The sequence below is a fragment of the Henckelia pumila genome, chromosome 3, assembly GCF_033568475.1.
Source record: "Henckelia pumila isolate YLH828 chromosome 3, ASM3356847v2, whole genome shotgun sequence".
NCBI classification, from domain to species: Eukaryota; Viridiplantae; Streptophyta; class Magnoliopsida; order Lamiales; family Gesneriaceae; genus Henckelia; species Henckelia pumila.
In genome coordinates, this window is record NC_133122.1 from 165,515,173 (window position 1) to 165,587,261 (window position 72,089).

Below are 72,089 nucleotides of genomic sequence, written 5' to 3' on the forward strand. Positions count from 1 at the left end.
ACCAAATCTTGACAATTCCTGGCGTCATAGTACGTACCTTCAGAACTTACTTTTCCCAATGAATGTTTCCCAAAGAGTACCAACTAAGTAAACAGATGACAAAATCTCTGCTTATTAACCCCAATTGCTACAAAATCCTTGTACACAATTTCTTGTTTTAATGCACCCTTCGAGGTCGTCGCCTCGAAATTCACTATCATCCTGCTGAAACTCCCAGATGGACCAACACCATCCTCAGCAGTAGTCTATATCAGATGCTTACTTCTATCTCGGAACTAGAGATAGTATCGACGAAAACGATTCCGATTAATCCTGTTCCAGATAACCAAATCCTTGGCTCCCTAGCGGGGATAACCAAACGGATTCAACTATATCCCGCACAAAATCTATCAATAGTAGCGGCAATCCCGCTATCTCAACCTCTCAATGACACAGCATATCAGAACGCACTGGGATATCAGTGACAACAACCCTGCCAGACTCAGAAAAAACAAGTCTCAGCTGCTGTCTCATCCCATGAAATGACTAATGCTAACTTGCTAATGCTCATTGAAATCCATAAGCACTTGTCGAATGACCTCTCAAGAACAACTCTTGAGACATATATTGGAAGCACCCCAAGCAAAACACTCTGACCAATAGTCCCCAAAATTTGTCCACTGACAATCCTGGGACAATCACTGAATCCTATTTCCTCAAACTGGATCAATAATTGCTAACACCAAGCAATGCTCAGATCAAAATCCGTCACTGGTAGCCAAAGCAACGTTATCAACAACTACGATCACAAGAGCCAACTAATGACCACTTTCGTGATCCGCAGAATCCAAAAGTCTCGATTCCCGCATTCCTGGAGATCCCTTATCGACTAAAGAATTTTCTAATTGTAAGAGTGGGTGCCCAGTGAGCCAACTGTGTGGCTATGGGCTTTGATGACTCTTTGTATAAACAATCTTTTGTTTAATATTATTTACACTTTTATTTATGGCAATGACTTTATATTACTTCATATTGTTATATTGTGATATACTATTGTTGTCTTGATAAAGACCTTGAATATACTATAGTGTATGTAAGATGTGGTAGAACATGGAGATGTCTATCATGAAATACATCTTATAGTCACTGTATATTCTAAAAACCGTTCCTAGTCGATTGAGCCATCCGATAATAAGGATAAGGATCGCTCGAGTTTGAGACTAGCATTTGCGATGCGGAGTACCACGTTTCATTGGTAGGGAACATGGAGATGTTCGAAGCATGCAAATGGATATTCATAGGATGAATAATCGAACTACCCTATCCGGACTTTCCAAGTGGTTATCACTTATCGAGTGGATAAAGTCCGCGGTTTTGGTTGTACACCATTAGTCCTTACGACTTGAAACATCATGGAGACTCTATATACTAGTGCTGTGCTTTGACTCGTTTACCGACTCTATGGGGGTCATCAGGTGTCGAGATTGGGTACAGTTACGACACATATAGGAGTCAATGCATTGTTGTCAAGGATTCACCACATACTTGCGAGTGTGGATATCCTATGCGATCTGAGGAGATATTAGTGTGACAAATCTCTGGCCAGAGTACTTGATGTGATTTAAGAAATGGTTTCTTAGTAGCACATGCGATGTCACTAATTTGATCTTCAAGATGTATTGCATAGTTATCGAATCTTGAGCGACTCTCGATATACCAATGGTTGTTGATTCGATCGGGATATATGGTTGAAGGGACCGTACTGTACGCTAACCAAAATCTACTGGTTCTTGTAGGCACTATCAGTGATACCTAGGGAATCATGGGGCGATGTTGCTAGGCGCTTTACCTTGATTCGTTGGGCAAGTCGGAAAGTGTTGTTCCGAGTCACAAGGAGTTGTGAGCCCACGGCTAGCTGTATCCCTGAACCATTGAGGGTCACACAGTGTAATGGAGTTTTAATCCCCGTTGAGATAGTTAAATTTAAAGAGTTAAATTTAATGAACTAAGGAGTTGGACTTCTTAAATAAGAGTAAGGGAGTAGGATTTCCTAAAATGACATAGGGATGGACATTTTTGGAAACCACTGAATTCGGATTCAGGAAAATTTATTTTGACTTTAAAATGTGCAGAAATGGTTTCTGTGCACATTGGTGAAATTGGTTCATCGATCGGAGTCACGATGAATTTTATATTAATTTCTGAACGTGCGGGCTTTGCTTGTCGGGCCCTAGCTTATGACTAATGGGCCCTAAGGTGTTAGTGGCCTGCATTATAAATAAGTTATTGCAGTACAGAAATTACACACAACAGGTCATAATTTTTTAGAGCAAAAATCGAAAACCCTAGTTCCTCTCAAAGATATTTCGGCCGCCCCCCCTTCACTCTGTCAGAGAAAATTCCGGTCTGTGATTTTGAATTGCAGTCAGGAATAACGAATCAGATTCGTTTAATCTCTTCGCAGAAAAACTTCTGATAGATTTTCTAGTGCAATCTATCAGAGGGATTTAAACCCCATTCGTGGACCTGATTGAAGGAGTTCATCAGTTCCTGGGAGATACAAGAAGCGCAGAGAAATCTGTGTGGTGTCCATTAATCTCGCTTCGAGATTGAAGGTAAAATTTAATTAATTGTTATTTGAATTTTACACACACAATAATTTAATCGTTGTATGGTTGATACCCACACCATGGAATTGTTCCATGATAAAAAATTTTTAAACTTCCGCTGCACCGGGTATCAATCGTGATTGATCTGACCGCCAGTTTTTTCCAACACTAAATGCACTTGAATCGTTATATCAAAGCATACCATACTTAAAGTACCATTCCCAGTACTTCTTGATTCACTATATCCCATCTGTACTGATTGGAATAATCTGATCAATCAAATCGATTTACTATAGCTCTCGCCATGCCTGACGATACCAATTCTAATCAGACAATCATTGATCGATGAAACTCTCATGGCCGATCAATATCGATGATCTCATTGCCACACGCCCGCAGATCCCAACTACTTGGAATCAAAAGAATCACCGCTGATTCAATCACTCATCTTTGACAGAGTCAGACAACATTTACATGTAGTCACTAGTGCTAAACCTGCACCAGTCTATACATACTATCACTGTCTATCTTCATCCAAGATGATCATAAGGACTTGTTCAACCCAAGCCCCAATACAAGTCCGAAATATTTCAACTATCGTTGAACATGCTCCTGATAACTATATCTCTTGCTAAGACTGCAACAAATCGAGACTGAGGTTACTTGCCGCGGTGTCCCACCTGAAATCACTACCAAGTGTACACTGTCATAAATCACGCTATCCTCACGCCTCAAATAGTCATGTACAATCCTTAGCATCGGATATAATCTATCACTGAAGGAAACCATCAATGCTGAAAACTACTCATCCCCGAGTCAAATGTTTCAGGAATTTCACAAACTCATCTCCTGGATAGCCCCTATCACAAGAGCATCCAAACCCCGACTAGATCCACTAGTCTAGCAGTATCCAATAGACTAAAACTATCTGCTCAGAGTACGCACTCGTCAAGGAAAATCCCTCCAAAGACTGGTCCTTATGACAAAACTGCAAACCAATATCTCTGATGACAGTCAGACGATATCTAAACCGCCGATACCTAACCAGGCATCCAATCCAATGTCATACCCCGTCGTGACTGTTACCAAAACTCTAGACTAAGTAGTCTTCCCACCGCCAGATCCTGAAGCACGAAAGCTTTCAGGAATTCTGTAGCGACCCTACCCGGATCCACTACCTAATCAGAGTGATTAGCGCAAGCAACAATAATTAAAGCGTTAAATAACGGATGATTTCAAAGTACAACAAATCCAATCGGCAGAATACAACCGACGATAGAAACAGTGTATAATTCTTTATACAACCAAATCAAAATTAGGGTATCAGAATCCCTAACAAACTACTTCTGCACGGTAGCAACCTCAACCCTGCTGGGAACCATCGGGACCGTCCAGCCTCAGACCTGACTCGCCACAAGGTGTCCCAAAACACGAAACATAAAGGGCGTGAGCGACTACGCTCAATACGGAAGCAATGATATAAATAAAAATATGAGCATGCACATGACTTTAAAAATCAGGGTTAAATCACTTTACTCATGGCGCCTGGAATACACAGTACCGGGCAAGAGAGCGACTCCGCGTGGTACTCGTATATTCCCAAGACACGAATCCTCAGGAAGAATCGCCTCGACTGATGGAAACTGTCATGACTCACATTATACCCGATGCAGTCTCCGTAAAAACATATGCATGTGCTAAAAACAGTAAAACATAGCCAATACAGCACATACATCATGCATCACACACATATGTATAAATATCATGCCGGCTATCTCGGTCAGTACTTACGTACCTCTAACACTGCAGGTCAACTCCTAGCACACCCGTCTAGGTCCAAAGCCTACAAGTCTGCTCTACTGCGTCTACACATGCAAAAGTCCATGCATCACTATAAACGCTCTAAAAGCCTTAACTAAGCTATTTCATACTCCTAAATATTTTTAGGAAGCCAAATTATACCTTCGTCCATCGTCAGCCCGCTGGTGTAGAATCGCCTCAAAACTTAGGCACACCTCCGCTACGACGCCGGGATCGCTAGGCAACTTCCGGATTCCCAATAGGATGCCTAGAACTCCGTAGATCTAAGTAAGAAGGTTCGAAAACCAGAGGAAAGGGGGGAAATCGGTGAACAGAATGAGGGCTCGGACCCCTTATTTATAGACGGCGATCGGAACGTCCGATCTCTCATCGGAACGTCCGATCGCGAACGGAGCGTCCGATCGTGACATCGGAACGTCCGATGTCACCTCACGTGCGTAAGCAGTGACATCATCTTGCTGACGTCGGTGATGACGTCAGCCCTAGCCAGAACGGAACGTCCGATCCTCCAACGGAACGTCCGATCTGTGCTTCGGAGCTTCCGATCCACTTTGGATAATTTTAGGCAAAATTTAGTAATTAATTTCCTTAATTACCTTGATTAATTGCGGGTCACTACATTCTCCCCCACTTAAGAAATTTCGTCCTCGAAATTAAATTTTAAGGAAAACATAGTACGCAAAATCAATGCTCTTATTACAACTGAACAATATACATTCGATACAACAGAGTACAAAATCTTAAAACAACTCGGGGTGCTTGGCTAACATCCGACTCTCCAACTCCCAAGTAGCTTCCTCTGTACCTCTGCGTTGCCACTGTACCATCACCAACGGTATGCGCTTGTTACGAAGCACCTTGTCCTTCCTGTCGAGAATCCTGAGAGGTTTCTCCACATATGACAAATCTTGGTCTATTTGCACCTCAGTCGGACACAAGATGTGGGACTGATCCGCCACGTACTGTCTCAACAAAGACACATGAAACACATCATGAATCTTTGAAAGATTTAAATACAAGCAGACCGGCAGAATACAACCGGCTAACAAACTTGATTTATACAACCCAATCGAATTACTTAGATAAGAACCTACAGCTAAGTACTGTTGTCTTCAAGGTCACTGGCTCCTCCAGGATCCTCGTGCTCAATCCTGCACCTACACCTGCCCCGTCGAATAGGGTATCCAGATACACAGAAAATACTGGACGTGAGCTCTAAGCTCAATATGAAAGCACGGATAAACATACAAATATGATGCATGCAAATGACAGGGTATCCATATCTGGGATAACTGTATACGAACTGCTCAGACTGGCGCCTGAAATATAAGCTCGTCATATCGGGGTAGCTAACCACTGTGCGCGACCACTCATTCCCGAATCACGGACGCAGACCACGGAGTCCTTCAGGTATCAGTACCTAAGGGTACTCGATATCAAACGTCCTAACAGGGCTGAGCAACCCTAACTGGCTCATCTCAAAAGATATACAGATGTACAGGCACAAGATGATATGCACATGCCGCATAATAATAATAACATGCAAACACATAAATGCAACATATAAGCATGCATATCCATTGGCAATCTCAGTCAGTACTTACGTACCTTTCTAAGGCAGTCCTAGTAATCCCACTCTAGGTTCCAAGCCTATCATCAAGTCTACAATGCAAATACCCATGCATCATTCAATAAGCTCTAAAAGCCTTAACTAAGCTATTGCATACTCCTAAATAATTTAAGGAGACCATAGCTATACCTGCGTCCGTCGTCAGCCCACTGATGGCGACTATCCTGCAACTAGGGGCACACCCCCGCTGCAGCTCCACAGCCTCGAGCACTGCTCCGCTACATTAGCACTGCTCTGCTACTGTGTCAGACACTGTCTGAATATACTAAAATATGTTCCCTACTCCAACTCTAAAATAAGAGTACCCAAAGCTCTATATAGAACCTTGCAGGCGAAGGAGAGGAACTCGGAATTCGCACCAAATGAGGAGCTCGGACCTCATATTTATAGAGCACGTTCGGATCGTCCGATCCTGACTTCGAATCATCCGAACTGCTTCGGGCCATCCGATCTTCTCATCGGATCGTCCGATCTCCGCCACGCGTCCAACCAATCGCATGCAACCATACACCTGTCCAATACACTATTCGGGTCATCCGAACTGGCTCTTCGGATCGTCCGAACATCTCCTGGATGATGTCACCAATGACGTATTATTTTGGGACAGCTGGCCGCATGAGTTCGGATCGTCCAAACCCACTTCGGACCGTCCGAAGTCTTCAGAGCCTCCGAAGCCTGGCTCCATCCATGTTCGGATTGTCCGAACTTAAGTTCGGAGCGTCCGAACCTGCCGAACCATATCCACCATTTTTGAGTGTCTTGGATCCATTTTTTGACTCTGTTAATTCATCTGGAATCTCCTTAATCATGTTTTACTTAATCTCAACATGAATATACGATTAATTACTCATTAATCGTTAGTTTTGGATACGGGCTACTACAGCAATCATAGTTCTAGCTGCCTCCTTAAGAGTTCGATTTCTTCGTTCAGCAACCCCATTTTGTTGTGTAGTCCGAGCAGCAGATAACTCATGTTTGATGCCCTGGTCATCTAGATAGGATTCAAGGGTTTTGTTTAAAAACTCAGTGCCTCTATCACTCCTGATCCTGTCTATCTCAGTATGTTTCTCATTTTGCATACGTTTGAAAATTTTTATCAGGTGAGTAGCAGTTTGATCTTTGGATGATAAGAAAATTACCCAAGTAAACCGAGAGTAATCATCCACAATCACTATGGTATATCTCATTCCCCCTAAGCTCCTAATCGATATAGGACCAAACAGATCCATATGTAACAGATCCAAGCATTTGGAAGAAGATGAGCATCCTTTGTTTTTAAAAGTGGCTCTCACCTATTTGCCCTGCTGACAAGAGGAACAAACTCTATCCTTTTTAAAATCACCTTTGGGCAAGCCAAGAACCAACTCATGTTTACTCAGATTCTTAATGGACTTGAAATTTAAATGGTTGAGCCGTTTATGCCATAACCACTACTTATCATTCTGAGGAACAAAACAAGTGGGAACTATCGGTTGTTCACTTTGCCAATTCAGCCTATACGTGTTTTTTTCTCTTAGTCCGGTTAGCATAATATCGTCGTTGCTAGATTTGATCAAGCAAGAATGTTTAAGAAATTCAATAATATAACCATTGTCACATAGTTGACTGATGTTGATCAGATTATAACATAAGTTATGAACGAGCAATACGTCATTAATGATAAAGTTCCCATGAGTAATCTTACCCTTACCCATGGTCTTACCCTTCGAGTTATCGCCAAAAATAATCTTAGGCCCTTTGTAGTGTATGATATCGGATAGTAAATCTTTGTTTCCAGTCATGTGTCTGGAGCATCCGCTATCAAGATACCACGTTGACCTTTCTGTTGCACTATTCTTCTCGACTGATTTTACTGATAGTACCTGTAAGAAGAATGTACAACCATGGTACCCTTATCTATTTGGGTCCGAATTGGATTAGACCTTTTGGAACCCACACCTGAATTACTCTAATAGTTTTACCCGTGTGAGTGTTTTTAAGGTGAGTCGGTAGAGGTACACGATATGAATTTGTGTGTGAGCTAGGCTTTACAGTGTACTGTTTGAACTTCTGATCTGTGTTATTAAGTCTATATCGTTTTTGAATAGGCTTATAATTGAAGTGTTGGTTATGTGTCACCCGATGATTCCTGTACTTGAGTTGAATTGGTTCAAACCTTGGTTGTTTGAACTTAGTTTGGTTTCTCATTCTTTGTTCATTCAATCTTGGTTTATTCCATGTCTCTTCTTTCCTTGGGATCTTAGGTTTCACATATCCTAGTCCTTCACGCTTACCTTTTTCATAGCGACTTGGCTGTTTAACATGTATATCTGGTTCAACATGTTCATATATCGTACTAGATCGAACAAATCTCATCACATTGGGATTGTTCCCACTAGAGTACGATTGAGTATTTTCTTTTGATCTAGTACATTCATTTGATCCATATCCAAGACCGGTTTTATCACCTGCTTGTTTCTGGTTCTCATGTATCTTATCCAAAGAGACAGAAGCCTTATTCCACGCATTGATTGTTTTAAGAAACTTTTGATTTTCAAATAAAGTAGCTTGGAATACTCGTTTCATACTATCATTCTCAGTAGCTAACAGATTTAGCTTAGTCTTTAGACCATCAAGTTCTTTTTGCTGTAAACAGCTAGATTCCCTTGATTTATCAATGAGACATGCTTTTTCTGTTTTTGCTTCCTCGAATGATATAGAAAGCTTCTTATACTCAGTGACCATCTCATTCAGTGTCTGAATGAGTTCCTCTTGTGTAAAGTCAGATGAGTTGAAGTCAAATACCTCAATGTCGTCTTCTTCATGTATGGAGTTAGCCATGAGACATTGAACTTGCTCTTCCTCGCTTTCCTCAGATGAGCTATCTATATCGGTTGAATCAGATTATGTTTCAGCCCATTTGATTTTTCCTTCGTCTGCAACTAGTACCTTTTGATCCTTCTTGTTTCGATATGTTCTACTTCCTTCTTTGCCTTTCTTCTTCTCATAGTGCTGCTTTCTTTCTTCATTCTTAGGTTTAGTACAATCTGCAATAAAATGGCCTTGCTTGCCACAGTTAAAGCATGCGGGACCATCCTCTGTATGGTCTTGTTTGTAGTAAGGTTTAAACTTTTTATTATTACGCATAAATTTTCCAAACCTTTTGATAAAGAGAGACATAGCTTCTCCACTCATTTGTTCAGCTGTCTTCTTTGTTGTATCCTCGATCGGTTGAGATAGGATAGTTGTCGTTAGTGACTTGGTGGGGTTTGAAGCTGATGGTTCTTCCTCTGTTCGGATTCCAAGTTCAAACTCATATGCTTTGAGATATGTAAACAGATCATGAAGCTCTAGCTTGTTCAGATCTTTTGATTCCCTAATGGCTATGGTCTTGACATCCCATTCTCTGGGTAGTGCTCACATAACCTTCAAAGCAATTTCACGATTAGTGTATATTTTTCCAAGAGAAATTAATTCACAAATAATATTGTTGAATCTTTCGTCAAACTCAGTCATTGTTTCTCCTGGTTTCATCTTGACGTTGTCAAACATCTGTATTGCTATAGTGAGTTTGTTTTCTTTGGTTTGGTCGTTCCCTTCGCACAGTTGAGTGAGTTTCTCCCAAATTTCTTTGGCGGTAGAGAACGCCTTGATTTTGCTAAACATATTTTTGTCCAGCGTCTTGTACAGTATATCTTTGGCTACGTTATCAAGATTTACTTTCTTCTTATCCTCAGTAGTACACTCCATTCTGGGTTTCTCGACCATCTGTGGTTCTCCTCTTGTTATGGCTACAACATTGTTGACTTTGAGAATCTTCATGGGTCCGTCAGTGATAACGTACCACAGGTCATCATCTCGAGCAGAAAGATGTGCCTGCATACGAATTTTCCAGTCATCATAATCTTCTTTAGAGAACATAGGAATTTTATTTAAATAAGTCATGATGAATATCAGTAGCTAAATAGAAAAACCCTCTCTGATACCACTTGTTGGGGATTGATAACGTGGGTAGAGGGGGGGGGGGTGAATACACAATAATGGTAGTCTTTAAAATCTAACGCAATATGGTTGAGTAAATGTTAGTTCACTCGACCGGTTTTCTTTTAGCCTGCTAGAGATATAAGAGCAACTAAGATTAGTGCGGAAATAGCTCTCAATATGCTAGATGATATCCATGAAATGATGCAATGCAATAACGTAAGTAGACACAGATATGTTTCTTGGATGTTTGGAGCTCAATATCCTACGTCACCCCTTCTTCCATCTCGGAAGTATTTACTAGAAGACTTTGGTTATTACAACGTCTTGCAATACACCCGATCCAAGTTAGGACTTATCCAATGCCTAATATGGAACTCCTAGATTCATAGTGATAAGATTTAAAGCTCTTATCAAACTTTTCTTCAGATGGTGATGATGATTGTCTTAGTTTCTCGAGGACTTAAGACTTCTCAAATCCTTGTATCAGGTAGCGTTCTTCAAACGATATCTGGATTTGAGCAACCCTTGAAAAGATCTCTTCGAAGATCGGATAAGGCTGTTTAAGCTAAGGGTTTTCTCTTTGAGCGGTTGAGTATTCAAGATAGGTTCGAGAGCTCAGATAGACAGATTCTCAATAAGCGTTGTTGTGTTGTGTTTTCTGTCTAGAAAGGCTTTGATATATATAGCCTTTGTTTTCAACGTCTTTCTTCTTTGTCCAACGGTAAGATTTCCCTACTGATAAAGTTTTCTGAATATTTCGTATTGGGGGCGCCTTTAATTGTCTATTCAATGTGTCGCTCACATTGAATGCTATTTAAGGCTTTCTCACTTTATCAAATGAATCCTTAAATGCTTCGTCCTTTTGCTTTTCAGTTGTCTTGTCACTTTCTGAGATCTGGGAAACTGTAATTTCGAAATGTAGCGTGTAGCTTTCTGTATTTGAAGTTCGGTAGATATCTCAGTCGGTAGGTATGTCTTTGTTTCGTTTGACATACAACTGTTTTGCATTATTCGTTGGTTGACAAGCTTTAGCTGACGTCGGTAGATATGTCTTTGTTCGGTTGACGTACAACTGCTTTGCATGCTTTGGCTGACGTCGGTAGATATGTCTTTGTTCGGTTGACGTACAACTGCTTTGCATGTTTTGGCTGACGTCGGTAGATATGTCTTTGTTCGGTTGACGTAGATGCTTATACAAATAAATGACGGCCGACTAAACAACAAAGTATTGTTTTGTTATCACCAAAAGTCAGGATTCAACACCATGGATTTTCCTCTTCAGCCTCTCCTTCCTCGCGGGTTTTTCTGGTTCATATATTTTTTTCTCACCAAGCAAACATGGAGAAATAGTTTTTTAAAAAAAAGCATGGAGAAATAGCAGTTAGAATTCGAGGCTCTGCCACATGGAGAATCCGGTGAAGAAGATGGGTATAATAAAAATCTTTTTGTTTTTTTAATCATTTAAAATCAGGAACATTTTGGTAATTGAGTGACCATAGTCCATGATACTGTTCATTGACTAATGCAATCAACGGGAGATGAGCTTGACATTTTGTCCCATTTGCACAGTGTTTTTAATCAATCCCAAAAGATATCGGGCCGCTAAAATCAAAACAAACATAGGTTTCTTTAACAATCCAGGCTTAATCAAGCTTACCAAACTGGGCCTAAATCGAGTATCATACATTCCCAATAATATTGACACCCAATAAATCCATTTTTTTAAAAAAAAAAAAAATACAAAAATCATAAACATATATTTATTCAAAACATATAATACAGATTATTGCTTACATTAGTTTAAATAATTAGTTGTAAACTAATAAGCGTGATTATATCTAAATTTGGATCCCAAACTAGAAAGACATGAGAAATGAAGAAGTTGGTAGGGCTTGAGAAATAATTTATAACATAAACTTTCGAAAAATAAATAATATATATATATATATATATATATAGAGTTTTGATCTCACGCACTCTAGGGTGCGTGGGGTTCCACGTGCACTCGTACCCAAAACAACTTCGATTGCCTTGAAATTTTCACGGTAGGATCGTATCGAAAATACGAATCCAACTATATATCATATGATATGAATTTCAATCTCAGTGGTCGGAAATGGGAAGATGACCATAAATTAGGTAAATCCGTCATCTTCATATTTCCGAACACCGAGGTTGAAATTAATATCATATGATATATCGTTGGATTCAAATTTTCGAGACGATCCTATCGTAAAAATTTCAAGATAATCGAAGTTGTTTTGGGCACGAGTGCACGTGGAATCCCACGCACCCTAGGGTGCGTGAGATCAAAACTCAATATATATATATATATATATATTATACATATAGTTTTTTGATATGTTTGCACGAACATCTTACAAAGATTTAATACTGATGTAATATAATTGGACTCACTTCTAGTGTTTGAATTATAAAATTGGATTCACTTAGGTTGTGTTTGGATAGAAGTATTTCAAATTCATAGATTTCAAATAAATTTTTGTTGTTTAGATAAATAACATCATAAATATCAAATCCACTTCTTTTATGTTAAATGGTCATTCATGATAATTATGATGGTTTTTAACTTCATCCAATAAAGTGGTGATTTGAAATCCAGTTTAATCCATTTAACTAATGTGTAAATAATCAAATTATGAATTTAAGATTTCTCTATGTTTCATTGTTAACACTAAAATTGAGACGACTCTAACTTCCACTTAAATAAATTAATAAAAAATGCGGATTTTAAAAAAAAATTTGTCATGACTTGTTTGTTTCTACGTAAAGCCACATGTCTCAACTCAACAATCATATAAAAAAATCCATCTTTAGTGTATCCTTTTCGTGAGAAAGAAGGGGTGACATAGGAGTTTGATCTCCGAACATCCATAAACATATCTGTGTTAATTTACTTTACTGCATTACACTACTCTCCATCTTTATCACCTAGCTTAGTGAGAACTGTTTCCGCACTATTCAAAGTAGTTCTTATTTATCTAGGAAGCTAAAATAAAAATCGGTTGAGTAGACTAACATTTGCTCAATCACCGTGTCTTTTAAAGTAAATTAAGTTTTATAAGTGTGTATGCATCCCTCCTCCTCTACACACACTACCGATCCCCAACAAACCTATATTGATCTTGAATTGATATTGAATGTTGTTCTTATGAGGAATTGATCTGGTCTAGACGATTGAACTAGTCTGGTAACGATGATTGACCCGAAAAGGCCAGACTAGTTTCACCTTAGTCAAAATTTAGTCCGATTGAAATACTAATCTGATAAGAGATTTTTTATCATCTTAGTATTTGTTTAGATCAATTATTAAAACTATTTATGTAATTCATCGATTAAGTCATTGGTTTTGTTCAAAGTTCCCAAATGATTTTAGGGGTGACAAAAATTTCCGAAATCCCGATCCTTCTCGAATCCCATCACATTCTCGTCCCCAAAAAATCTCATCCCGACATTTTTCCGACTCGAATTTTTGGGATTTTTCATGTCCCGATTAATATCGGGAGAGGGATCCGAAATAAAACTTTATTCGACGGGATTCCCGACCCGTCTCGAAATAAAATTATAATATATTTTATTAATAATTTTATTAATAGATTGAGCTAAATATTATTGTGTTTCAACTCAAATAATAATTAATTTTGGACTTAATTCGTATACTTGTTTATTGTTAAAACGATCGAATATTAGAATCATAAAATGACATTTTATTTTTGTGTATTTTTTAAAAAATTAAATTAATAATTTAATTAATTTATATTTTTAATTATATAATTAGAACAAATATGTAGAATAAGAGATGCAATTTGACAATCTATTTAACAAAATTTATCGTGTAATATGTATCTAATCATTTTATTAATAATTATCCGATGCACAATATGATGTTCTTATCTTGACAAAACCTTGAAGCATTATCCGAAATATTTTAATATTAAATTTTTTAAGTTTAATATTTATTTTTTATTTAGAAATATAAATTTCTAAATAGTAATTTTTATAAAATAATCACTTTTTTTTTTGAACGAAATCTTGAAAATGAAAAAAAATTTGGGATTTCCTCTCTCTACCCGACGGGATCCCGAATATTCGGGTCCCGAAATGTGTCGGGTATGAGATCGGGAGAAAAAAAGTCTCCTGATTCTTTTCGGAAAAGAAATTGGGTAGGACGGTTACGGTACGGGTCCCGACCATATTCTACCCCTAATGATTTGCTTATGGAAAGTTTGATCTTGTTCGAGTAGTTTGCTTTTAGAATCGTCATCACCAAAATTTAGATTTTACTTTAACATCATCTATATTCAAAATCATATCATAATAATTTGCGTATTATTTTATTTTTGTTAAATGGAAAAATATATGAAAACATAACTGAAATTTGAATTATTACTCAAAATGACGAGGGGGTATATTTGAGTTTCATATGTTTAATATTTTAATTTTAATATTTAAAACTGTAATGGTTATTGTTGTTGTTGTTGTTATTATTATTATTATTATTTGATTAATATAATTTAATAGATATTACTATCACACGAATTAAATTACATAAAATGCAATTGAAATTTTTTTATTATATAAAATGCATCAAAATTTGATTGTAATTTAAACTCAGATTTGTCAAATACTGTTTTAAAAAAAACTTTCCATTTAATCTAAAAAATCATCACAACTTCTAAAAAATAATTTCGAAAGGATAAAGGAGTGTGTGCAAGTTTCAACCTCTAAAATTGGTTAAGAAAAAAATACATAATCAATTATTTTAAGAGATTAGCAAACATTACTTAAATTTAAAATGTTTCATGAAATGGACATATATAATTAAACTTGTTGATCTTGGCAAAAATAAAATCAATCGCGGTTTTACCTATATATATCCATAAGAATGATAGATCCGACCTATATTTATAATGAAACTTTTGACAGAAAAATTAATATTTTTTTAAGAATCAGTGGCAAATAAATCAATTTAACAAAATTGATATATTTTGAGAACATCTCTTCTATATCTATATTATCTATACTATTATATAAAGGTTGAAGGCCTTTGAATAATTGTTTTTTTTGTGTGTCATGAACACCAAAATTATCTTTCAATTTTATACTTTTAATTCACATTTTTCTCCACTTTTTCTCTCTACCTTTTTTAATATATTATATTCCCAATAACTAATTTTCAACTCCTAAATAATATATTATTTCATAAATAAAAAATCATAAAATATCATATATTATATCACACACGCAATTGCGTATGCTTCTATCACTAGTTATTATTATTATTATCTTATTAAAGTTAAGAGGTTGGTATGAACAAATCCCTTACTTTTATTTTTTGATAACCATGTAATTACAAAAATACTACTTTCACTTTTTTTTTTTTTTTTTCCCGATATCTATTTACAAAATTTCCAATTTTCCTTTCACTGTTTGTTTGTTTGTTCGTTTGTTTTTTTTTTTTTTTAATTTTCAATTAACAAAATTTTCATTTTTTCTTTGAAGGATGGGCTTGAGATGAATGACCAAGATTTCTGGGCTCATCATTAAAAACGAGAGGAAGCCCTAAACATGAGCTTCGTCTCCAGCTATCTCCCGCCATTGATGACCATCGTCTTCTCCATCCATCTATCCAACCCAACCCAACGTCATATCAATCGCTGTATGAGGACAGAACGGAGTTTTCTACTTTGCTTCAGCGGAGCTGGTTGCCAACTGAGATTCAATTGCTAGAGTTGGACGAATTGTGAGACTTAGGCCACCACATTTAGTCCTGTGAGTTTTTTTATGCCTAATTTCTGCTATTTGATTGACAATGGCTAGAGGGCGCTTGCTTTACCTTTGTTCCCCCAAGAACATAAATCTATTCGTGGTTATTTCCAATTGTATCCGCCATTTTCACCCTTACCCTTTCCCTGCGCCTCTAATTCCGAGGCAATCGCAATCTTGTTCGACCAACTTAGCTCAATTTAAAGCACATGGAAATTTCTTTAATTTCCACCAACGTTCGCTCTGCACGGTGTCCGAAACTCAAGAGACCAAACCCATTTTAGATTCAATTGCAAGTTTCCAAAGTCAGGCCGAGCCTAGTCAAGTTAGTTATGAAGAAACAATATCTGATCCTCACAGTGAAGGTTCAGAAACACGGGAAAAGGATTTGAGCTTTTGCCATATGGTTAACCGTGATCCAGCGGAAATATACAGAGAGCTTAAAGATGCACTGCATGGTGAAAAGCAATCCAGGAGTGATTGGGATACTTTGACGGAGATTTTTAAGTGTTTTTCCAAGTCTAGTTGGGCTTCCAACCAGGCTCTGGGTATATATATTGGTGCCTCAGTCTTCCCCACGGCAGCTCATAAGTTCTGTAATTTTTTCTTGAAGAGGTTGAAGACTGATTTAGTCAAGTACTTGGTGTCTCTTGGCCCTGGTAATGAGTCTGATAAGTTCTTATTCCCCCTATTTGTCGAGTTTTGTGCAGACGAATTTCAGGATGAAATTAAAATGTTCCGCAAAATGGTGGAGTCAGCTGATATGACAAAGCCAGAGTCATGGTTCCCATTTGCTAGGGCAATGAAGCGAAAGATTATTTACCATTGTGGTCCAACCAATAGTGGGAAAACATATAATGCATTGCAGAGGTTTATGGAAGCGAAGAAGGGAGTTTATTGTAGTCCTCTTAGGCTGTTAGCAATGGAGGTTTTCGATAAAGTGAACGCATTGGGTGTGTATTGTAGCCTTATCACTGGGCAGGAGAAGAAGGATTTTCCTTTCTCAAACCATGTTGCTTGCACTGTTGAGATGGTATCGACAGATGAGTTGTATGATGTGGCAGTGGTTGATGAGATTCAAATGATGGCAGATCCCTGCAGAGGGTATGCATGGACTAGAGCATTGCTCGGGCTAAAGGCTGATGAGATCCATATATGTGGTGACCCTAGTGTTCTGAATGTAGTCAGGACAATTTGTTTAGTGACTGGAGATGAATTGATTGAACATCATTACGGGAGGTTCAAACCTCTTGTGGTTGAGGCGAAGACTCTTGTAGGAGAACTTAAACATGTGAGATCTGGAGATTGTATTGTTGCATTCTCGAGGAGAGAAATTTTTGAAGTTAAATTGGCGATTGAAAAGCACACGAAACACCGCTGTTGTGTCATATATGGTGCCTTGCCTCCAGAGACTCGTCGACAACAGGCAGCTCTCTTCAACAACCAAGATAACGAGTTTGATGTCTTGGTCGCAAGTGATGCAGTGGGAATGGGTCTGAACTTAAATATAAGAAGGACTGTATTCTATAATCTTTCAAAATACAATGGTGATAAAATGGTTCTAGTTCCAGCATCTCAGGTGAAACAGATCGCTGGAAGAGCTGGTCGCAGAGGAAGTCGCTATCCTGAAGGACTGACCACCACCCTGCAGCTAGAAGATTTGGACTACTTGATTGAGTGCTTAAAGAAGCCTTTCGATGATGTTAAGAAAGTAGGACTTTTCCCTTTCTTCGAGCAAGTTGAGTTATTTGCTGCTCAACTTCCTGATATGAAGTTTTCCCGTCTCCTGGAAAAATTTGTGGAGAATTGCCGGCTAGATGGGTCGTATTTTATGTGCCAGCATCAGCATATAAAGAAAATAGCTAACATGTTGGAGAAGATTCAGGGATTATCTTTGGAAGACCGGTTTAACTTTTGCTTTGCTCCAGTTAATATTAGGGATCCAAAAGCCATGTACCATCTGTTGAGGTTTGCTTCTTCTTATGCCCAGAAGCTCCCAGTAAATGTGGCCATGGGCATACCCAAATGTTCTGCTCGCAATGATTCAGAGCTTTTGGATCTTGAGACTAGGCACCAAGTATTGTCAATGTATTTGTGGTTGTCTAATCACTTTGAGGAGGAAAGGTTTCCATATGTTAAAAAGGCTGAGACTATGGCCACAGATATTGCTAAGTTATTAGGTGAATCACTCATCAATGCATGCTGGAAGCCGGAATCAAGAAATGCAGGTAAATCAAAGCAGAAAAGTGAGGAAGATGATTACAAGAGGCCAACATCAATTATTAAACTACATCAAAAGTAAGCAATCTTAAATTATTTATGTATATGACGAGCATGGCATCATGAATTCGGAATCATAAACCTGTGTATGCTTACCGACAGGCTTATCGGTTGGCCACAATAATAATAAGCTATGCATCCTAGGAAATGGAATGGATAACATAGGTTTTTGCTTTTCTTTTGCTGATTTTATTGTGCTTTCTTAAAGAAGTTATTTGACATCAAAACAAAATGCGAATAAAGTTTTTTCTATATGCTTGTTTACTTTTCGCCATTTCAAATAATAGGCCCATGCGCAATGGAGAGGCTTGAAATTTAACTTTTTTTTTTAAATCCTTTTCCTTTTTTATTTTATATGATATGCGCATCTCATAAAATTTTGTTAACGAGAAGTAGAAGGTTTTGTGGCTGTTGTCCTCTTTACTTTCTATATCTGTTTTAAGAAATGAAATTAACATAAAATGATGGAAGATAAACCAGTTTATGTTAATTGCATAGGCTTTGTGATACACAAGTGTTGAGTCTGAGAATGTATTCCTTGGCTGATGGTTCGACTTGTGTGAAAATTAATGTAGTTGGTTTCGTACGTTGGAAAAAATTGTGGCAAACTTAGGACAGTTCTATGTTGCGAACTCAGGACACAATTTTAACGGAAACTATAGTTTCACTAATGGAAACAGAAAGATTACACAAGCAAATGACCAATCCGCACCTAGAGAATGATCCCTAGAGCAGAATATGCTCAACAGAATAAATTCTCCCTAGTCCCTCCCTAGCATGTGCTAGAACTAGAAGAAACCGTAAGCAAAATACACGCATCCAAATAACTACCCCATGCCCCCCTTTTATACTGACTCATAAAATAACTAACCCCATCCTATTTTAATTCTAACAAATGTATATTTTATGTTGTTCCTATTTGGATCCAGCCCATTATCACACATAAATCCAAACCCACTATTACACATAAAAGCCTGTAAATTCTACTTACTATAGAAAAGACATCAAAAGTTAGGTGCAAATGTGGGTTCTGGCCTAAATCAATAACTTGGATGCATTATAATGCTTAATATAGATGTCACGTGTTTCCGAAGCATTGCCTCTTCATGTTCAACCGTGCATCATTGTGCATGTTGCCAAACTACTAGTGATGGTTCAGGACTAAGAAATGTTTCATGATCATTTAATTTAAGGAGGTGGTCTAAATGGCGTGCTCATGTAATATGAAGTTTGGATAATTTGAAAGCATAATAATTGGGAAAATATTTACAACTACCTACATCCCTAAATCATGACTCATGAATGGAATGAGTGTGGTGCTCAAGATGGTATACAATCAAATTGTATAATATTTTTATTTGTTAATTTGTTGATTATTTACTAATTTTATATAAAAGATTATAAAATATCAATAAAAGATGAATAGTTGGATATTATTAAATTTGTGAGTTAGATTAACCAAAATCCTCATCATTGTATTTGAAAAGATTGTCAAATTGACTAAGGAATGTCGCTGACTGTAAGTGGAGTTTCTTTCCTGAATAATGCCGGGACTTTTAAGTTTGGATAAAATTCAATGTCACGTGTGTGAGAAAAATTCAAAATTTATGGGAATCTTTTGTAACCTTGGGTTCAATATGATGTGCTTGGTGGAGTACAAGAGTGGTGAATACTTTATAACTTAAAACTCTTAACGTTTAAATGTTAATCAAGAAGGTGCATTGAAAGTATTTGATGGGGGGGAGGGAGGGAGGGAGGGGTGGTGGACTGGTGGTGGTTTGCTTGATTCTCTGGTATGTTCTGTTATTTTTCATCTACTTTTATGTAAATATCTACTGTGTTTCAAGATTTATATTTTAGCTTAATTCATGCTTACAGTCTAAAGATGCTCAATCTTCTCTAACATCTATGAATACCAGAATCCTAACTTCAACTTATTCCACTAATCAGGAAAAGGGAAGAGAAATCGAGGACTGGACAGCATGCTAAGAATCTGACCGCATAAAATATCACTGGGTAAATTTGGTTATATTATTTGTTATTTCTCATTTTACTTTCATGCTGTGGCTCATTAATGATCATATGTGTTAGAACACCTTTCAGTGAAAAGTAGATCTAATCTGGGATATGTTTTTCTTAATTATTTTCACTTGAATGTATCTCTATGGAATCTCAGGTGTTGAAGGGTTTGAATTCTCAAAGAAGAAGGTTTTTATGTGATATTTTGGCCATGTTGTCCTCGATCATATTCCCATAAATCACTTATGGATCAGAATCATTTGGTTTCCCTCTGAATATACCCTGTTTTGGTGTACTTGTTTTTCGGGTTAGATGAATTATACTTGCTGGTGCATTATTTCTTGTTATTTACTGTCCGCCCAAAATTTTGGTTCATTCCTATGGCAAAATGTGGTCTTTAGATTCACTGGGAGGTGAGATTTGTAAACAAGAATGGATTTAACTGCAGTTGGATGCCAAATCGCTTGCTCAAGGAAAAATGTAAAATAAAGGTGTGATCTAGAGACCTTACAGGATGAAAAATTTTGATGTTAAATGTTAGTATGTATAGCTATATGCGGCTGCAACATCTTAATAGTCAATAGTGTGGGAAATTTGTAGTCATATGCCAATTCGTTTAGTTTAGGCTGCCAGTGTACTGCTTCTTTTTGTGTTTTTAATTGTGACTACTATTTCATGAAAGCTAAACGGCCATGCAATATCCTGTTAAAAGTAAACATGTATGTTCATGTTTATGCTACGAGCTCTGGTTTTTTGGGTCATGGGAAGAGGAGTGAAATATGGGAATAGTATGGAACTAGGGATGGATGAGGTTTGATTATTTATCATGGTTTTTGCTACATGAGACAAAGTAATCTTTACTTCGAATTGATGAATAAAGATAAAAGAAAAGCGAGTATTGGATTTGGCTACTTCATTTTATGTTGTTTCAAGGACATATGTTACCAGGGCCGGACCTGAGATGAGGTCTCTGCTTCAGGCCCAGCGTTTGGCAAGTGCCCCAAAATTTTGTTACATACTCATGGCAGGCTTTTTATTCTGCAGGACCCAACAATTTGAGGCTCAATCTAGTTTCTTTTCAATGGGGCTTTTGGTTTTTAAAATCCATCAAAAATCTTACCAAGATTGCCACATTTCGTTATTTTAGTTCATTCATTTCTCAAAATATTCTTTTTAGTTCTTCTGTTATTGCAAATCTGCAATTTTTTTCTCTTTCATGAATCTCGCTTGCAAGTTATTCCACCACTTTTCTCTGTTTTCCTTTACTATTTTGTGGTGGTTATCTGTTTCTTATTTTAATTAACAATCTTTTAATAATAAAAAATGTTTTTATTTAGTGAGATTGCCGATTGAGTTGTAAAGAATGAATGTGTTACAACATCTTGTTGCTTGATCCTTCTTGTTGCCTGCTTAACCATTAAAATGTATTTTTCTAAATATTCATGTTTTTCTACTCAACTATATTTATCACTTGATATATCTTTTTATATTTGAAGATATCCATTTTTTTATTTATTATAATAAAATAAGTTTAATATCTGAAATGCCAATGTCTTATTTATAAGATTTAATTTAGATGTTGATAGCACAATTCATGGCTTTTAATATAATGAAAAATACTTTTTGCTTCCAAAATAATTAGACATAATATTTACGTGATTATTTTAGACCATTTTTGCCAAGTTGTTTGATTGTTTTATGTATATTTTGAACATTATATATTATTTGATGTTTTATCTCATATTGTATATAATTTGTTTAAAAAAGTTGTCTTATACTCTAAAAAAACTCGTCTTATAAAAATAATAACCGTATTTAACTGTTGAGGCTCACAAATTTTAAATTCAACTCAGGCATGAACATTGTAGCATCAATCCTTGTGAATGCTTCTTCCTTTTCTTTCCTTTCATTTTTTGGGGGATCTTTCACATGATACTAAAAATTGCACGTGTTGCACGTAAAAATTCAATTTAAAACAAAATCATTGAATTTAGTAAATGAAAATGATAATTGCATAGTTTTATAAATCATGTTAATCACTCACATGCCGCTAATTTTGGAATAAACATTTATTACTAATATTAAGGGTGGATAATAGTGTCAAATCTTGGTTCATGGAATCATGGTCTGGTGTCTTGTTTTGTTTTGTTTTATTTTGTTTTGTTTTGTTTTGTTTTGTTTTTCTTTTCTTTTTTCTTTTTTAATTTCCTCACTTGAAATTGCAATTTAGTCCCTTTGTCTTTTTTACTTTGATTATTCCACTATTTAAAATTACAAAGTTTAGTCCTAATTAATTTTTACAATTACGGTATAACCTCATATAAATATAATCAACTCAAGTTGCAGTATGACCTTTCATTATTTTTTACAATTATGATATTACCCTCTGAATATAAATCGAATTAATTATAAAAATTGTACAAGCACGAAACGTGTGCGTCGATGCACTAGTGTTTTAAATTCTTCCTTCTAACTTTTAATTTTCGATATTTTTTTATGGTTTTAATTTGTTTTTTCCTTTTTCTTTGAATGAATGCAAATATTTTCTTCTCATATTCCATGTCAATTATTTTACCTTTTAGGGCATAAATGAGTTTGTTGATATTTTATCTTTTGGCACTATGATCTTGGTGGTTGTATAATATTCCTTTTTATTTGTTACATATTGTTTTTGATACATTGACAATTGATTTTCCAAAGCTTCAACGATAATATTTCATTATATATTTTAATAATTTATCTACTCTAGAAAGAACATTGTGATTTTCCTTGTTCAGCTCTAGAGCGTTATAGTATTGTGTCGAATCTCAATTTTGTTATTAAAAAGGTTAATTATAAGCGTGAATTTTGTAATGACTATACCTTGATCTTAACATATTCACACTGTCAAGCAAATCAGTATGTTCATTTATTGGATAGCCAATAGGAAAATAAATTTGATGATAAAATGATAATTTGATTATTTGTCAAAGTAATATAAATTTGATGATAAAATGATAATTTGATTATTTGTCAAAGTAATTAACCATGATTTAAGATTGCTTTAGGACTGTATAAATATTTACCTTCTTACAACCGACTCCGACTGTTGCGTTCGCAACCGACTCCATCTATTATTTTAGTGATTGATCTTAGGCAACTACTACATTTTTTACACCATGAGCTTCATTTATTTTTAATTTAACAACTTTAAGGCAGTAACATGTGTTTTGTATCTGTTCAAAATCGAAAAAAAAGATGTCGATTTTTGTTATATATAAACAATGACAAATGGTAATTTTACTTCTACTGATTTGTTATTAGAAGCAGTAATTTATTTAGATGTTTTCTTTGGACATGAATGCTGATCTTCAACAGACATTTTTTTCTAGTTCCTGTAAATCATATCGATCATGTCAATTTTTGTAGTTTGATTCATTTAGTCATTTTGATCCTTCAACTATCTTGGTTGTGCCTGATACACTGAAATTTTACTTGTTCGAAATTTTATTGTGCTTTCTTATAAAAGTTATTTGATATCAAATCAAAATGCGAATATAGTTTTTTCTATATGCTTCTTCTACTTTTCGCCATTCCAAATAGTGGGCCCATGCGGAATGCAGAGGTTTGAAATTTAACTTTTTTTATCATTTATTATCTCTGCATCTCATAAAATTTTGTTATTAAGGAGAAGTAGAAGGTTTTGTGCTGTGGTCCTCTTGACTTTTTATATCTGGTTTAAAAAATGATAATTAACATAAAATGATGAGAGATAAACCAGTTTAAGTTAATCGTATGGGCTTTGTGATACAAAAGTGTTGAGTCTGAAAATGTATTCCTCGGCTGGTGGTTTGACTCATGTGAACATTGAAGTAGTTATATGTGTCAAGCTTTGGGCAGTACTACTTACTATAAGATAGACATCAAAAGTTTGGTGCAAACGTGTGTTCCGGCCTAAATCAATAACTTGTGGATGCATTTATAAGGTTTCATATAGATGTCATGAGTTTCCAAAACAGTGCCTCTTCATGGTGGACAGTGCATCAGTGTGTACTGTCTATGTTACGAAACTACTAGTTATGGTTCAGGGTTAAGAAATGCTTGTAGTAATATTATAAGTTACAAAATATGATACTATTAGTTAAGGTGCTATAATCATTTAATCTAAGAATGTGGTCTAAGTAGTGTGCTAATGTTATTTGAAGTTTTGCTATTTTGAAAGTATTTTCGACAGCATTGATGAGTCGATTGATGAGTGCTGGGAAAATATCAAAATTCGAATATCTATTTGGTTTGGGTCTCATGTAGAGTTTGAGAATGTCTCAATCTTAGATTTATTAAGAGATTGGACTTTTGTCTATTGTTGATGTGAGTAGGGTCATGCTTAAACTTTTCTTGTTAGCGGATCACTTGTGCTTCTGTTGTAATTAACAGCTTTCTCGTAATTAATATAATATTGTTATAAAAAAAATAATGATTGGGAAAATATTTAAAACTACCTCCATTCCCATCATGAGTGGAAATGAGTGTTCTACTCACGATGATATACAATCAAACTGTATTATATTTTATTTGTTAATATGTTGATTATCTACTAATTTTATGAAATATTAATACAATAAGAATAGTTGATGTTATTAAATTTGTGAGTTAGATACTAAAATCTTCATCATTGCATTTGAAAAGATTGTAAAGTTGACCAAGGAATGGGGGCTGACTCTAAGTGGAGTTTCTTGGCTGAATGATAGGGGGCTTTTAAGTTTAGGCAGTCAAACCGTGTTTAAACAGTTAGTCTGTTCGATAAAATTTATGTCACGTCTGTGAGAAAGATTTTAAAAATATGCGAATCTCTTGTAACCTTGGGTTCGATATGATGTGCTTGGTGGAGTACAAGAGTGGTTAATGCTTCATAACTTTAAACTCTAAAGTCTAAATGTTAATCATGAAGGTGCATGCTCTGTGTTGGGGAATATGTCTGGTTTTCTTGAGAACGGTATTGGTCAGATTATTGGAAAGTACTTGATAGGGGGCTTGCCTGATTCTCTAGTATATTCTGTTTCTTTGTCATCTTCTTTATGCAACAGATAAATTGTGGCAATATCTACCGCGCTGCAAGATTTAGCTTACGTCATGCTTACAGTCTAAAAATACTTAATCTTCTCTAATATCTAGGCGTACAAGAATCCTAACTTCATCTTATTCTGCTAATCAGGAAAAAGGCAGGAGAAATCGAGGACTGGACAGCATGCTAAGAATGTGACCGCTTAAAATGTCATCCGGTAAATTTGGTTATTTATTTGTTATTTCTCTATTGTACTTTCATGCTGCCATGGGTGGCTCATTATTCATTAATGATAATATATGTTAGAACACCTTTCAGTGAAACGTTAATCTGGGATATGTTTTTCTTAATTACATGTATGTATCTCTAAGGAATCTCGAGTGTGAAACACGTAGAAAAAAACTTTCGTCTTTGAATCCCCAAATAAAAAAAGTTGTGTAACATTTTGGCCAAATTGTCCTCGATCATATTCCTATGAATCACTTATCGATCACAATCATTTGCTATCCCTCTGAACATACCTTGTTTTTGTGTACTTGTTTTTCAGGTTAGATGAACTATACTTGCTGGCACATTATGTCTCGTTACTTATTGTCCACCCAAAATCTTGGTTCGTTCCTACAGCAAAATGTGGTATTAGATTCACTGGGAGGTGAGTTTTGTAAACAAGAAAGGATTTAACTCCAGTTGGACACCAAATCATGTGCTCGGGGAAAAAAAGGAAAATAAAGGTGTGATCTAGAGACCTTGTAGGACAAAATATTTTGATCTTAGATGTCAGTACGCGTAGCTACATGCGGCTGCAACATCTTAATGGTCAATAGTTGGAAAATTTTGTAGTCATAATTGTCAAGTCGTTTATTTTAGGCTGCCACTGTACTACTTTGCGAGTTTGTAATCGTCACTACTATTTCATGACAGCTAAACTACCATGCGATATCACTTTAAATTAAGCACATACGTTCTCTGCTTACAGGCTCTTGTTTTAGGGTCATGGTGAGAAAAGTATGGAACCAGCTATGGACGAGGTTTTATTATTTATCATGGTATTTGCTACATGGGACAAAGTAATGTTTCACTGCGAATTAATCTATCTATATTTATATCTACGTGTATACTTTATTCTAGATCTATATACATATATAGAATAAAGAAGTACTATATAAAATTAGAGTAAAAATTATTTTGTTACGAACTATTGATTAAATGTCAAATTGGTACATGAACTAAAAAATAATTTAATCAATGGCCTATAGAGATCGAAGCAACAACACATCACGTGGATTTTGTTTATCATCTCGGTTTGCATGATTATGATTGTCAAATTTTTTTGTACATGGTTTGGACATTTCAAAAAAATACATGATTTTTTAATTTTATTTTTAATTAAATATTTAAATACAAAAAATATTTATTTTATAATATTTTTATAAATATAATAAATTATATTGTAATTGATTAATATAAATAATATTATAACATACATAAAGAGAAAAATATCATTTTATTATATATTTATAAATATTTTTTAATATATATATTTTTTAAAATATAATTTATCAATTGTTATAAACATATATATATATATATATATATATGTATTAAAAAATATTTATAATATTTTAGTACAATGAATAATCTCTTTAATATAAAATTTAAATTTAAATAAATATAAATTCATGAATCAATAAAATAATTTTGAAAAATCAAATGCGTATTTATTTGAATTTAATAAAAATATTGGATTTTAAAATAATCTAAGTAAAAGATAAAATTTATTTTATAACTTGATCATGTATTAATTAGACCATTTTCAACAGTTCATGTATCAATTTGATATTTTATTAATGGTTCGTATTACAAAATAAACTTTACCCTATGAATGTATGAATTTTATTTGTGAATGACCATTATTATCGGAAGAATCGGGGATATAGACCTGATCTTGTTTTTAATTCAATAAATAGACCTCTGAGCAAAAAGACTATTGTAGTGACCCACACCGTGATCATCTACTAATTAAGAGCTCAAACATGCAATTAACTTAAAAACATAATCAGAAAATAACCAGCGGAAACTAAATAGTTTAAACAATCCAAGAGAAAGAAATCCAAAATTATTATACAACCATATCGAATACTGTAGCAACAATTCAAACCAAATACTAAAGCCAACACCGGAACCTATGTCCACCACTGCTACTATCTCGCAACTACGGTCTCCCTGAGCCTCCTGCTCATTCAAGTCTGAGACCTGCCCCATGGAATATGGTGTCCAAACCAAAATACGGACGTGAGAATAAAACGCTCAGTGCATACTCAGTCTGAATATCTCGAACAGTACTTTCGTACCTTAATTCTACCGGGCAGGCTACACCAGCTATATAGTCCAAGCCTCTAATCATGAGATTATTATATCACTAAACAATATTTAAAATTATTAACTAAGCTAATAGATACTCCCAAACTATTATAGGATTTCGAGTATACCTCCGTACGTCATCAATCCTTTGTTGTCGATTGTGCCGAAACTTGGGCACAACTCCGCTTCGACTTCTGGACGTCTTGCTAAGGCCCGCCCCTTGCCAAAGATGACTGGAAGACTCCTAAAACTACTCAAGAAACGAGATTGGAAGTGTGAATTGTCAAGTCAAAATGGGCTCCCGAATTCCCTATTTATAGACAGAGTTTGGAAGCTCCGAAGTCCTCTTCGGAAGCTCCGAACTCACATGCAAGCCACGTTGCAGAAATGCAAAGATCGGAAGCTCCGATCACATCTTCAAAAGCTCCGAACTCCTACGTGTCCGAGCAATTTGACACGTCGATAATGCGAATGACCTAACTATGATCGGAAGCTCCGATCATACTTCGGACGTTTCGATCTCCCCAGAGCTTCCGAATGCCTTCGCCCCTTCCGATCTCTTCGGACCATCCGAGCTTTCCGAGTCAACTTTGGTCTACAAACCATTTCTGGACATTCTGGATCCCCATTTCTTGATCCGTTTAATCATATAAAAATATCTTAATCATGTTTTATTTAATTTTAAACATGTTTAGTCATATTAATCTTGTAAAATGAGACCGGGTTCATTGTCCATCATTTAAAATATGAGATAGAGTCTAGATATGTGATTTCTCTCTCCTCCCTCTTCTTCTTCTTCTTCTTCTTCTTCTTCTTCTTCTTACACGTCTCTGCGTTTTTTATTTCCTCTTTCTTCTTCCTCATATTTATGCATTTTTTCTTACCATTTTTATGCGTATTTTTCAGTTTTTTGTTGAATATTTTTAAGCGAAATCATGAATAGACCGATCATCATTGATTTTCAGTTCATATGGAATTATTTCTAATTCATATGAACTGATTTCGAATGTTTTTTGGTTCACATATATAAACTGATTTTCGTCTATTTTTGATCGATTTTTTCAATTTATGTAGATTAATCTCGATCGAGTATGTTGAGTTTGACTGATTTTGAAGAATTCTCGACTGATTTTCAGCTTATATCGATTGATTTTAACTGATTTTGGAGAAATCTCGGCTGGTGTCGACTGCTTTTCACTGTATGTGGACTGGTTTCGACTGACTTATAACTGTGTGTGTATATATGTATATATTATTGTTATTATTATTATTATTAAACAAAAGCATTAGTTGTGTAGTACTGGTCAAGTCTCTTGTCAGTTTTGGTGGGCATTGGTTCGGGGAGGAGAGATATTGAGATGATTACCATTTTTTTCTTACATGTCTCTGCGTTTTTTCTTTCCTCTTTCTTCTTCCTCATATTTATGCTTTTTTCTTACCATTGTTATGCGCATTTTCCAGTTTTTTGTTGAATATTTTTAAGAGAAATCATGAATAGACCGATCATCATTGATTTGCAGTTCATATGGAATCATTTCTAATTCATATGAACTGTTTTTCGAATGTGTTTTGGTTCACATAAACTAATTTTCAACAATTTTGATCGATTTTCAACCAATGCCTAGCAAAAAAAATTTGGGCAGTTAACTGCACACACCGGATGGTCCGGATCAAACCCCACCGTCATATCAAATCCACGCTCGGCTAACATACTCTTAGATAAGAGTTTTTTATAATTCTCAGCAGCCTTTGCATCCCAAAATCGGTGCTCATCATATGTAGGAGCGGATGATGAAGATGCCCCATATTTTTTGTTTTTTCTTTGGGGCCATTTATCAAACACTTCCCAAGCACTATTTCAAAAGAAAAATTTCTCAACACCACCTCCACACAAAATCCCCCCAAACTTTAAATTCAATCACAACAACGATAATCCACAAATGCCAAGTACAAGCCACAATCCACAATGTGCAATCAAAATAAAACTTCAACCATAACTCAACATTCAACCCCAACTATTACAACTTCCGTTCAATCAAAACTAACCAAGAATTGGAAACACGCCACAAAGAGAACTTACACGGGATATGAGATTGAACTACACAACCACTTCACTCTTGTAGTTAACCAAAAATTTGAGTGCCCATGTTAACTTGAGAAACCCGACCCTTGACGATTATGGGGTAAAAAGAAGAAAATATATGGTTGTAAGAGAGATATGGGATGAGAGAAGCGAAGATATGGAAGAAATATAGAAGAGGAAAGGATAATTAGAAGAAGAAGAAGAAGAAGGTGTGAAGATGGAAGAATTGAGGGGTTTAGGGATTTAGAGAATTAGGAGAAAAGGGTTAAGAAAAAGTGTGAAGTGTCGATCTGATTTGGACTCTTTAAACACGTCGCGCGGGTGCACTAAGTAGCAAGGGCGGGCGCGCAGCATGTTCGCATTCCCAATTTATTACGTTACAGACATCGTGCGGGCGCGCTGGATTGGTAGGGCGGGCGCGCTTTAGGTTCGCATATCAGATTAAACACACTCAGGAGTCGCGCAGGCGCACATCTAAGACTAGGAGGCCGCGCTGCAGTATCACACGTCATATTAATTTATGAGCAGACATAGCGCGGGCGCGCATAGGAGACAGGGCGGGCGCACAGCAGGTTCGAATTACCTGTTCCAAAGCCTGAAAAAGTTTATAAAATTAACAAAAATTATGCTTCAAAAATTGACCAAAATGCACTGAAAATAATTAACAAAAATTTAAATAAAATGAAAACAAAAAAAATAAAATAAAGGAAAAAGCTTGGGTTGCCTCGCGCTTGGTTTATAGTCGTCAGCCCGACTTTCACTGTTCTTATGCTGTCTTTTCCTTCTCTTTCACACGTCAAATATATTCCACGAACCGTCTTTTAAATTTTGAGTTTTTTTCCTAGTCTTCTTCTTTGGTGAACTTGGCGCTTTCTCCTTTTTTTACTCAACCGCAATATCAGCCTTTTTACCGCCTTTCAGCTTCACAACCGGCTCAATCAAGCACAATTCCTCGATGGATGGATTAGGTGTATTCGTAAATAAGTTGAAAGTTACTCCTTCGCCTTCCACACCCATTGACAATTCACCATTCTTCACTTCAATTTTTGCATCCGCAGTGGCCAAGAATGGTCTCCCAAAAAGCAGTGGAGCACCATGTTCTGCTTCTATGTCCAAGATCACAAAATCCGCCGAAAATATAAATTTGTCCACCTTGACTAGAACATCTTCAACAATACCAAGGGGATATGTAATGCTCCTATCCGCCAACTGCAAGGTGATCTTGGTTGATTTCATCTCACCTAACTCCAAGGCCCTGTAAATAGAAAATTGCATTAAATTAATACTGGCCCCTAGATCACGTAAAGCAGTAGTAATATGAGATCCACCAATTGAACAAGGAATAGTAAAACTCCCTGGATCCTTAAGCTTTTGTGGCATCTTCTTTTGTAGCACAGCACTGCATTCTTCAGTTAGGTTCACCACCTCGTTTTCTAGCAGCTTCTTTTTCTTGGACATCACCTCCTTGATGAATTTCGCATAGTTTGGCATTTTCTCCAAGGCATCAGCAAAATGGATGTTGATATGAATTTTATTGAAAATCTCCAAGAATTTGGAGAAATGCTCATCCAATGCCTTTTTCTCGAACCTTTGAGGATATGAAAGTGGAGGCTTGTACATCGATTTCTGCTCAGGTTCAGGCTCCTTCTCCTCGACTTTCTTCTCTTCAACTGCAAATTTTTTATACGTCTTGCTCTCAGGTTTGCCTTCTTCATTATCCACCTGCTTTCCACTCCTCAACGTGATATCCTTACACTGCTCCTTGGGATTTACTTCAGTGTTGCTAGGGAAATGACCTCTGTTATTATCTTTCAAGGCATTTGCCAGCTGCCCAATGCTAGTCTCCATGGATTGAAGTACAGCACCCATGTTGGCCACGTGCATCTCTAAGCTATCTAGGCGAGTCTCAGTTCTTGCCATCCTCTTGCTCGATTCCTGCACAAAATTACTAACAACATCCTCCAAAGATGGCTTACCCTCACCCTTATTTGCATTGTATCCCGGAGGAGGATTCAACACATTTTTATTGTTAGCGTAAGAAAAATTTTCATGATTTCTCAAACCTGGGTGATAAGTGTTGGGAGCAGGATTACCTCTATAGCCTCCATATCCAGGGTAGCCATTAGGATTGAGATAATTTACTTCCTCTGGGGGATGGGATCCTTCAATGGAAACTGAAACTCCAGCTGAATCTCCAACGTTCACCTTATTCAACGCGGCCACTTGTGTAGTCAGTATAGATAACTGGGCAGTAATAGATGTGAGAGGATCCATTGCATACACTCCAATAGGTTTCTTGACACCTATACGCTCAGATGGCCATTGAAAGCTATTGATCGTCATTTTCTCCAACATATCATAGGCATGTATAGGGTCCTTAGAAAAAATGGTGCCTCCGGCAGCAGAGTCCACCGACAATCGAGTAGGTGCATTCAGCCCATTATAGAACAATTCGATTTGCTCCCAATCTGCAAATCGGAAAATTTATGGTTAGGACAATGTCTAAGTAAAGCCTTATACCTTTCCCACGCCTAGTAGAGCTGTTCATGGTCATGCTGATGAAAGGTGTTGATCTCTATCTTCAGCTGGGTGGACTTGGCAGGTGGAAAATATTTTGCTAAAAATTTAACAGCCATATCCTCCCAAGTTGTGATGCTTCCTAGCGGCAACGATTGCAAACAGCTCCGTGCCTGATCCCTGAGAGAAAAAGAAAACAAGCGTAAACGTATAATATCCTCAGACACATCATTCATCTTTACCGTATCAGTTATCTCCAAGAAAGTGAGCAGGTGTAGATGAGGATCGACAGTTGCACTCCCATTAAACTGGTTCTATTGAACCATGTTGATCAAGGCCGGCTTCAGTTCAAAAATGTTGGCGTTAATGGTCCCTCGAGCGATTCCAGAATAGTGAGCCTGGATCGTCGACCGGAAGTAATCTCTTATTGGCACCAAGGGCTTGATTCACATTCTCTTCTGCCATTATATCAAATTCTTCTCTTCTCGCTTTTCTCAAAGCACGTGCAGTTCGCTCGATCTCCGGATCAAAAAGTAGTGAATTTGCACTTTGAGATCTTCGCATGAACTGCAATAAACAACAAAAATAAATCAAATAATAACTTAAAATAAAATAAAAAAAAATTCTAAATTAAAACTTAGACTAATTGGAAACAAGACTAAACAAAATAAAAAATTACTCCCCGGCAACGACGCCAAAAACTTGTTGTGAAAAATGCTCGCAAGCGTACGAGTGTCAAGTTTTAATAAAGTGATGAATCAAGTATCGTTCCACAAAGAGTAAAATTAAAATATTCAGTACTTGTAATTAAAATAGTTTTAATTTTATATAGAAAATCAATGATCAAGAGGTTTGCAGAAAATTTAAGTAAACAGAGGATTTTATAGCACGCACACAAAATTCAGAGATTTATCAATCAGAGGAAAATTGGTCTAGAGGTATAGATTTCACCTGGTTTCGACAACAATCATTCCTAAATAATTTATTTTCATGAATTCCCTTCAATTAATAACCAAGAACACTTAAGTGTATTATTTCCTCTCTCGAGTGCCGAATAAAATATATCAACCACAGTTCAATTCCAATATCCCTATTAAAAATCTACTTGTAGTGATCTATGTAAAACAATGTTCTTTTCTATGTTTCATTAAAATTATATACTCTCTCGAGCTATATAAATAATTAACAGTGTAATTTCTATTGGTCCTATTCAAACTCCCCTCTTTTCGAGTGCCAGATTTCAAATAAATATTACTATTCAATTATTGATCAGGTAATTGAAAAGACATTCAATTCTAGAAACACAATTAATCTAGAGAAATTCAATTCAATGAAATCACAAATTCATGAAAGTGTCTACACCAGGTTCCATCCGACCTCTAGACTCTAAAAGTTTAGTTCATAATCGAATTTAATTAAACACAAACATGTTTATAAATCCCAACATCAATTAAATAAATATATAATTCAAAGTAAGAAAACAAATCCGTAGTCCGTCTTCTGTGTCCAGTTGATCGACGTCCGTCTTTGTTGATTGATGTTCTTCGCTTCAAAATCACGTTCAACTCTCCAAATTATGTTCTGATCTGTGTATGGCGGCTAGATGGTCCCCTTCTAGGGTCAGAAATTTCCTTTTATATGGCCTCCAAATCGTCCAAAAAAAAAGTCCACAAAAATACCCAAGTTTCCTTGAATAATAAAATTCTCATGTCTGAATCACCCGTCGCGCGGGCGCGCTACTTAACCAGCGCGAGCGTGCTACACTTACGTACTCAAATCCTTCAATCCTTCCTCGAAGCGCGGCGCGCTACTCAACAGGTGCGGGCGCGCAGCCTTTTCGAATTTCAGCATTTTCTTTTACTTTCAAGTCTTGATTTGCACTTTTTCCTCCAATCTTTTGGCTTATTTTCATCAACTCCATTATTTCCTACAAACACCAAAAACAACAACAACTTGCGCAATATCTCCAAAATAATTCACAAAATTCAAGTAATATCATAACAAATTAAGTGCACAAAATGCACTTATCAATGGGTTCGGAGAGGAGAGATATTGAGATTATTTCCATTTCTTTTTTTTCTTTTTTCTTTTTCAAAAAAAGTATCCATCATGAAAAAACCAAACTACCCTTAAATTGAGACATTTTTACTTAATAAAATGTCAAAAGTCTCTTTTAATGAATTAAAAACAAAACCAGACCTATATAATTAATTGGGCCCATTATTATCCCTATTTTGCTTGGTTTCGTGGAAAGTCATGTAGGCAATGGATTCATTTTTCAGTTGTTTAGATATTATTATGAGGTTAATTATGTTCAGCTTCACTTCATTATGTATACGTTGGTTTTGCTAAAAATGTAATCTTTCTTGTTGGGGTTGTCAAAAATGATTTCCATACGGGTGATAGCTAGCTAAATAATTATGTAGTGATTCTACCTATATCACCTTCTAATTAAAATTCTTAGATATTCAATTAAATAAAACTTAATCAAAGCAGCAGAAACCAAAACTGAGTTTACAACACAAACTGACGGAGTTCAACCAAAACAAAAAACCAAAAGCAAATTAGTGTATGCAACCAAATGGAAAGCACTGTATCAGAACCCATCAAACAAAAATAACATAACCTCCAAGGTCACTAGCCCTGCACTTATCCCTATCTCGAACCGCCTACTTAGTCCAAGCTTAGACCTGCCCCGTCGAATGGGGTGTCTAAGAATAACAACAAGGACGTGAGCGACTAACGTCCAGTACGAAAAGAACGAGTATACAAATCGATATGATGCATGATGTGACTGTGTAGTAAGCAGGCCCGATTCTCATTTTGAGGAGAATAAAAGTTAAACAATATAAAGGGTTATTGATAAGTGCAATTTATGCACTTAATTTTTAGATGATTTTCCTTGGCTTTTATTATAAATTGAATGGTATTATGCGTATTTTGGAGTTTTTTCTATGGTATGCAGGAAGTGACAAAATACATGAATTGCATGAAAAGAGAAGTGTCGATGGTACAAGAGTGGTTGAGGAAGAAACTAGAATATGAATTTTGTGCGCAAAAGAAAATTCTAAGCACCAAGAAGAGGCGTCTAAGCGCCTGAATAGGAAGAAAATTCAAAGCAATGGCGCCTAGGCGTCATTATGATGTGCCTAAGCACCTAGATGAAGTAAAAATGTGTGAGACTAGTAGCGCCTAGGCTCCGATGCTTGGACAAGGGAAGCGCCTAGGAGCCAGAGAGACTGGTGCCTAGGCGCTTAACCTATGCACTTTGAAGACCAAGGGCAGCGCTGCAGCGCCGATTTCAGAGCCTAGGCACTGCCCCCCACGAAAAACATGGAAGAAAATAGTTTTTAATTCATGAAACTGGGATTTTTGGGCTTCATTCATCAGGCTTCGAGAACATATAAAAGAAAACATACTCTGACCTAAAAAGGAAGAGTGGATCACAGAGAGAGAATAGAAAATTGACAGAACTCACACGCTCGAGGCACAAAATTGGAAGCAAGGATCGATCATGAAGACGAAGAACGCTGAATATGGGGACAGAGACGCAACTTCGTCTTTGTTACTTCTTTTATTTTCTTTTAAATTTTGCAAATTGATGTCTAGACTCATGAACATATTTAGTTTTTGTTTTTTTGTTTTTGTTTTTGTTTTGTTTGTTTTTTTTTTTTTTTGCATAATGAATTAACCTTTTGATTCTAAAGGAATGATGTAGCTTAGTTGAAACGATTTCTATGATTTTTCGGTTTATGTGATTGAGTTCTAACAAGTTTGATTATTTTTCTGGATTTTAATGCTTTTAGTTTACTGGCCATGACTTGAATGATTTAATTATGATTCTATCACTCGAGAGAGAGAATTTGAGTTAAGATCACAAGAAACACATTGTTGAAAATTTATATAGTTCGGAAAGCGTATAATTTCAACAAAACTTAAGTAAGAACATACTTTGCATTCATCAATTAAGTCTAGATTTTTAATATGAATATTAGAATCAAACATAATGATGCATTATATTTGTTACTTGGGAAAGAGAAATATAAATACTTAAGTATTCTTAGCTATTAGAAAATGGAATTCATGAACATAAATTCGATCAAGAATAGTAATCGTGGAAAATAAGTGAAATCAAACATCTAGATATTTTCTCTTATTGATATATCTCAATTTTGTGTATTTTCTTGCCAAGTCATCCAGTTAATTTATTTAAGTTTGAAAGAATCTAGTTTACCAAATTTTCTAGATAAAGTCTTGACTATTTTAATTACAAGCATTTGTATAATTTTGAACACATACTCCTCGTGGAAATGATACTCTAATTTTTTTTTTTATTAAAACTTGATATTGTGTACTTGAGAGTAAGAAATATTGCAACAAGTTTTGGCACCGTTGTCGGGGAGTATTTTATTTGAATTTATATCAATATTATTATAAATTAATCTAGATTTTAATTTAGAGGTGTTTTAAGTTTTTAATAGTCAGTGAATCATTATTTTTCCTTGTTTTGCAGTTTATGCAAAGAACCCATAGCCTTGATTATCTGCTTTTTTATCCTGATATCGAAAGAACAGCAAGAGCCTTAAGGAATGAAGAAGAGAAGAACTTAAGGCAATGTATGAGAACAACGATGACAATGAACAAACGCCACCCTTGGTGCCAATCAGAAATCACTTCAGACCAGTGATCCATGCCCATTATTCCTGTAGTGACCCATATCCAGAATTAACGATTAAATGGTAATTAATTAAGTAATCATGATTAAGAGAGGTAAAACATGATTAAGAGATTTTCAAATGGATTTAAGAAATTGAGAAATGGATCCAAAACGATCGAAATTGGTCCGGTAAGAGCTTTGATCTTCGAATAAATCGGAAGCTCCAAACAGAATTCGAAAGGTCCGAAAAAGATTGGAGCCATAGTTCCAGTTCAGAAGCTCCGAACTGCGATCGGAAACTCCGATTGTCACCAAATGCCAGTTGTTCGAAATATTATGTAAATAGTGACATCGTCAAGATCGGAAGCTCCGATCAAACTGTCGGCAGAAGGAAGGACACGTGGTTGGCTGAGAGAGATCGGAAGCAGGGATCGAACATTCTGATCGGATAAGAAGCTCCGATCGTGCAATCAGAGGTTTCGATCGGTGTCTATATATAGGGGTGCCGAGGCTCATTTTCAAGTGCACCATTTTCCTTCCTCTCTCCATTATAGCTAGTATTTTAGGCTTTTATTGGTTTCTAGGCATCATACTCGAGGGCCGTGAAAGGCGGAGCGCTACGGAGATAGTACTGGAGTTGTGCCTAAGTTTTGAAGGCAGTCGCCATGAGCAGGCTAATGACAGATGCATGTATAACTTTGGATTCCTAAAAATATTTGGGAGCATGTAAAAGCTTAGTTAATTCTTTGAGAGTATAATAAATGATGCATGAGTATTTTGATTTTTTAGTGATGAATGGTTCTAGGACTGCCATAGTAAGGTACGTAAGTACCGACTGAGATTGCCAGCGGATATGCATGCTTATGTGTTGCATTTATGTCATGATTGCATGTTTCTGCTTTGAGATATTATGTTTCATGTGCATATCATATTGAGCATGTGTTTCTTTGAGATGAGCTAGTGTAGGGTCGCTCAGCCCTTGTTAGGACAATATGACACTGAGAGTCCTGCCGACCGATGGGTTACGCCGACTCTAGTGATCCATGGACATTCTAGATCCACGTCCAGTAGGATTGAGTGGTTGAACTCGATGGTTTGATTCCCCGAGGTTATAGCTCATATCCTAGGCACCAGTCTGATCAGTTTGGATTTGTATATCCCATACATGGATATCCGAACATTTTCATATTGCATGCATCATATTTGTGTGTTTACCCGTACTAGCGTATTGAGCTTTAGCACTCACGTCCAGTGTTTTCTGGACACCTCATTCGACGGGATAGTTACAGGTGTTGCACCAGGACTTGGGAATAAGTTGGTGACCAAGCAAGAGCTGCAAGAGTAGTAGATAGGTTATTGTAGTATTTCAATTGGTTTGTATTATTATTATTGGATTTTATTTTACCAATTATATTCTACCGGTCTAGTATTTATTTAAGTTTATGAAATTTATCTCTTATTATTTATTGCATGCTTATTTAAGCGTTAAACTCTAATTAGTAGTAGATCCGGGTTGGGTCGCTACATATTTTGGTATGAGAGCATGCAATATGGTTATTTGGGACATAGTATTGGATATTTGTGATATCCTTGTAAGGTAAGGATTGAAGACATCAGATGTGACGATGACGAGGCAATTGGGTTGCCCGAATACTATCATCATTGGAATAATTTTCAAAGGCTCGGCTTATGGGATTCGAGCAAGATCGGACATGAGAGAAAGATCGTGTTCGAGATATCAGGATTTCGACTCGTGTGGATCCTATCTTTGGATCGAGTACCAGACTTAAGAGGTTGTAGCAGAGGATTGGTTGGGGTACATGAGATTCTTGCATCTATACCGCTTCGATCAGGGTAGACTCCTCTAAAGATTCTCCACAAGTAGTTGGAGATATTTTCATAAAGATCATAACTCATATACCGAGGGATTTACCATATAACAATGACGTACCCAATACATGAATGAAATCTTTTGGAGATCGTGTGGAAGAGGTCTGTCTGGCATGCTTGTATTGATGCTTTCAGGTGGCAAACGGAAAACCTCACGTTAAAAATCAGTAAACAAAATGTAAGTTTTTCGCATGTATTTGGATTTTAAATACTGTATTAAGATGTATTATAAACAATATTTCAGTTGTAAGCAATTGAATAATTGTATTATTGATTCCAGACTGTTGGAATTTTTTTGTGGTTGTAACTAAGGATTTATAATAAGAATTGTATTAAACTTGGTTCGGTGTTTTAATGATTTCAGATATCTTGATGTACTAGATGTTGTTATATTGTACATATTTTCCGCGTATTGATATGGATTTTGTTGTTTATTCTATTACATGGGATTGTAATAGGGATTGTTCAGAACTTGGAATAGTAGTTCAAGCAATTGGATGGTTGGGATTTGTATTCCAGCGGTTAGTTGATCAGTATTCAACTATTGGGACTCATAGGCTTTTAAATAACGAGATTTTAGTTGCATGTCATGTGATTAGTTCTAGGCATTTTCCTAGAATGATTGGGTAAGTATGTGACTTTTTGGATTGATGTCAAGGATGATGTGTTTCATCAGAGGCCTTAGTCATAACAGTTTATCATATGATTTGATCTGGGTAGTTTCCTAGACTGATTGATTTAGATTCATACCTTGTGGAGTTATTTCCAAATGATGATAGATTTTCATCAGGGGACATGGCGATAGTTTATATCAGGGGCTGTGGACTGTGTTGGTTGATCGAGACGGGTGGGGGAAGCGCGACCCTATGCCGGTATTTCTGGAGGGTTTATTCCAGATAGGCTTTCAGGGAAGACTACATCAGTCTTGATGTATTACGCAGCGATAGCCTGGGGTATGACTATCAGGATTTTTTTTTCAACAATAGCTGGATTCATTAGATTTAGTTTTGATACTGGTTAGTGCCAAGAAAATTCAATTGATTATCAAGTTTGATTTTCCTGAGGTCAGGATAATTTTGAAATGGATGTTCCTCGTTAGGTGAGCATCCTAATCAGGGTGCTTTTGTTTATTGAGAATTTCTATATGGATAGATCTAGTAATTGGATTGATGATTTCCATTGATCAGTTAGGGTATCGTCTAGTTACGCCGGTAATTTGAATTGAGACAAGCGAGGAGGCTACCTCAGTCTCGATATATTATGCAGGCAGAGGAAGTGGAATAACTACCAGTGGAATTTTGGTTAAAACCAAGTTGTTGGCTTAGCTTTAGTACTAGGTTTGTACTAAAAGGGGAAATTTTCTCTTGATGGGATTATCATAGACATGGGTGATTCCTTGACATGTAGTAAACTATGAATGTCTATCATGGGTTAGACTGGGATAGTTCTGGTGAATAGATTCAGACGGACACAAGGGTTGTGAGAATAGATACTTGTAGGTATCATCTGACTTAGTCAGAAGAAGGAAATATGAATCTTTGATATTAGATCCTATGATTTTTTGGGGTCAGAATAGTCTGTGAAGGGATATTCCTAAACAACTGGTCGTTTTGGGAGGGTTTGAGTGATTTGGAATAACACTAGATTATTGAATCTAGTAAGTAGACTGATTTTTATCGGTGTTCATCTAGTAAGTAGACTGAATAGAGGTTTCATTATGACAATGCTTGTCTAAAAGTGGCAGATGATTCCTAGGATTGGGAATTTGTCTATGAATGGGTTCAGAACTTAGTATTCATTCATTACGTGACAAGGACAGTTCTAGTAAAAACCGATGATGAAACAGGATCGGCACCAATTACTACAATTGAATATTGTCTGACTCGGTCAGATGAGAGATGATGAACTCAGTTAAGGAATCCTGTGATTCTAAATGTTTTGAGGATCTCGCTAGTCGATGAAGCACTAAGATCAAAGGTTGTTGATCTTCAGTGTGAGATTCTAGTGATTGAAAATCAGTTAGTGGTTATTTAATTATATTGATTTTTTTGGAAAAATGGGAGCTTCAGTGGATCAATAGATAAACTTGTTAAACCTGATCTGTAACATTTTGGGATATAGTGAATCAGGAGGCACTTGAGACAATAATATAAGCTTGGATGTTTAGAAATTGGTCCTTGGTAATGTCTCAAAGCAACAAGGTGGTTCAGGTGCATTTAGGATTCTCTAAGCTGGATAAGAATCTTCAGGAATACAAATAGATGGAACTATTGAGTTTATGATGATTACGGGGAGTGGCTACAGTTGACTTTTGTGGTCATGGCTTAGTCTGATGGCAGTTCTACGTTGGGATCTAGAAACTTTTCCGAAAAATACTTCCTTGCTATGAAGAGACATTTGATCTTAGCATTTCTTGGTATTAGCAATGGATGACCCAGATTACGGAGATAAGAGTAAGTAGTTGTTCCAAGTAGTTAGTGGACGACAGTTTTTGAGGACTATTAACTGAGTACTTTGTTTAGGCATTTCCAGTGCTATTATCGGGAGTTGTAGTGGGGTCATGAGTCGGCAAGTATTTATGGATTTTGATGGACATTAGCATGTTAGCATCAGTTTCTCTAGTCGTGAGATGAGACAACAGCTGAGATATGTGGTTTTCAATGTCTAGCAGGATTGTTGTCGCTGATCTCCTAGTGTGTTTTGATGCGTTGTGCAATTAAGATCATATTCGATTGAGTCAATCCAGTAGTTAGTTGGATTGCCACCGGTATTAAGGACTCAGTATAGGATCGAGGCGAACCAGTTTGTTCATTCCAATTAGGGAGTCAAGTTTGACAAGGATTTGTTGTCATCCATGTTAGAATAACCAGCATCGTTGTTCTAAAGGTTATCCTGAGTGACGAGACGGATGCAACAAGTCGATCCGGATTGTTAGTGCCAGGTATGGTGTTAGTCATCAAAGTGTTTTGAGTAATGTTAGTATACTTTCGAGGTGAAGACCTGAAAATTTCGTAAGATAGAGGATTGTGGACAACGGAATTGTCGCAATATGTTTGGGGTTGGCAAAGAGTTGCCATCAGTTTCCATAGTTGGTCTTCTTTTTGGGGGATGTTATCCAGCTTTGGGCAGGATAAGTACTGAAGGTACTTACTCTGATACTAGGAATTGTTAGGATTTTGTTATTATCTGTGACAAGGTGACCAGTAGAATGGTATGTATATAATCTCCAGCAGTGAAATACAAGTATTAGGGTAAGGACTGATCGTAAAAAGTGTGAGTATTCCACGAATTTGTAATCATACCACTGGAGATGTAATATGAAGTTTTCAGATAGGAAAGAGTGGTGTGCAGCGATGTTGTCGCTATGCGATGTTAGTGTGCCTGCATCTTGTTTTCTCAATGATGCGGACGGATGATAGTGGAGGAGATTGTGCGTATCTGGAGATAGTTGATGACAAGATATGGTCTTATCAAAAAGTGTCATTGCTAAGATTCATGGTCAACGTTGTTCTTTCGATTAAAATTGATATCTAGTAGGTAGTCAGAAGCCTACAGGAACCTCATGATTTTTGGGTTAGATATCAGAGGGATCGTGTTAATATCCAGTCAGGCAATACCATTTTCCAATGGACCGTAAATTGCTAATGATAGTCAATAGTACTATGCAGTGCTAGTGGATTGTGGATAATAGATAGACCATGCAGGTTTTAGAGAGGTCTAGATTGTCAAAAGCTATTCGAACCGATACTTTCGAATCAGAGCTACCAGTGAATGTGATAAGTTGGTCTATGTTACGTTCTCGGGATAACCCTAGATTTCGAGGACAAAATCTTTTAGGGGGGGGGAGAATATATTGACCCATATCCAGAATTAATGATTAAATGGTAATTTATCAAGTAATCATGATTAAGAGATGTAAAACATGATTAAGATATATTGAAATGGGTTTAAGGAATTGAAAAATGGATCCAAAACAATCGAAATTGGTCTGATAAGAGCTTTGATCTTCGAGTAAATCGGAAGCTCCGAATAGCATTCGGAAGGTCCAAACAAGATGGGAGCCATAGTTCCAGTTCGGAAACTCTGGTGAGTTCGGAAGCTCCGAACTGCGATCGGAAGCTCTGATCGTCACCAAATGCCAGTAGTTCGAAATATTATGTAAGCAGTGATGTCATCGAGATCGGATTCTCCGAAGTGGATCGGAAGATCCGATCGGATAGTAGGCAGAATGAAGGACACGTGGTTGGCTAAGAAAGATCGGAAGCAGGGATCGAACATTCCGATCGGATCGGAAGCTCCGATTATGCGATCGGAGGTTCCGATCGCTGTCTATATATAAGGGTGACGAGGCTCATTTTCAAGTGCACCATTTTCCTTCATCTCTCCATTATAGCTAATTTTTAGGATTTTAGGGGTTTCTAGGCATCTTACTGGAGGACTGGGAGCGGCGGAGCGCTACGGAGATAGTCGTGGAGCTGTGTTTAAGTTTTGGAGGCAGTAGCCATCAGCGGGCTGACTACGGACGCATGTATAACCTTGGATCACTAAAAATATTTAGGAGTATGTAATAGCTTAGTTAAGGCTTTTAGATCATAATAGATGATGCATGGGTATTTTTCATTGTAGTGCTGAATGGTAGGCTTGGAACCTAGATGGATGCTCCTAGGACTTCCATAGTAAGGTACGTAAGTACCGACTGAGATTGCCAGTGGGTATGCATGATTATGTGTTGCATTTATGTGCCATGATTTCATGTTAATGCTTTGAAATATTATGTTTCATGTGCATATCATATTAAGCATGTGTCTCTTTGAGATGAGCCAGTGTAGGGTCGCTCTTTAGGATGATATGACACTGAGAGTCCTGCCGACCGACGTGTTGCGCCAAATCTAGTCATTCATGGAAATTCTAGATCCACGTCCAGCAGGAGTGAGTGGTTGAACCCAGTGGTTTGAATCCCCAAGGTTACAGCTCATATCATAGGCGCCAATGTGAGCAATTTGGATTTGATATCCCAGATATGGATACCTGGACATTTTCATATTGCACGCATCATATTTGTATGTTTACCCATACAAGTGTATTGAGCTTTAGCGCTCACATCCAGTATTTTTTGTGTTTTTTGGACACCTCATTTGATGGTGCAGTTACAGGTGTTGCACCAGGACTTGGGAATAAGTTGGTGACCTAGCAAGAGCTGCAAGAGTAATAGCTAGGTTATTGTAGTATTTCAATTGGGTTGTATTATTATTATTGGATTTTATTTTACCGATTGTATTCTGTCGGCCTAGTATTTATTGAAGTTTCTGCAATTTATCTCTAATTATTAATTGCATGCTTATTTAAGCATTAAACTCTAATTAGCAGTGGATCCGAGTTGGGTTGCTACAATTTCGGCATAGCTCATGGGACTATCAATGCCAATAATTTCGAGCTAAAGCTCGCACGGATCAACATGGTACAACAGAACCAGTTTAATGGAGGTGCCACTTCATATCCTCATCTGCATCTGAGGACATTCCTGGAGATAATAGATACGGTAAAAATTAATGTTGTTCCTGAAGATACTATAAGGCTGTATTTGTTTCTGTTTTCTCTTAGGGATCGGGCAAGGTGTTGGCTTCAATCACTACCACTACGGAGCACAACTACTTGGGAGGGCATGCCAGTGATGTTTTTAGCAAAATATTTTCCTCCTAATAAGTCCACTCAATTGAATATTGAGATCAAAACATTCAGGAAGCATGATTTCGAGAAACCGTATGAGCATGAGAACATTACAAGAACTTAATAAGAAGGTTCCCAAACCCCAACTACAAATACTGGGTGCAAATCGAATTGTTTTACAATAGACTGAATGCACCCACTAGAATTTCTGTGGATTCAGCTGCTGGAGGCACTATATTTTCAAAGGATCCTTCTTAAGCATATGAAATGCTGGAACAAATGACGATCAATAGCTTTCAAAGGCCTATGAACGAGCTAAATTCAAGAAATCATCCAGATTCTATGTTGTGGATTCTATCACATCTATATCTGCTCAAGTATATGTATTGACTACGCAAATAGTTGCTATGAACAAGGTGAGTACGTGAAATTTTGAAGGTGTGACCATCACCATTCAAGAGTCACACACTCCTAATGAGACACAATACATTAACTACAGAGGCTATGAAGGCTATTGTTGTGAAAAATGCTCGCAAGCGTACGAGTGTCAAGTTTTAATAAAGTGATGAATCAAGTATCGTTCCCACAGAGAGTAAAATGAAAATATTCAGTACTTGTAATTAAAAGAGTCATAATTTTATTTAGAAAATCAATGATCAAGAGGTTTGCAGAAAATTTAAGTAAACATAGGATTTTATAGCACGCACACAAAATTCATAGATTTATCAATCAGAGGAAAATTGGTCTAGAGGTATAGATTTCACCTGGTTTCGACAACAATCATTCCTAAATAATTTATTTTTATGAATTTCCTTCAATTAATAACCAAGAACAATTAAGTGTATTATTTCCTCTCTCGAGTGCCGAATAAAATATATCAATCACAGTTCAATTCCAATATCCCTATTAAGAATCTACTTGTAGTGATATATATAAAACAATGTTCTTTTCTAAGTTCCATTAAAATTATATACTCTCTCGAGCTATATAAATAATTAACAGTGTAATTTCTATTGGTCCTATTCAAACTCCCCTCTATCGAGTGCCAGATTTCAAATAAATATTACTATTCAATTATTGATCAGGTAATTGAAAAGACATTCAATTCTAGAAACACAATTAATCTAGAGAAACTCAATTCAATGAAATCACAAATTCATGAAAGTGTCTACACCAGGTTCCATCTGACCTCTAGACTCTAAAAGTTTAGTTTATAATCGAATTTAAATAAACACAAAACATGTTTATAAATCCCAACATCAATTCAATAAATATATAATTCAAAGTAAAAACACAAATCCGTAGTCGTTCTTCTGTGTCCAGTTGATCGACGTCCGTCTTTGTTGATTGATGTTCTTCGCTTCAAAATCACGTTCAACTCTCCAAATTATGTTTTGATCTGTGTATGGCGGCTAGATGATCACATTCTAGGGTCAGAAATTTCCTTTTATATGGCCTACAAATCGTCCAAAAAAAAGCCCACGAAAATACCCAAGTTTCCTTGAATAATAAAATTCTCACGTCTGAATCACCCATCGTGCGGGCGTGCTACTTAACCAACGCGGGCGCGCTACACTTACGCACTCAAATCCTTCAATCCTTCCTTGCAGCGTGGGTGCGCAGCCTGTTCGAATTTCAGCATTTTCTTCTACTTGTTCAAGTCTTGATTTCCAGTTTTTACTCCAATCTTTTGGCTTTTTTTCATCAACTCCATTATTTTCTACAAACACCAAAAACAACAACAACTTGCGCAATATCTCCCAAATAATTCACAAAAATCAAGTAATATCATAACAAATTAAGTGCACAAAATGCACTTATCAGCTATCGAGGTAACCATGTTCCAAATACTTATCATCTAGATTTTTGAAATCATAAAAATTTCTCTTATGCAAATAACGAGAACGTATTTAATCCTCCTCCGAGGTTTAATACAAATAATGGAGAAGGGAAGTCATCTTTTGAAGACTTAGTTGGGACTTTTGTTGCGGAATCTGGTCAAAGGATGGAAAAGACTGAATCTCTTCTTGAAAGCATGGAGACGCATATGAGCAATATGGGTGCCATGATGAAATATTTAGAGGCACAGATTGGGCAACTAGCAAATGGATTGAAGGATCAAAACAGAGGTCACTTGCCAAGTAATACCGAAGTGAATCCAAAGTCATATCATTAATAATTGGAAAAGATATTGGGGCTGATAAACCCAAAGCTGAGGTTGAGAAGGAAAAGTGTAGGACCCTTAGTTTTGGTGATTACAAACTGAACTGCCAAGCATTGTAAAACAGGTAAAAAATCTCGAGCTGCTCAATAGACACTTCGAACTACTCAAAATCTTAAAGAACTTCAACTTCTCAAGAAGACTCTTCGAACTACTTGAAGATTTCCAAAAAAAAATATTCCAAGACAAAATTCTTTATGACTATTAAATTCAAGAATACTCTAAAGAAATAAGCTCGAAGACCAATAAAAGAGAAAAGCCGTCAACTGAATTAAAGAGCCGCAAGAATTAATATTATTCATCTTGGGAAAAGATCTTGTCTCATATCAATTAAGACATTTATGAAGAATCTCAAAAAACTAACAGTTTGAAAGAACACTTATGAAGATGAACGTTACAAAAAGATGACTATATATATAGAGAGAGGAAGCTTTCAAAAGATAACAACAAGAAGAAGAAATCACAAGTGAAAAATCTCAAAAGCTATCAAGAAAACTCTTTGAGCATTTTGCATATACCTATTTCAACTGCTCATTTAGCCCACACATACAAGCTTCATATCAGATCATTCTACGGATCATCAAGGGCAAAGAATCAACTCTCAACTACTCATTCCAGATTTGTTTAAGAGAAGTTGATCATCAGTCTGAATCTAAGGATTCATTCAAAATACGATTATTTCACATGTTGCTGTTAAGACTTGTCATCTTAATTTGTGATGAAAATTAGGAGTTTCGATCTAGACAAATGATAATTCATACGATTGGAGTGGGTTGTATACAAGACATTATATAAACAAAAGTATTCTAGTAAATTTCTTCCTTCGTGGAAGAAGGGGAGACGTAAAAGCAGTTTGCTTCGAACTTCAATATATCCTTCCTTATTTATTTCAACTGCTCATTCATTTTATCATTTATACTTACTTAAATATATAGAGATATCACAAAGGAATTTGGACTATTTATCCGCACTACTTTAGTAATCCAAACTTCTTTTGAAAATAAATAAAATAATCTTATTAGTTAACACTAATAAGACTGCTCGCGTAGAGTTTGAAAATTATTTTAAAATATCACAAGTGTGTATTCACTCCCCCCCCCCCCCCTCTATACACATTATCCGATCCTAACAAAAAACAGTTGAAGTTGGAGATAGCAAGAATAGCGAGAGCAAACATATGGAGTCAAAGAATGCATCCGAACAAAAATCTGTGCGAAAGCCTAATCTCTCTTATCCGCTGAGATTCAAAAAGAAAGCTTTGAATGAGCAATTCGCCAAATTTCTAAAGATTTTCAAGAAGATCCACATCAACATCCTATTTGCTAATGCATTGGAGCAAATGCCGAATTATGCAAAATTTATAAAGGATGTGATGCCGAAAAGGAGGAAGCTACAGAAGTATGATGTAGTGAACTTGACTAAAGAGTGCATTGCCATCCTCCAAAAGATGCTTCCACAAAAATTAAAGGATCAAATGAGTTTTACTATTCCTTGCTATAGTGGTGGAGCTCATGTAAGTAGGGCTTTATGTGATTTAGGATAAAGTATTAACTTGATGTCATTTTCTGTTTACATGGACTAGGAGCTTGGAGAAGTTCAACCGAACACTATCATTTTGCATCTGGCAGATATAAGACTCACATATCCACGTGGGATTGTAGAAGATGTCTTGTAGAAGGTGGACAAGTTTATTTTCCCTGTTGATTTCAGGATTTTGTAATGGAATAAGATCACGATGCTCATTTGATATTTGAGAGACCGTTTCTAGCCACTTGTAGAGCATTGATAGATGTGCACAAAGGAGAGCTCACCCTAAAATTTGGGGGGGAGCAGTGATATTTAACATCTACCATGCCATGAGATGACCCAATGAGGTAAGTACATGTAAAAGCATTGAAGTTATTAATTCTTATGTATCTCTTGAACATACAAGAAGTAGAGACCTGTTGGAGAAGTGCATGGTTAGTTCAACTGAGGCTGCAGCAAAAGATGATTGGGAACTTTGTGAGCAAGAATTTTCTCTCAATAGTTTAACAATAGACAAGAAGGTGAGCTCAAAAGGAGAATATGTGTTAGAAAATGGCGATAATGAGGTACCATTAGATACTCATGATCTCAAAGAATTGCCTAACCATTTATGGTATGCATTCTTAGGTGAGAATTCAACTTACCCGATAATTATCTCTTCTTCCCTTACTTTGGATGAAAATGATAAATTATTGAGATTATTGAGGAAGTTTAAAACTTCTTAAGGTTTGTCGATTTCTGATATCAAGGGAATTAGTCCCACTATATGCTCGCAAAAGATTTTAATGGAGGAGCCATAAACTCCTTATGTTGATCCTCAAAGGCGGTTGAATCCTGCCATGAAAAAAGTAGTTAAAAATAAGGTATGAAATTTTTGAATACTGGAGTTATATATGCTATTCTGATAGTAGTTGGGTGTCTCCTGTGCATGTAGTGCCTAACAAGGGTGGAATGACTGTGATAAAAAAAAAATGAAAATAATGACTTGATTTCTACTCGTACTATAACTGGTTGGCGAGTGTGTAAGTTGAACAAGGCCACTCGTAAGGCTAGTGTGTATATTGGTGTTTCTCGTCCTTCAATTACTTTGGCTATGGCTTTGTAATAATCATCAAGACCATCAAGTATTTTCTCTATAATATCTTCATGGTCTATAGGTTTGCCAAGAGTAGCTAACTCATCAGCCCGACTTTTGATAAATTGCAAATAATCAGTAATTTTCCGAGAACCTTTGATGGAATTTTTAAGTTGGTCCTTGATCTAATTTATGTGATCACGTGAAGGGTGAGCATAATTGTTTGAGAGTATGGTCCATGCTTCACAAGAGGTCGTCGCATGTTGTATGAGCCAAGTTAGTGATAGTATATTAGCATATCTTGTGAAAGCCATGTAGAGTATTCTGGAGTTGGTCGAGTTGTTTTATCATGAGTAATCATGCGGGTGGGGCAGGTGTGAGAGCCATCAAAACTTTTTTACAAATCATAACCAACAAGGAGTACTTCAATTTGTTAGTTCCATGATAGATAGTTGGTGGGACTTAGTTTGACCGTGTTGGAACCGGAAATATTGATGACATTAAGTGGTTTTGTTGGATCGGTGGCATTTGAAATTTGAGATGGGTTATTTTCAGTCATGAGAGGACAACAAGATGAGTAGGAAGGTATGTGACCAAACCTTCTCTGATACCATGTAAATGCTACGTTTGGAAAAGTGTATTTTCACTTTATTGACTTGAGGAAACTCATTTAAATATAGGTACAAGGATATAGTTCTATCTATGAATCAAAATTTGAAGAAAGAATAAAATTATATCCGAAGGAATTTAAATTACAACTATTCTATCACATGAGTGCAGGAAATATCTTCAAAATTATAAATTTAAAATGAGAGGAGCTAATTATCCTTAACAAGCATAACCCTAACAAGACATGGAAAGCACTTGAGTTAATGATACGGAAAGAATCCCGATAAACTCGGGATAAGAGAAAATCTACTAAATTGGTTAAAAGTCCTAGTCGCCTTAGCGTCCGAGCCCTAACGATCTTCTACCTTGGCTAGAGTTCCACCCGAGCGAGGATTCTACTCAAGTGAGGTAACCTACCCCTCTTTCTCCTATAAATACCAGATATTTCTTATGATTTTACACATTCACCTTCACCTCAATTCACTTACTAATTTCGTCCTCTTTCACTCTTTGCATCTTTATATTTATTTTCCCTTGCCATTCATAACCCGAGCACTGACTTAAACATCGGAGGGATCACGCAGAAACATCTCCGGTGCCTCCTAGCCTATTTTTCGTCTGTGCGGACCCCTTTTGGATGACCCAACTCGAAAATTGAAAAAAAAAGATCAGCTCACCAGAACAAACCCGAGGTAAAATTTTTGTTACATCGATTGGCGCCTTCTGTGGGAATTTGAAAATACATGGTTAGGATGATGTGGAGTAGTTCGAATCTTAATTAATTTAAATCTACTGCCTAAACATGATTAAAGATCCTCATTTGGGTTTAAGGAGTTGAAAATCAGATTCAGAATGATCAAAAATGATTTTGAGGGCTTCAAGTGTTGGGACAGTTCGGAAGCTCCGAAGAGTAGTTCAAAAGCACCAAACTTGTTTGGAGGCTAGAGTTAGTGATCGGAAGTACCGAGTAGTTCGGAAGCGCCGAACTGGAGATCGGAAGCTCTGATCTTGTGTGAGTTAGACAGGGTATGTTGGCAGCAATGTGTTGTCCAATCAGAGACAAGAGTTCGGTAGAGAGATTTCGGAAGGACGATTGAGAGTTCCGAACTGCATTCAAAAGCTCCAAACTAGGGATCGGACGTTTCCGATAGTGGTCTATAAATAGGGGCCGAGATTTCACTCTTGCTCATTTCCTTTCTTTCTTTGTCATTTCCGGCTCGATTCTAGTTGGTTTTAGGTGTCGTTTCGGAGGCCACTCGATATGCGAGGCGCTATGTGGATTGTAGCGGATTTGTCCCTAGGTTTTGAGGTCATCGTCATCAAATGGCTGACTACGGATGCAGGTATATCGCTAGACTCTGATTAGTTTCAAAGAATATCTATTAGTCTAGTTAAAACTTTTAGACGTTTAGTGATACGACGACTGTCTCCTTATAGACTTGGAATAGAGAGCCAGTATCGTTAGGTTGCTTATTATGAGGTACGAACGTACTATCCGAGATACCCTGGTTGAGTATGCATGTTCTATGTTTGCATGATTTATATGGCATGACTTATGTGTATTTATTATGTCACGATTATTATGCTGCATGCATTATCACGTTGAGCCTATATTTTGATATTACCTATAGAGTTGTTGCTCAGTCCCGAGAATTTTGTGGATGGATGCCATGGATTTGGGTCTGGATATTCCACTTGCTTCTTATGGTATGGAAGTACCTCTGATGCGACGGTCCAGTGTGCTACATACCATGACGCCATTTGTTGAGCAAGAGTTTCTACCGTGATGGCTTTTTGATACCCGCTCATTTGCATTTAGCATTCATAGCATGTGTATACTCATAATTTCGTACTGAGTGTTGTTAGCTCACGTCCTCTGTTTTTGTTCTGGACACTCCATTCTACGAGACAGGACTTAGGTTGAACGGACCGGGAGGTAACGGTCGTTGAGCAGCAGGATGGTAGATTGTACTGTACCAGGTTTTCCTTTGTGGATTTTAGCATTAAAATTAGTTTATAGATAACTCTTTATTCCTCAAGAATTTAATTAATAAGGTTTTGTTGTTTAAATTTCTTTTTTTTTTTTAATTTTTTAAGGGATTAATGGTGTTGTTCTTATTATTATTAGAGAATTTATTTTTTTTGTCATGTATGTTTGTCACTTTTTGATTTCACCTCTATATTTTTAGATTTCAGTTTTAGTCCGATATCTTTGTTTTTTTGGAAATTTTAGTTCTTTTTCCGATGTGGCGTTGATGTGGAGCTGACGTGTATAATGTCACGTAAACATTTTCAAAGAAAAATGACTGAAATTACCAAAAATCAGAACATGCGGGACTAAAACTGAAATACGAAAAACATGAAGGACCAAAATCGTAAAGTGATAAACATACATGACCAAAATTGCAGTTTTCCATTATTATTATTGTGGGATTTCTTTGATTCTTAGATTTAATTTCTTAAATATATAGTCTAATTTCTAATATTTTTTATATTTAAATGAGATAAGGAGGGGAAATCATATCTAAAAAGTGATAATTTAACTCAAACCTTAAGTCGCAGGACCTTAATTACCCTTTGTCATTAGGTCAAGGGATGGTTTAATTTCTGCATGTATAAATTTTTCTTGCATTTTTTTAAAATATATCTTTGTTAAATATGAATTAAATATAGGGATAAAATATGAATGGTTTTGTTTTGTTTTGTTTTTTTTATGACTTTGTTAATTTATTAAATAAAATTTGTAAGAAATATGATCAAATTCTAAAAATATGAATGTTCGATGCATGAAATATTATTTGTGAGATACTAGCTCACATTCCAGAAATGTTTCAGTTGTGAACGGCGAAAGGTTCACAGCCAGCGGCATCAGCTTCCGCAACACGGCGGGCCCACAGAACCCTTCGCTCTGGAGCCGACCTCTCGGTCTTGTACCGATGCGCATTCGAAGGATGCCAAGACACACTATACGTCCACTCGCAACGCCAATTCTACAAAGAATGCTATATCTATGGTCGATTTCATCTTCGGAAATGCCGTTGAACTCCAGAACTGCATGATCTATGCCCGCCGCCCCATGGACCAGCAGAAAAATGTCGTAACAGCCCAAGGCAGAACGGATCCCAATCAGAACACCGGGATTTCCATACATAACTCCAGATTCATGGCTTCTTCTGAGTTAGTAGTACTACCAGTTCTAAGTTCCTTTAGATCAGCCAATGTGCGAAAACAACTGGGGTAGTTTGAACTATTGGATCGAGTTCAATTTGATGTGTACGTTAAGTGTTAAGTGAAATAATTTCTGAACGGTGGAGATCTTGATTCGTTTCTTGTAGAATCGAATTTTGATGGCCGAACAGAAGCTGCTCGATCTTCTCGTCCAATTTCTGTGCGTCTGATTGCACAAGTACTTTCAGAATATCTAACAGTTATTCAAAATTTATACCAAGTGTTAAAAATATCAGGACACAAATTTTTAACGGTGAAGATCATTGGAGGCTTGTAGACTCAGATATCTACGGCCGATAATGTTTTTATACTAAATTAAATTTAACAACAATGGTTTTTTTTATTTGTCTCAACCATGGTTTTATATAAAATGGGTTGGAGTGCATGCAGTTAACCAAGATGAGAAAGAAGTAGAAGTGTAAAACTATTAAAAAAAAAAAAATGCCAGTGTCTTTTGATGGAATTAGGGGTGTTCCTCGCCAGGAGGAGCATAGATACTTCCCTATAAGAGGAAAAAGGAAAGAAAATGTGGGGAGAAGGGAAAGAGATTTGGGGATTTGATGGTGTGTACGCTTTTTGATTTACTTTTAGCTTACGATTATTAACGGGCCTGCATTTATAATTCGCCGTGGAAACAAATATTATTTATTACCGACTTGTCTTTACAATGCGCATTGGAAACACATATTTACAACGTGTTTTTATTGCAAGCCGTTATTTATATCAAGTATAATACTATTAACAACGCATATAGATGGGGTGAGCCGTCAATAATAATAACATTAACAGCGAACTTTAATTTAATGTGCGTGGTTGATGCCGCGCCACGAAAACTACTCATTTTTGTTTTAGTGTATCATGGCGCAGTATTAAAAAGATTTTAAACATCCGCATTTTCTTACAGCTGGTTATCGAATTTCAAACAGTAGTCTCGTACGTAGGCTGGAGTATATTAATTTGCATGAAATTAACCCAAATGTACGTCCCAAGTATACTAAGTATGCTTTGAATTTGTATTTGTATCTATTATTGAATGAAAAAAACAGAGAGGATTAATCTCACGACATTAGAATCATGATCAGTCGACTACATGGAAAAGAGCAGTGAATATACGTAACACGAGTAGTAGTTGATATATCCTTGCCACATGCAATATTTCTAGCTAGAGGTCATAGACAAAAAAAAAGGAAAGAAAGAAAATGGTATATTTGAATTCCTATTGAGCAGTAGTGGAGTCTTGGACGTTTTCCAGGAAGAGAAAGTTTCCATCGCTCTTTCTAGCGAACAGTATGACGTAGTAGTAGTCATGAGAGCTGACCTTGGGGTCTATGTTCCTGCAGAAGAAAATCATATCTCCATGTTGTAGATTGTGAGCACGAATGAATTTTCTCCACTCCCCATTGATGCTATACAGTACAATCCCCTCGTAGTTGTAGCCTGTTAACACCATCTTATACAGTCTATTTTCATAATCATACACATTCAGCTCTACGCTTTTACGCATGTCGTGAGCTTCTTTGGGGATTTCAGGGCACCCTGGAATCCATATTGCCTTTAAATCTTCGATCTCCAGCTTTCCGTCCACGTGACTCGCGTCCGTTAAAGTCAGTTTTTTCCTGAAGCACAAGCACTCGCCGGGGGGAAAGTTCCTAGCAATGCATATGCATATATGTTACGTTTAATTTATATCAAATTAAATTAACAAACTCCTGAAGCTAGCACATGCACTCACTTTCAGAATATATATATATATATATATTTAAAGTAAGACATCATTTATCTATTATATATATGATGATTGGGTTAATTTGTATCTTGATTACTGATCAATCAAATTTTAATTCTTGTGAAATAATTAGCTAGGTGAAGAAATCGCCCTCACCAACAATATTCATAATTAATACGATTAATGATATCTGCACATGCATACATGCCGGGGATTTGGATAGTGAATATTAAGGATAAATTCAACATTCATTATATTAATACGCTTAAACTAAATTTAATCAAGAGAAATTACAGAAATAAAGCGGCAAATTAATAATTTCTAGAGGGGCCGGGGTGGGGGGATCAAGATTTGAGCTAGCTAGTTACAATATGCATGGATCGTTGAAACAATTAATTAATAACGTATCTGATCATCAAAATTCAAGAAAAGTAATTAATTAATAGAAAAAAATTGAAAGAAGAGTAGTACGTACGTACCTGGAAGCTGGTTCCCGCGGCGGCTGTTGTACTTGTGGATCAATATTATCCGATATCTTTAAAAAAGTCAAGCGGTTCTTGAGTTCAAAAATATATGCGAAACGTTGTTTGATGATATCGTGTGGATCAGAATCACAACTACTGGAGTTTTCAGCAGTAACCTCCTCCGCTCCAGGGATCACCGCCGCCGCAGTTTTATCATCAGTAGATTTCGACTCCGGATTCAAGCTTCCGCCGCCGCCGCCAATAATATCTTCATTGTCTGCCATTTTCAACTCCGGATTCAAGCTTCCGCCGCCGCCGCCGCCAATAATATCTTCATTGTCTGCCATTTTCTTGGATTTCACAACGGGAAACGAAAACGGAAAATGAGAGAGAGAGGATGCAGTTCAAACTAATCTTCAGATGGAGGGAGTTCGATCTGCGTAATTGAATTTTATTCTTTGTTATTTTTTTTTATTCAATATATATATATATATTATGGACTTTTTACGGTTATAGGAATAATTAATTATTGCTTATTTGTTTAGATTAAAATTCTTTTTGATACCTTAACTCTTGATAAATTAATAAATTGATCTATGAATTTCTGTAAATGACTTAGTTGGTATATGATCAAATTAAAATTTTAAGTTTATTCTTAATTAACCTATATTACTTTTTAAGTCCGACTACTATCATTGAAATCAATTAGGTGCACAATTTTATTTTCAATGTTATTTTATTAATTAAATTTAAAATTTTACTTTTATTTAAAAGTATAATTATTATCAACTCAAATCATATATACAAAATAAAATTAAATATATTGATGAAAATATGATAAAATAAATATATGTTACCGGAGCTCGATAATACTGTTTGTAGATACACTTGAAACAAATGTAATCACTATTTTAGAGTTTCAAATTAATTTTTTATTAATCTGTTGAAAAATCGAATAAAACATTAAAGTTGCAAATCATAAAAAAAATGTCCTAGAAATAAATCTCAATCATTGTTTTGATTTGCATAATTTTGAGAACGTAAAATTTCTGCACTTGGTTTAAACATTTCTAGTAAGTTTGTGTTTTTTATTCATGCTTGAATTTAAATATAAACAAAAAATACTTATGTTACTATAATTTTATCAGTATGTTAAAATATATTTAGTTGTGTATATGATTTATTTATTGTGTGTGATTTTATTAATATATAATTTTTATATCAATTTTGTTTCTAAAATGAGAATAATATTTTAATATGGATAGGAATATCATCATTTTATTAATATTTTGAAATTTAATATATTTTAGTAAATAATTTATTAATGATTAAAATATAAATATATTTGAAAAATAGTGAGATACTTATCTATTATTCTTTTTTAAAAAATATAACTTTTTTACACTTTTAGTCAATAAAATAAATTTGAAAAATAAAATGTGCATTTAATTGAATTTACTGAAAATAGTTGTACTTAAAAGCAACTTTATTAAGGCTAAAATTGACTTTTAAGTTAGATTATGTACCAATTAAGTCCATTACAATAATTCATGTATCAATTTACTATTTTGTCAATAATTCATATATCAAAATGAATTTTACTTATTTAATTTGATTATTCGTTGATGATTTTTGAAAGTAATATACATTGGTTCGCAAAATTAACGGAGGATTGGGATCGATGAGATTGATATATTCAAATCTTTCATTGAAAGACAGAATCCAGAGATGGGCTTACTATATTATACAGTGGATTCATTACATTCCGCCTGAAGGAGATACCCGACTTCTTTGGCTTTCGTTTAGCCAACTAGTGAATTGGTTCGCAAAATTAACTCACTAGCTAATATAAATCATAACTATTTCATTTCTTGTGAAAACAATAGGATTTGGCCTCTCAATAACTATACGTTTTATCTTATTCATTTTTGTCCTTTTGCACCAGTATACGTTGATTAATGTATATATGTTTTGATATATATTAATAATATTAATGTTCTTTCAAAAAAATAATATTAATGTACGTCGAAAATCCCTTACATGTTATTGAATATTAATTGCTGACATATTCGGCGGCACTTGCTTCATCAAATTAGCCAAGGACGACTAAATAGTTTTTGAACAAAAACCCCCCGGCCCCATATAGTAAGAAAACAAGAGATCTAGAAGGAAAATCCAAAGAATTGAATTGACAAATATCTTTTTTAAGTACTGTACGCACTATAATTGCTTTTGTGATACATGCTGCATCTTCTATGTACCGCATATCGACCAGTTAAAGGTTTTGTTTGATGTCGATAACAAAAGTGTGGCCTATTTTCGCTTTCATGAGGTGATCTTCTTGCATGGAAGATTGAGAAAAGTGTTGAAGCCTCCATCTTTTAATCTCCAAAACAGTATAATGTAGTAATAATCATCACCATTTATTCTCGAGTCTATGTTCTTGTAAAAGAAGATAGTATCGCCGCGTTCCAATTCGTGAGCACGCAGAAAATTTCTCCAGTCGTCAATGCTCAAAAGATACAGTATATTTCCCTGATCACATGACTTGTAGCAGTTCAACATCATATTCCACAGCACATCTCGATAATCGAACACCATCAGCTTCGCGATTTTACGTGTGCCTTTCGGGACCTCTGTCATATGAGGGCAGGATGGAATAGTTTCGGCCTCATCGCGTGTAAGATATAGCCTTCCTAAGTCATGATCTGCGTCGATTTCGCTCAACTCTCTGATAAAGCAGCATGCCTCAGGCGCCAACTTCCTAAGAGAGTATTCATGCATGCATACATATTAGCTAGTTGGAAACAAACCGACATAATTAATTAAAGAAGCCCGGAACTTCAATTTAATAAGCATGTATATGAATAGCTATATATAGTCTATGAAAAAAAAATAAAGTTAGTTAATGGATTAATCAATTAAGTGCAAAAGTGTATGCCAGGTTTCAAAGTTATTTCCTAGCTAGCTCATACACTCGCAATTAATTCAAGAAAACTAATAACAAAGTCTTGACATGCATGATCAGTAAAGAAATCTACCAGAAGCTAAGAATTATACAATTTTCAATTTAAGTTTAATGATTGAAATAAAACGGCAGAGAAAGTAAATTAAAAGAACTTGAAAGACGTTGAAACAGAAAAATTGAAATTGATGCATAAATAGAATTCATATGAAAAGTTGCACATGCATTAATGAAGATGAGTGAATACCTGGAAGCGGATCGGGGCACATATGTTTGGGTGCGATAATTGACATGAACAATTAAAGGCCCCCCATCTAGTGCAATATTATTTTGGGAAGGACGTTTCTTGATGGGTAAACTGGTTTCTTGATGGACTTGTGTATTAGAATTCAATTGGAACAGAGAAATAACCGCAGTCATATCAGCAGAATCCGCGACTTCAAGATTCAAGGCTGACAGAGAGATAGCTGCAGCAGCAGCAGCTAGATCAGTAGATTCTTCCGACCCTTCAGATTCAGATTCAGAATCAGAATTCTCATTAATGTGATCATTTGTATCCGCCATTTTCTTGATTTTGTGATTATTGTTTAATCTTTTCACACAAAAATAGAACCTGTACTGAAAGAGAAAAGATGATGGATGAGAGGGATCGGAGAGGAAATATATATCGATCGATGGTGCGAAGAGTCTGCAAGGAGGGAAAAACTACTGCCAACTGAAATTTATCTCTCTTTTTATTTTTTATAATATAATATTATTATAGCAACAATATAAAGTAATTAAACATTATTCTAATTTTGATGAGTTTAATTTGAGCCGATGTTTTCGGTTATTTTCTTCCCCAAACACGTTCATTATATATCCATTGTAAAATAATTGCATCATCAGGGAAACAAGATACATTGACAAAGATATACAAAAGTATTCATATAACTTTGATTGATTATTTTTGTAGGTGAGGTACCGTTGATGATATAAACTAAAAGTGCTAGACTCGATAACACTTTTTTTTTCTTTATGGCGACTTGATAACACGTTTTATTGTATCTTTTAGCTTCTTTTTTCATATAAATACATGCGTGATTTGACCAAGTTCTCCGATTGAGTACTGAGTATTGTGTGTGTTCGACGAGCTATTGTCGGACAAATTAAATGTAAAATTGGACTAAACCAATTCAAAACTATATTATATGTCTGTAAGTTCTGTGGGTTAGGTTTCTATATGGTTCATGGCCCAATATATTCATCCCATATTTGATAAAGTATCATAAGCGATCAGATCACAATATCACGCAAGATTATCATGTCCTTAGTTTCCTATGCTCTCTTGGAACATTACCAGCATTTAAATTTGGAGTGTTTATTATTAGATTGTTCCAGTAGTAATCAAATTCCAACGAGATCACGCAGATCAAATGAGGCTTGTGTTCAAAGATCCTAGAATTTCAAACAATATTGGTATATATCATAGCTATCATATTTGTAATGAGTATTATATACGAACAACTCGATCTCATTGATCACTTAAGGTGCCGAGCCTCCAAATTTGGTTTTTTGTGATGCCAAAACTCAAAGTTTATTTAAATTATGACTGAATTTGATGGAACACGGTTTAAAATGTATACAGCAATTATCAAACTTTTATCTCCCAAAACACTATTGAAAGATTTGTTGACGACACGTTGATTCCACAAGTGTTCAATTTCGTCTCACTGCAACACTGTTTTGATGTGAAATATGTGAAATCTTTAATAGTTTCATATTTCTCATCCAATTGCAAAGAATGGCTTCATATATTCAGGCGCGCTCTTGAGAGAGACGTACTAATCCATAGTACTGATAATTATAAAAACTAGTATTTCGCACTCAACATTTCGTTTTTTTAATGAACTAAATAAATAATAAATTATAAAATTAAAAATAATAAAAATATAACGTTTTTTTAAACAAATATTCACAAAAAATATATCTTATAAAGTGAGTGTCACTTTTGTAAATAAAATAATATCAAAGGGCATAAAGTGAGCTTTTAATGGCTAAAAAAAGAAAACCGTATAAAATGACTATTTCACCCAATAATTTTGGTTTTATTGAAAATGAAGTTAGGAGATAATGATAATTTTAAATCAAGTTTCACCAATTAGTTGAATGTTTGTTAATTAAAGGATCTCTACTTTAATAATGTAGTAAGATAGTAAGATAATTGTGAAAATATTTATTCATTCCGTATATTTCGAAGTGGCAATGATGGATATTTATTTTGGTAGGCTCTTCCACCAAACACGTTTCGTACACTAGAAAATTTACTTCAGCGATATTGTCTCTCGAGTGAACTTAATCATCTTTTTTTTAGCAATATATCTCAATCTATCCTAGAGTCGTATAACAAAGTCGATAAATCAATAGAAAAATAAAAATATGAAACAATAATGCGATTATTTCAAATAAATTATATTCTATTATTTATAAAATACAACCACAAACGTCTTTGCCAATTAAAAAAAAATCAAATTAGTTTGCTCAAACATAATTGGAAAAAACATGTCCTAATAAACAAAGTAACTATATATAAGTAAATTACACAAAATGCTAAGTCTGAGAAGGTAAAATTTGGCTGGGTATTGTGATCGTATATTCGTATTACCATCAAGTCAGTCATAATGTCTAATTTACCAATTATGATGACCATTTAGAATCTAACGCTTTGACCCACTGAGTCACAACCCTATGCACGTCACTGCAAAGAAACACGGAGCTTTGCCATGGTTCAATTTGCAACGCTTTTGCGACGGTTTATCCTAGCGTTGCAAAACTCACCGTAACAATTTAATTGCAACGGTTAAATCAAACCGTAGCAATATTTGCTACTCTTGATAACTACCGTGGCAATATATTGTTCGGATTTAAAATGACCGTCGCAAATATTTGTCACGGTTAAAAATTAACCATTACAAAAATTGCAACAATTTTAAGTATAGCGTAACAAACTTTTTGCCACGTTTTTATGAAACCGTCGCAAATTTTGCAACAGTTTAAAGACAACCATAGCACAATTTTCCACGGTTTTTAACAACCGTTGCAAATATAAATGACTGTAAAAAAAAAATAATTTATATATTTAATTATTAATACATTAATATTATTATTATTACTAACTAAAATATACTAATTAATCTAAACAAATTTATACATAAAATTTAATTACTCCAAAATATTAAACAAAAGCGCACACCAATTATCCAAATGTCTAATTCAAAAGCATAAACCACATTACACATAAAGGATCCAATATCTCAAAACAAACAGCAATCTAACGATACAAAAGCTGCGACCAATCTGACGGCTGCTGCGTCTCGTCGTCGTCACTCCCGTCGGCGTCGCCCCCACCTGTGTCATCATCCCCATCGTCATCGTCATCGTCATCGCCGCGACATGAAAATGAAATTAGAGAAATTTGGAAAAAACAGCGTGCTGACACATACCATCAAACCTTGCATCGTTGGAGGAAGTATGGCAGGTTGCCTCCTACGATAGATCAAGCGATATGGGCGACATATCTTGCACATTGGGAGAGAGAAAGTTGGCGGAAGATGGCGGCGGCGTACGGGAAGAACAGGCGTAGCGAGCCTGCTGGTCCAGGGACTGGTTTGACCAGGCACATCGCGGGCTCGAGACCCTCCGCTCTCGCAGCTGCTGCGTCAGCTACGGCGACCTGTATCGCCTCATTCTGTGCGGCCATCGACGACTTCATTTGGCTAGAGCCACGAGGACGAGGTGTCATCTCATCCTAGTATATGGTATATGCAGTGGAACCGATACCATATACCCGTCGATGATTAACATCACCGACGACACCGAAATATATCGCATTCACCTGCTCAGCGGTGGGAGAGTGTTGGGCATCTCCAGTATGCCTCAGTGGAAACTGCTCGTCGATACGACGATCCACCTCTTCCTGTTTTACCAAATTACAAATTTATATGTATGCATATGCCTCCAAATTTAACATTTCGTAAAAAATAAAGCATAATTGAATATATATACGTACGCTGATTTGCTGGGACTTGCCATCGGCAAAGGTCCCGTTCGCCCGCTTGTGCATCTTGAGATGTAGTTCATAACTGTTTGGGTCTCTGTTAAGCTCTTCACGCTGCATTGAACGTACACACATAGATAATTATAAGTGACAAATAATTAATATGATAATAATATTTATTATATAATACTTTCTTATATTATGTAATCAGATATTTCTTACCATACTCGCAGCATGTAACGCAACCAGTCCCTGGACCAGCAAACTCGCTACACCTGTTCTTCCCGTACGCCGCCGCCATCTTCTGCCAACTTTCTTTATCCCAATGTGCAAGATATGTCGCCCATATCGCTTGATCTATCGTAGGAGGCAACCTGTCATACTTCCTCCAACTGTGCAAGGTTTGACGATATGTGTCAGCACACTGTTTTTTTCAAATTTCTCTAATTTCGTTTTCATGTCGCGAATCCCACCTATACTTGGCCTGTTAATAAATATAAAAATAATTTAATTTAATCAAATTGCATTTTAGATCAATAATAATAAATATAAATATTGTAACCAATTTTGATTAATACAAAAATAACGTACAACAAATAAATCCCAATAGTAGTCACGTTGAGTCTTAGTCAAATATCTCCAAGAGTAGGCTCATGTAAAAATTTGTTCTTTAAACTTTATTTTAACAAACGAAGGTATGCCGTTCTTCGGTGGAAGAATCCTGCAAAATAAATCCAAAAACCCTGAACAGAAAGCACCATTGGGATCCATCTTACTTGACTAAATATTAAAAAAAAAATTATATATTAATACAAACAATTAAGTTAATTAAATAATTATAAGTTAGGCAACTAATTAATTAAAATGTATATAGTTATAAAAAAAAACATCAAATAATAAAACACATATTTTACAATTAAACGAACGCAGTACAAACTATATTTATTAATTGCAACACATTTATAAATTTTTAAAACAACCATCATCCCTAAACATAGAATTCTAAATCTATTCACAATAAATGTTTCTAAACTATGAACACCGAAGTTAAATGTTATACACTATATAACTATGAAAGTTAAGAAATTATCACAACTAACCTACTTTTAACATCCAATGATGATAGTAAAATAAAACTAATATACTATCAATTTATTCAAATTACGCAAACCATAAATTACTTGATTTCAAAAGACGGTTTGTTTACAGTCACATAAAAACAAGTAAAATAATCCTACACATAAATTATTTAGTCTGGTCATAAATCTTTAAAAATTATTAATATTTGTATAAGATAATTCATTAATCCTAAAATATTAACATTGTAATTAGATGTACTTCATAAATCAATGATCGACTTCAATTTTAACTTTTATAACTTAATTTAAACAAAATTATTAATCATATTATATTTCTAAACATTTATATTTTTATAAAAAATTTCATCAAATATCGCAACTAACATAACATAACAATATTTTAACTAATCCTTAAACATTATTTATAATATTATATTTCTAAAAAATAACAAAATTAAATATCCAATAAAATCGGAGCATACAAGCAATATTATTTATCATATTGTATGTCTAAACAACAACAAAATGAAAAAATCAATTATGATTCGAGCATACAACATAATTTATTTGAAGATATCCAATTACAAATTACATTACCGGTGGCGGACAGCGGCGGAGACGTGCGAAAGCGTCGGAGAGCTAGGACAGCGGCGGCAGGCGGTGGTTGTGTACGGCGACAGCCGGATCTCGTAAAATAACCAAAAAATCCATCATTTTTTTTTGAATCAAACATCAAATTAACGCAATCGGAGATATTTTCGAAGGATATAGTCTTATCAACGGCGTAGGGTGCGGCAGCGGCGGATAGGCGGGCCTTAAGAACGGCGGCGCAGCTGTGCTCGGAAAAATTGGAGGAAAACCACAAATATTGGTATGAAATTGTAGCTTACATCGCGTAGAATTCAAATCTAAGTTTAAGTTGGTGTATTTCACGGCCAAAAGCTCCGCGGAGGACTTAGGGGCGGCGGCGGGTAGGGTTAGAAAAGAAAGGGAAGAACGGGTGAAGAAGAAGAAATTAAGGAGGCGGGCGGTCAAATAATAATATTTGCCACGGTTGGCACAAAACCGTGACAAATTAACATAACTGTGCCAAAATCATAATATCATTTAATTTAATTATTCATAATTACGTATTAATCATAGATTCAAATTTTGTAAAAATCGCCATTAATGACCATATTTTGTAATGGACTATGAAAAAAATTCAAAACAATAAACCATGATATTTAATTATAAATTAAATTTGCCACGGTTAAGAATAAACCGTGACAAATTTTGTCACAGTTTAACTAAACCGTGGCAATTATGTTTTATTAATTTTTTTCTTATAATTTATTGATTATTCTTCAAACTTTATAAATAAAACACGATACAGTACATGTCAAAATGAATGATAATTGTTGGGATCAAATTAAATAATCAAGTGACAAAATTTGTCACGGTTTATGCTTAACCGTGGCAATTTTATTTTATTAATTTTTTTCTTATAATTTATTATTTACTCTTCAAACTTTATAATATAATACGATGCAGTACATGACAAAATGAATGATAATTGTTGGGATAAAATTAAATAATGTAAGTAAACATCGCAATAAAAAAACCTTACTATGTGATAAATTATTTCATTATTGATAAAAAAGCATATTTTACACCGGAGTACATGTTAAATGTTAGATCGATACTACTCACTATTTTCAGATTGGTTGTTTGTGTCTTCATCTGTGGATTCTTGAACATTGTATGTATCGCTATTTTGAGTTCCGGTGTCGATGTCGTTATCGTACATCACGGTGACGTCAACAAGACTTTGTGTGTTCAACAGTAGTTGTGTTTCCAATCCATGACTTTGACTCTCGTAGTTTTGAAATGCCTCGTTTGCAATATCGTCGGCATGGTCGATGTCACCTCTGATTTGAGAAACGTAATCGCGTTTTCTCATCCCACTGACGTAGTCCCAATCGGATACCGTTTTCTTTGTTAAAGGGTAAGTTAAGTACACAACTTGTGAAGCTTGTGTACAAAAAACAAATGTATCATAATAACGTAGTCTTCTCTTTCGGTAGATTTCGACTATTTTATACTTCGGATGAACTCTGGTACCCAATTTGGGATGCATATCAAACCATGTGCATCTGAAAAGTACAGTCTTATTTGGTGAATCACTATAGTACTTTACCTCTAGTATCTCATCTATGATGCCATAATAGTCTGTCGACGTCCCATCACCAGCAAAACCTCTAACATGGATCCCTGAATTATCTGTGGCTTTGTGAGTAGAATCTTCTTTCGTATGAAAGTTGAAACCATTAAGACAATAACCCCGAAGACACTTGACTTTGGATAGGGGACCGAGAGCAAGTTGTCTTACATCTAGTGAAATGTTACAATATTGATTTGCAATTGCCTGCATGTTAATTTCATTTTGTTGAAACAGTAAATGTCAATAAAATAAAAATGACGATATTTTATACATTAAGTAGACAAAATGAGTTTGACTAACATAGTTTTTGAACCACGGGAAATTTTTTTGCTGTAATTGTGAATCGACGTCTGCGTTACTAATGTCAGGGACACTTGATCTCAAGTGGTTCTCGTACATTATGCATCAAATGAAAGTAAAAACAAATAATAAATAAATATTCATGTGATATTATATGAGACACGCAATAATGTTATCTCGTTACGATACTTACTGAACAAAGGACCTCGTCTCATCACAATTTAACAGCATATATGTTGAAAGAGAATGATATTCATTGTCTTGAAGATTTCTAGACTTGGATGCACCAATAAATCTGCCCACAATTTTGAACACCGATATAGTATCTGTCAATCCCTCATTCACAGCTTGTAGTAGCCCGTAACCAAAATCAGTAATTAAGGAATTAATCATAATTACTTGGATAGAGTTCGGAAGCTCCGAAGGTGAGTTCGGAAGTTCCGAACAGGATCGGAAGCTCCGATGCAGGATCGGAAGCTCCGATGGTATTACGTCAGGCATGACGTGTGGCAAGATCGAAAGCTCCGATCACCCCTATCCGAAGTCAACAAGTGATATTTTGACACGTGGCAGATCAGGATCTTCGGAAGCTCCGATGGCAGGATCGGACGTTCCGATCGAGGTTCGGACATTCCGATCGAGGATCCGAAGCTCCGATCGTTGTCTATAAATAGAAGGCCGAGAATTCATTTTCAATTGCCAATTCCGAATTTCCTCTCTACTCTAGTCGTATTCGAGTTGTTCTAGCCTCCCTAGGCTTGACCCGGGAGTCGTCGAGGCGTTCGATAGTCGTAGCAGAGTTGTGCCCAGGTTCTGAAGGCATCAACATCAAAGGGCTAACGACGGACGAAGGTATAGCTTTTGCTTCCTATAAATATTTAGGAATATGCAATAGCTTAGTTAAAGCTTTTAGAGCACTTTAATGATAGTAGTATCATTTGGCAGTGTAGAGCAGACTATAGGCGTGGACCTAGAGTTGGTAGAGCTTGCACTGTTTTGAGGTACGAAAGTACTGTTCGAGATATCCTGACTGAGTATGCATGTATTATGTGACTGCATGATTTATATGTCATTAATTTATGCTGCATTCATTTGCATACTGAGCTATCTCCTTCGAGATGTCTGTTAGTAGGGTTTTTCCCTATCCTGTTAGTGGTTGAACTTCCATCGATTTGGGTCCGGCATATCCACTTGTATTATGGTATGGGAGCCACCTCCTGAAGCGACGGCACAGCGTGCTACATACCAGGGCCCGGTCTGTCTCTGTTATCTGATCCTTGACCTCGAGTTTATAGGGAGTTCACTTTGCATGCATGTATACTCATACTCTCGTACTGAGCGTTTTATGCTCATGTCTCGTACTCTGTGTTTCTGGACACCCTATTTTGTGGGGCAGGTTTGCGATTGGACGAGGCGGGTGGATCCAAGAGGGGCTAGTCAGTGGTTGGCCAGCTGGAGCTTCGTCTAGGTTTTATTTCTGTTGTTTTGAGGTTGATACAGCTATTCGATTTGGTTGTATAATATTAGATAAATTACAGATTCCTTTCCTTGGGTTTGTATTTGTTTATGGTTTCCGCAAGATTATTCTGATATCTGTTTAATTAAGTTAATTGCATGCCTAAGTTCTGTTAGTAGGTGATCCGGGTAAGGGTAACTACATTTATGGTATCAGAGCATCTAAAAGTATTCTTGGGATTTAGTCTTATCATGAGGTATTTTTGTAGATGGCAGATCGTGATGACCAGAGTTCTCATGGCAGTATTGGTGGGCGTTGGGGTGATGCCGACCGAGAGCATCGTCGAGAACGGCGTCATCGTCATCATGACGACGAGCGTTTCACTGTGCGTCGATTCTTAGCTATGGGTGGGTCCTAAGCCCTTAGGTGGAGGTGAGTCTCCGGAGGATGCGGAGAATTGGTTAGACCGCATGGAGACGACTTTTCAGACTTTCCACTCCACCGAGGAGAAGACGATGGAGACCCTTGGCTATCTTCTGGATGGGCGAGCCCGTAGGTGGTGGAGGTTTACTTCTGCACCCTTTATTGCGGCGAGAGGAGTGGCCACCTGGGCCGAGTTCCGCACAGCTTTCCAAAAGCGGTATTTTCCTCCTGCACTCCGTCAGTAAAAGGCAGGCGAGCTACTGAGTCTGCAACAGGGAGCCATGTCTATTGATGAGTATCAGCAGAAGTTCTTTGATCTGCTATCCTATTGCCCCGAGATTGCTGATAGCTCAGAGATAAAGTATAATCTGTTCTTTCAGGGCCTTAACCCTGAGATCCATGACCGTGTGGCGGTTGGCAACGACATGTCCTATGAGGGTTTGGTGAGCCGTTGTCACCAGGCAGAGGACAGCATTTAGCGGAACAGGTCTTTTCCTCAGTCGAGGCCTGCTAGTTCTTTGGGTCCCCGTGCCCAAACTTTTAAGAAGTCTGGATCTACTTCTTCTTCCTCTGGCTCTGCTGGTGTTGTCCGTTACGGTAAGAAGGACAAGTGTGATCATTGTGGGAAGAACCATCCATCCGACAAGTGCCGTAGAGCTTCTGGAGCTTGTTTCCATTGTGGAGAGACTGGTCATATCCGGAGGGATTGTCCACTGTCTGGGGGAGGCGGTTCTGGTTCTGGTTCAGGATCTGGTTCTTAGGCCACCGTTCAGCTGAGGTCACAGGGACAGCCTGCTTGGAGTTCTCATTTGAGACCACGAGCTTCTGGCCAGGTGTTTGCCTTGAGGCATGATCAGGCAGTGGAGGAGAATGAGAAAGTCATCGCAGGTACATTTCTGCTTTATGGTATACCTGCTCTTGTACTTATTGACACTGGTGCATCTCATTCCTTCATTTTTGCACGTTTTGTTAAGAGGCATAAGTTACCATGCATTGCACTAGACGTAGTGATGTCTGTTTCTACTCCGACGGGCCAATCTGCTTTGGCTAAGCGTCTAGTGATGGGTTGCCCTTTAGAGTTTGAAGGGAACATTCTGTTAGCGAATCTCATGGTCCTGGCGATGGACGACTTTGATTGCATTCTGGGAATAGATATGTTGACTACCTATCGAGCTTCAGTGGACTGCTATCAGAGATTAGTACGCTTTCATCCGGAGGGGAGTGAGAGCTGGTTTTTCTATGGAGAGGGAGCGCGACCCCCGATGCCTTTGATATCAGCTTTGAGAGCCTGTCGAGCTCTAGAGTCTAGTGGGGAAGGCTACCTTATCTATGCAGTTGATTTGTCCGCTGAGAGTATTGGGATAGAGAGCATTCCTGTTGTGGATGAATTTCCAGATGTATTTCCTGATGAGATTTTGGGTTTTCCTCCTGCTAGGGAAGTCGAGTTTGGCATAGAGTTGATGCCGGGTACTTCACCTATTTCTCGAGCACCGTATCGTCTGGCTCCGTCAGAGATGCGTGAATTGAAGAATCAGCTACAGGATCTTTTGGACAAGGGGTACATTCGTCCTAGTGTATCTCCTTGGGGAGCTCCTGTTCTCTTTGTAAAGAAGAAGGATGGGTCGATGCGGTTGTGCATTGACTATCGGCAGCTGAATCGAGTCACTGTGAAGAACAAGTATCCGTTGCCTCGTATTGATGACTTGTTTGATCAGCTGCAGGGCACGTCAGTTTACTCCAAGATTGACTTGAGATCTGGGTATCATCAGTTGAGAGTCCATGATCAGGATGTAGCCAAGACTGCATTTCGTACTCGCTATGGGCATTACGAGTTCCTAGTGATGCCATTTGGTTTGACTAATGCGCCGGCTATATTCATGGATTTGATGAACCGTGTTTTCAGGGAGTATTTGGACAAGTTTGTCGTGGTCTTTATTGACGACATCTTGGTGTATTCGCGTAACATGGAAGAGCATGTTTCTCACTTGCGGTTGGTACTGCAGACTCTTCGAGATAAGCAGTTGTACGCCAAGCTGAGCAAGTGTGAGTTCTGGATGGATAGAGTGGTCTTTCTTGGCCATATCATATCCAGGGAGGGGATTTCTGTTGATCCAAGCAAGATTGAAGCGATACTTAATTGGTCACGTCCGACGACAGTTGCTGAGATCCGTACTTTTCTGGGTCTAGCAGGGTATTATCGTCGCTTCATTCTGAACTTCTCTCAGTTAGCTCGACCATTGACGCGGCTTACTCGCAAGGGTGTGGACTTCGAGTGGTCCTCCGAGTGTGAGGAGAATTTCTGTGAGCTTCGACGGCGGTTGACTTCTGCGCCGGTGTTGGCATTACCGTCAGGATCTGGAGGGTATGTGGTATACACTGATGCTTCTCTTCAGGGGTTAGGTTGTGTTCTGACTCAGAATGGGCATGTGATCGCTTACGCTTCTAGACAGCTGAAGCTTCACGAGGACAACTATCCAGTCCATGATTTGGAATTGGCAGCCATTGTGTTCGCTTTGAAGATCTGGCGTCATTATCTGTATGGCGAGAAATTTGAGATCTTCACCGACCATAAGAGTCTCAAGTATTTGTTCACTCAGGCAGAGTTGAACATGAGGCAGAGACGTTGGATGGACTTGCTTAAGGACTATGATTGCAAAATTAAGTACCATCCGGGAGCTGCTAATCTCACCGCTGATGCTTTGAGTCGCAAGGTGCGACTATCCGCACTTCAGACTTGTTCGATGTCTAGTGCGATCAGTGACTGTTGTACTTCAGGTTATACCTTCAAGCATAAGAAAGGTATGCAGAGTATACAGATGTTTGCAATATTATCTGAGTCAGCTTTGTATTCGCGGATTCGAGATGCTCAGATGTCTGATTCGAAGACCCAGCGTTTAGCTCGTCTAGCTAACGAGGGTAGCTCATCTGGATTTCACTATCAATCAGATGGATTTCTGTGTTTGTTTGGTAGGCTTGTGATTCCGCAGGATGAAGAGTTGCGAGAGGAGATTTTGTCTCAAGCGCATCGCACTAAGTTGAGTATTCATCCTGGGAGCAACAAGATGTACAAGGATCTACGTACTCGTTTATGGTGAAAGGGAATGAAACGCAGTATTTATCAGTTTGTTTCGAGATGTTTGGTGTGTCAACAGGTCAAGGAAGAGCACCGATGACCTGGAGGACTGCTTCACAGTCTGCCTATTCCTGAATGGAAATGGGAGTTTATCAAAATGGACTTTGTGACCCATTTGCCGGTATCCCCGAGAAACTGTGATGCTATCTGGGTTGTGGTGGACCGACTCACCAAGTCAGCGCATTTCATTGCCTATAGCCGAGAGTACAATGTGGATCGTATGGCTCGATTGTACATTCAGGAGATCGTTCGACTTCATAGAGTGCCTGTGAGCATTGTCAGCGATCGGGACCCCAGGTTTACTTCTAGATTCTGAGGGAGTGTTCAGTGTGCGATGGGTACTACTCTCAGTTTGAGTACTGCCTATCATCCGAAGACTGATGGTCTGTCAGAGCGCACTATCCGTACTTTGGAGGATATGCTTAGAGCTTGCGTCATGGATTTTGGTTCAGCCTGGCAGGATCATTTGCCATTGATCGAGTTCGCGTACAACAACAGCTATCATACTAGTATTGGGATGGCACCTTTTGAGGCGTTGTATGGGCGACGTTGTCATACTCCACTCTTCTGGGAAGAAGTGGGGGAGAGACAGGCTGAGGGACCAAAGTTTATCCAGCAAGTGATAGACATTGTTGATCAGATCAAAAAATGGATTAAGACTGCACAGGATCGTCAGGCCAGCTATGCTAATACCAAGCGTAGGCCATTGCAGTTCGATGTCGGGGAGAAAGTGTTTCTGAGAGTGTCACCTTTCCGCAAGATTCTCAGATTTGGCCTTAAGGGCAAGTTGTCTCCCAGGTTTATTGGTCCGTTTGAGATCTTGGAGAGCATTGGCGATTTGGCTTATTGGCTAGCTTTGCCATCACATCTTTCCAGTATTCACGACGTGTTCCACGTATCTCTGTTGCGACGATATGTGGCGGATGAATCTCATATTCTGCAGCGGTCTGAGGTTCAGGTGAGCAAGGATTTGACTTATGTTGAGAAACTTATTCGTATCCTGGATTATAAGGATAAGGTTTTACGGAACAAAGTCATTCCTTTAGTTTTAGTTCAGTGGCAGCGCCGAGGCACTGAGGAAGCTACTTGGGAGCTTGAGGACAGGATGTGTGAAGACCATCCTGAGTTGTTTTGATTTCATTCTTAAGTTGTATTCAGTTGCAAACTCTGTAAACGTTTGATTTGAATAAAGAATATTTCTGATTTCTGTATTGCATTCAATACTTAAGATCTGATTTCGAGGACAAAATATCTTAAGTGGGGGAGAATGTAGTAGCCCGTAACCAAAATCAGTAATTAAGGAATTAATCATAATTACTTGGATAGAGTTCAGAAGCTCC

The 72,089-nt window shown here is 36.6% G+C and overlaps 2 protein-coding genes and 2 long non-coding RNA genes across 7 annotated transcripts; 1 reads left to right on the top strand and 3 right to left on the bottom strand.

Moving 5' to 3' along the window:
- Window positions 1-9,435: 9,435 nt before the first annotated feature.
- Window positions 9,436-9,900, bottom strand: LOC140889888 (uncharacterized). The gene has a single exon (XM_073297629.1). It carries the CDS (start codon window positions 9,898-9,900, stop codon window positions 9,436-9,438), a length of 465 nt encoding a protein of 154 aa, XP_073153730.1.
- A 5,638-nt stretch (window positions 9,901-15,538) lies between these two features.
- On the top strand, window positions 15,539-26,168 carry LOC140887190 (DExH-box ATP-dependent RNA helicase DExH18, mitochondrial). 3 transcript variants are annotated; one of them, XR_012151753.1, is made up of 4 exons: window positions 15,539-18,087; window positions 20,020-20,085; window positions 25,280-25,346; window positions 25,677-26,168. XR_012151753.1 is itself a non-coding variant. In XM_073294278.1 (3 exons), the coding sequence occupies exons 1-2, from the start codon at window positions 15,836-15,838 to the stop codon at window positions 20,072-20,074; spliced, it is 2,307 nt and encodes a 768-aa protein (XP_073150379.1). In that variant the 5' UTR covers window positions 15,539-15,835; the 3' UTR covers window positions 20,075-20,085; window positions 20,246-21,524. The 3 variants fall into 3 exon arrangements, 1 of the variants encoding a protein (XP_073150379.1); XR_012151754.1 differs by lacking the exons at window positions 25,280-25,346; window positions 25,677-26,168 and adding exons at window positions 20,246-20,395; window positions 20,490-21,524; XM_073294278.1 differs by lacking the exons at window positions 25,280-25,346; window positions 25,677-26,168 and adding an exon at window positions 20,246-21,524.
- A 35,126-nt stretch (window positions 26,169-61,294) lies between these two features.
- LOC140892386 (uncharacterized) lies at window positions 61,295-62,411 on the bottom strand. Of its 2 annotated transcripts, XR_012152814.1 has the most exons (4): window positions 62,378-62,411; window positions 62,168-62,269; window positions 61,602-62,074; window positions 61,295-61,506 (listed from the first exon to the last, which is right to left on the bottom strand). It is a non-coding gene; the product is annotated as an uncharacterized lncRNA (long non-coding RNA). The 2 variants fall into 2 exon arrangements; XR_012152813.1 differs by having other exon boundaries at window positions 61,295-62,074.
- An 81-nt stretch (window positions 62,412-62,492) lies between these two features.
- LOC140892387 (uncharacterized) lies at window positions 62,493-64,297 on the bottom strand. The gene is made up of 3 exons (XR_012152815.1): window positions 63,832-64,297; window positions 62,747-62,876; window positions 62,493-62,639 (listed from the first exon to the last, which is right to left on the bottom strand). It is a non-coding gene; the product is annotated as an uncharacterized lncRNA (long non-coding RNA).
- Between the last annotated feature and the right edge of the window lie 7,792 nt (window positions 64,298-72,089).

What these genes read in the sequence shown, in the direction of transcription:
- LOC140887190 (XM_073294278.1), top strand. Translation starts at nt 15,836, where the DNA reads ATGGCTAGAGGGCGCTTGCTTTACCTTTGTTCCCCCAAGAACATAAAT. An exon ending in ATTATTAAACTACATCAAAA is followed by an intron (nt 18,088 to 20,019) that starts GTAAGCAATCTT and finishes TCCACTAATCAG; the next exon opens with GAAAAGGGAAGAGAAATCGA.
- LOC140889888 (XM_073297629.1), bottom strand. Translation starts at nt 9,900, where the DNA reads ATGCAGGCACATCTTTCTGCTCGAGATGATGACCTGTGGTACGTTATC.